Source organism: Sphaeramia orbicularis, chromosome 21 (assembly GCF_902148855.1).
Source record: "Sphaeramia orbicularis chromosome 21, fSphaOr1.1, whole genome shotgun sequence".
Taxonomy (NCBI): Eukaryota; Metazoa; Chordata; class Actinopteri; order Kurtiformes; family Apogonidae; genus Sphaeramia; species Sphaeramia orbicularis.
This window is the reverse complement of record NC_043977.1, coordinates 17482423-17554511: the sequence shown is the minus strand read 5'-3', so window position 1 is coordinate 17554511 and position 72089 is coordinate 17482423. Positions and strand designations below refer to the sequence as shown.

The window sequence follows — 72089 nt, the reverse complement described above, 5'->3', positions numbered from 1 at the left end:
TAAGCTACAGGTGGATCAAATCGGAGGCTAATCGGAGTTGTTATGAATTTTTTTGATGAATTTTTGAAAATTGCTCAATGATGAGAGATAGGAAAATTTGAGATTTTGTGACCTTGAACTTTGGCCTACTTGGCCCAAAATTAAATGGGTTGGTCCCAGGGCCTAGGCCTATCTGTGGGTACAATTTGGTAAAGATGGTTGGAATTGTTTTCCCATAAAGTTGCTAACAAACACGCAAACAAACAAACACACAAACCAAAGTGATCACACTACCTCCTGGCAGAGGTAATAAATAACCAAAACTGGGTAAAATTAAATATTCAACATTAAAAACATTAAAAAGAGACAACATCACATGAAGGCAAGTCTATAACAAGTGTTCAGAGAACGCAAACCTCCGCCAAGCACCCCGAACGGTGTGCATGTGTGGATCGATTATTTCTTTTTAAATTCAACAGTTTCCAGGTTGTTCCATACAGCAGAAAAAGTTGAAGCTTGGTACCAGTCATGTGTATGTCCAATTATATTCAATTCCAATCAATATTTGTTTAATTATAATGAAAAATGTGTGGTAAATGGGATTTTCAGTGTTAAATGTAAATGTTTACAGAGTCCACATTCCACAGTGGATGTGGACAATTTTGTGCCAGATACAAGACATTGTTACAAGCTACAGGTGAATCAAATTGGAGGCTAATGGGAGTCATTTTTAAATTTTTTATGAATTTTCAAAAATTGCTCAATGATGAGAGATAGGAAAATTTGAGATTTTGTGACCTTGCTGTGACCTTGAACTTTGGCCTACTTGGCCCAAAATTTAATGGGTTGGTCCCAGGGCCTAGGCCTATCTGTGGGTACAATTTAGTAAAGATGGTTGGAATAGTCAGCCCTGTGATGAACTAGCAAAATGTCCAGGGTGTACCCCGCCTTCGCCCATAAGTAGCTGGGATAGGCTCCAAGTGACCCCCGTGACCCTAGTGAGGATAAACTCGGTTCAGATAATGAATGAATGAATGAATGAATGGTTGGGATAGTTTTCCCGTAAAGTTGCTAACAACTCAAAAATTCACAAATTCAAAAATTCTATGCATAATCAAATATTTTAATGTGCGCTGCTTTTATTTTTATTTTTATTTTATTGTATTTCTCTCAAATTTCATCGTATTTCTTGCACTTCAAAAATTCTATGCATAATCAAATATTTTAATGTGCGCTGTTTTTATATTTATTTTTATTTTATTGTATTTCTAATCAAATCTTAATGTATTTTAATATTGTATTTTTTCAATCAGTGTGAAGCACTTTGGGCTACAATTTCTGTATGAAAGGTGCTATACAAATAAAGTTTATAATTATTATTATTATTATAATTATTATTATTATTATTATTATTATTATTATTATTATTATTAACAAGCAAACAAACACACACAAAGTAAAGTGATCACAATACTTCCTGGTGGAGGTAAATATGTACATAATAAATTCCACACAAAGACAATCTAATCTAAATTATTGGGCAGTAACTTCCAACACAATCTTACACTATAAAAATGTGCAGCACATCATTATAACTGTATAACCTTTATTTAACCAGGGAAAAAAAAAGCTCATTGCGATTAAAAATCTCTTTTTCAGGATGTCTTTATAAACATAAGGCGCTGGGTCTAATCCAGTATACTGACTGAGAGGTAGAAGGAGAGGACAAATGTAGAACTTAAATGTAAAGCACAAGTGGTGTTTTTTTTTTTTTTTTTAATTTTTTAATTTATTTTAGTTTGTTTGCTGGTGTTTGTTAGTGTTTGTCTTAAGTGCATATTTGAAACCCAGACAGTGGATGATGTTTATGTCTTCTATTTTGTGATGATGGCATATGTTATACTGTCTGTCAAAATATCAATAAAAAAAAATTTTAAAAAAGTCTTTTTCGACAGTGTTTTGGCCATGAAAGCAACAGAAGTTACACAAAATGGAAATCACAGCCATACATCCACACTAATATACATAAACACAATGAAAGTCAGTACTAAAAACAGACTTAAAACTGATAAGAACATACACGTAAAAAAAAATCACTATTATTTTAAAAAGTACTAAAAGTAGAATAACAATGTTCCTTAAAAGCATCTCAAAGCCAAACCCAATTCAGTCAATTAGAAAAACATCTACACCCACATTTGTCCTTTTCCCATTGATTTAAAATGACTTAAAATAGACCAGTTCCCTCAGTTTAATGTCCTTTTGTAGGTTATGTTTTCATTAGGATCTTTAATTTTTTATGTATGTAGATCAGTCAGATTATGTTCACTTGTATTTACAATGGACCTACTGCAAATATTCCAACAGAACATTTTTTCTTTTCATTTATTCTATATTATATTCAGGTGAGTTTTGTTTTTATGTTTGTTTTTAATAAGAGGCTTTTCCCTCTTATTCTTCTTCTTGTAAAACTTTTTTTTTTGCTTTATTTTTCTTATTTTACTACAGACATGGTTAAACATGCATAACACAAACAGCAGGAGCAGGGAGTCATAACTTACACAGGAAAAATAATAAGTGCATACATGTAGAAGTGAAATGAAAATGATTTGACCCAATAATCCATTCTTATAATCCACTGGTGTGTAAATATGACCATCCTGAATTTAATTCCTTTCTGAATTCTGTTTTTTCTGTGACGTTTGCATGTTCTCCAGGCTCCATGCAGACTTCCTCCTGGATCTGAACTGCAGTCCCAGATGTGTTTGTTCAAGCGGAAGCGAAATTCAGAGGTTGAAGTTCCCTATGGTACCGATAAAAGTCAGCTTTACTATAGTGAGTTACAGGAGATTTGGTTTGGGGTGAATACATGTTTTTTTCATGCATTTGAAAAACTCTGTACCAAAGGAAGGAAGGGGAAAAATCAGATGCTGCTGCCAAACAAAAGGCCCCACTTTTTATGTTCATGTTTTCTAATCTAGTTGGTCTAGCTCTAGGTTCTACAGGCGCTGGGTCTGCAGTGAATACCTGGGGGGGGGGGGGGGGGGGGGGTCTGCTAAGGATGGGAGGGGTTTGGACCCTCTCTTTCTCTCTCTGTCCCTCTCTCGCTTTCTCTTGCTTTCTTTCTCTCTCTTTCTCTCTCTGTCCCTCTCTCTCTTTCTCTCTCTCTCTCTTTCTCTCACTTTCTCTCACTTTCTCTCGCTTTCTCTCTCTCTTTCTCTCTTTCTCTCTCTCTCTCTTTCTCTCACTTTCTCTCTCTTTCTCTCTCTTTTTCTCTCACTTTCTCTCTCTCTCTTTCTCTGACTTTCTCTCTCTCTTTCTCTCTTTCTCTGACTTTCTCTCTTTCACTCTATATTTCTCTCTCTCTTTCTCTCTCTCTCTGACTCTCTTTCGCTCTCTTTCTCTCACTTTCTCTCTCTCTCTTTCTCTCTCTCTCTTTCTCTCTCTTTTTCTTATCTCTCACTTCTCTCTTTCTCTGACTTCTCTCTTTCTCTCTCTTTCTCTCACTTTCTCTCTCTCTTTCTCTCTTTCTCTGACTTTCTCTCTTTCACTCTATATTTCTCTCTCTCTCTCTCTTTCTCTGACTCTCTTTCGCTCTCTTTCTCTCACTTTCTCTCTCTCTCTTTCTCTCTCTTTTTCTTTTTCTCTCACTTTCTCTCTCTCTTTCTCTGACTTTCTCTCTTTCTCTCTCTTTCTCTCTTTCTCTCACTTTCTCTGTCTCTTTCTCTCACTTTCTCTCTCTCTTTCTCTCTTTCTCTGACTTTCTCTCTTTCACTCTATATTTCTCTCTCTCTGTCTCTCTGTTTCTCTTTCTCTGTCTCTCTCTCTCTATCTGTCTCCCTCTCTCTTTCTCTCCCTCTGTCTCTGTCACTCTCTCTCTCTCTCTATCTCTCTCCCTCTCTCTTTCTCTCCCTCCCTCTCCCTCTATCTTCCTCTCTGTCTCTCTCCCTCTCTCTTCCTCTTTCTCTCTCTCTCTCTCTGTCTGTCTTTGCCCCCTCCCCCCCCCTCTCTCTGTTCATCATTTCCTTTGTTCTTTCTCTTTGTTTCTCACCTGTCCAGGTATGCTGGTTCCCTTTGCTTCTCTCTCTCTCTCTCTCTCTCTCTCTCTCTCTCTCTCTCGCTCTCTCTCTCTCTCTCTCTGCTCATCATTTCCTTTGTTCTTTCTCTTTGTTTCTCACCTGTCCAGGTATGCTGGTTCCCTTTGCTTCTCTCTCTCTCTCTCTCTCTCTCTCTCTCGCTCTCTCTCTCTCTCTCTCTCTCTCTGCTCATCATTTCCTTTGTTCTTTCTCTTTGTTTCTCACCTGTCCAGGTATGCTGGTTCCCTTTGCTTCTCTCTCTCTCTCTCTCTCTCTCTCTCTGCTCATCATTTCCTTTGTTCTTTCTCTTTGTTTCTCACCTGTCCAGGTATGCTGGTTCCCTTTGCTTCTCTCTCTCTCTCTCTCTCTCTCTCTCTCGCTCTCTCTCTCTCTCTCTCTCTCTCTGCTCATCATTTCCTTTGTTCTTTCTCTTTGTTTCTCACCTGTCCAGGTATGCTGGTTCCCTTTGCTTCTCTCTCTCTCTCTCTCTCTCTCTCTCTGCTCATCATTTCCTTTGTTCTTTCTCTTTGTTTCTCACCTGTCCAGGTATGCTGGTTCCCTTTGCTTCTCTTTTTTTTATACACCTCTCACACATTCAGCTCCACTCATTCAACACATTCACGTCTATAATACACACTCTTTCTGGTTATGGTCATTTAAAATAACATTTGGTTAATCATTCTTGGTGTGGTCCTTTTTTTTTGTTATGGTCTTCAGCCAGGCCGTGGCAAAATGGGGGCTCATCCGGGAGCAAATAGTTCAAATCCTGCAGTCATTCATATTTTTCAACTGCAACAAATTCTTTAATCCTGTAGCAATTAATGATGTAATAACCACCAATTGCAAATTAATTTTGGCCATTTTAAATGTAAAGCGTATAACGTGATAAATTGCTAATAATGCATTAAAGTTTTTAAGCCAATAACATTTTGCTAATAACGTAACACGTCATTATGCTATTGGCTGGTTATTATGGTATTGGCATATCATTAAAAAAATATAATAATACATGAATAGGACTTTTCATTCATCAAGGATATGAAACACTCCATTATTATGTCTCGAATATTGCAGTACATTATCGGCAAGTTCAACATTACTAGTTTTATTACGTATAAAATGGCTAAAATTATGATACTATTGGCAGGTTTTGCATTATTGGACATTATTATGTTCTAGGTTGTGAAACTCTTAACTGAGGCAGTGAGTTTAAAGACTGGACAATGCTCAGCCTGGTTCACTAGGTTTGTGAAGGAGTAGTTCATGGAGCATGAGACGTGATTTTCACACATGGATTGGCCACCACAGAGTCCTGTCCAGACCCGCCCTGTCCTGTGATCACAGCTAAAGGAGGTCTAAAGAAACACTGAAGGGGGGATGTTTTTTTTTTTTTTTTGGCATCATTTGTGTATCAGCTAAAATTTGCTTAGAGGTCTTATTTCTGTCTTTGTGCATAAGAAATCAATAGAAGTGAATCCCCAAAGGAACTTTGTGTTGATAAATGCAAGTTATGGAAATTTACAGGATTTCAGTTCTGTTGCAACATGTTGATGGTCATATGAACTATGTTTTCAGCTCAAAAATGTCCAGTTTCATCACAATTAATGCTATATTTTCATGTCACAAATGCCTAAGTTATATTTGAAATGAATTTACCTGAAAAACAAATATTCTATTCTTTTAGATTCTCCAATTTTTCTTACCAGATTATATACTACATATCACATTTTATTTTTACAGGTTGCAATATGGAGTATGGTGCTGATCCATCCTGCTTATGTTACGCAAATACATACATTAAGAATGTCACATGTCACTTTTTAAATCAACAGTTTTCTAATAATAAGCATTTTTATAAAGAAACAACAATTCTATATTGTTATTTACTCTTTAGTATGATGATAAACTATACAATAAATAATTCTGATCCTAGTTTTTGCACAGGGATCATTTGTGGAAACGGTGACATGGCTGCCGAGCATCAGTATGATGGGATCTGTAACAACCATGTCACATCCGTCCACTGCCACATTTTGTGTTTTTGTGTCAGCTGTTATTGTTTTAGATCCACAATACTAACATTTATGAATAAGAGGAGAATTAGTAATAGTAAGTATATAAGTTTATTCCTAATAAAGTACTGGTACTGACCAGAGCATCATGTGTAATGTCACGTCCATCCACCAGCAAAAGTTTTCACATACACATGGTATTCAAAGTCTAATATTTCTGAAAATATAGCTTCCACTGTCAAATAATATCAGTAGTCTGTGCACAAATGTATTAGCATTATTTCAACACAGTTCTATGCATTTCTTACAACTTTTTTTTTGACGAAAATGGACACTCATTTGACCCCCTAAGTAAATTTTAGCCGATATATATTTGCATGCGTACCTGTTGTAGATAATATTAGCAGGTGAAGTTATGTGTAGCACATGTTTATCCTCCTAGGACCCACTGTCCACATTTATAATAATAATTATAATAATAATACATTTTATTTGTATAGCGCTTTTCAAATAACTCAAAGACACTTGACATGCAACAGATAAAAACAGAAACAGACACATTAAAAACAGATAAAAGCAGGTGTAAAAGGCGGGTATACGAATATAAAACAGTTAAACAGTAAACATTTGTGGACAAGAGCTTCATAACTTTATACAAAAAAATATAAATAAATAAAAAATAGAAAACTGTCCACCACAAAGGACATTCCATAAAAATTTTAACAACTGCATCTGAAAAAACTGTTGCATCATGATGTTTCCAATATAAGTGCTTATTTAATAAAAAACAAAAAAGCTTGTACTTTGCTGATATTTCCTGGGTCTTAGGAGGTTAAAGAAAGAAAGAAAGAAAGAAAGAAAGACAGAAAGCCACATCAGTCCCACCTGTCCACTTCTCAGTCTGGGTACTAACACTTTTCTGTCCCACCTGTAGATGGCAGCAGCGTAAAGGAAACCCACCTCCTGCACTTGACAGGAATTTTCCACCCATACCTCTGAAGCAGACCTATCAGCCTAATAGAGCACAAGTAAAGCACATCGCAGGCGGCCATTAATAACTTGAGAAAAGTCCTCTCTTTGCCTCATCCTCAGGTCTCACTTGACACGGTTGGCCTCATTTGAACTTTTGACCGGCCTGTAATTTGCAATGTAAGCTATCCAATTTACAACACCTTCACAAGGGCGCATGCTAACGATTATTCATCACTGCAGTGCAGGCTTCATTGAGTGTGAGCGTTCCTCTGTATGTGTGTGTGTGTGTGTGTGTGTGTGTGTGTGTGTGTGTGTGCGTGAGATGCTGCAGATAATATGGTAAAAGTGTAAAAAGCAACCAGCCTAAATACAGACATACAGGGTGGGGAAGCAAAATTTACAATGAACATTTAGTTGTTTTTTCTCAGCAAGCACTACGTCAATTGTTTTGAAACCAAACATACACTGATGTCATAATCATACCTAACACTATTATCCATACCTTTTCAGAAACTTTTGCCCATATGAGTAATCAGGAAAGCAAACGTCAAAGAGTGTGTGATTTGCTGAATGCACTCGTCACACCAAAGGAGATTTCAAAAATAGTTGGAGTGTCCATAAAGACTGTTATAATGGAAAGAAGAGAATGACTATGAGCAAAACTATTACCAGAAAGTCTGGAAGTGGAGGAAGCAACAAAAAAACGTACCAAAGCTTTTATTAAAGCTCTCAAATCCAAAATCCTAAAGCAGGGGTGTCAAACTCATTTTAGTTCAGGGGCCACATTCAGCCTAATATGATTTAAAGTGGGCTGGACCAGTCAAATAATATAAATAATAGGATAAAATTTGATAAATAATGTCAACTCCAAAGATTTTTCTATGTTTTTGGTTGAAAAAAGTCAAATTTTGTAATAAAAATGTTTACATCTATGAACTGTACTTGAACATAACATGAACAAATATGAACAACCTGAAAATTCTAAGTGCAATTTTATCAATATTCTGCCTTAGTTTATAAATTATACATATGCATCACAACTTACAGATCACAGTGGATCTACAAATACACAAAACATTTAGTAAGAGGCAGAATATTGGTATAATTCCAAAGACTGCTATTCAGAAATTTCAGGTTATTCACATTTTTTGTAAAAGGCTAGTCTGTAAATGTAAACATTTTTGTGTAATTTTACTTTTTTTTTTTACACTATAACAAAGAGAAAAAATTGTAGTTTTCATTATTTATAGGTTATTATGATAGTATTTTACTGGTCTGACCCACTTTAGATTGAATTGACCTAAAATGATTTTAACATCCTCGATTGTTAATATCTTCAGTGTAATTTCTGCATTTCATAAATTCATCCCAGGGGCCAAATTGGACCCTTTGGCGGGCCGGATTTGGCCCCCGGGCCGCATGTTTGACACCTGTGTCCTAAAGGATCCAACCAAATCCATGAGAAAAATGGCAATTGAACTTGAGGTAGACAACAAGAGCGTTAGAAATGCAGTAAAATATGATTTGAAGTTAAAATCTTACACAAGAACACCAAAACACTTGTTGACAACAGCAACAAATCCAACTTTAGCAATTTTTGGGAATCATGTTTATGTCCGCCTTCTAGCCCAGATCTAAACCCTCTGGATTCTGCTGTTTGGGGCGTTTTAGAACATGCTACCAATAGAACATCACACAGCAATGTGGACTTTCTTAAAGATACTATTAAAGAAGAATGGGAGAAGTTGTCACCCGAATATTTGAGGAACACTTGCGCAAGTTTCAGGAAGCGTGTGAAGGCAGTTATGAGAAAGAAGGAGGACACATAGAATAAAAACATTTTCTATTATGTCAATTTTCTTGTGGCAAATAAATTCTCATGACTTTCAATAAACTAATTGGTCATACACTGTCTTTCAATCCCTGCCTCAAAATATTGTAAATTTTGCTTCCCCACCCTGTATATACTTTTTAATCCCTAAAAAAAAAAAAAGGTCCATTCAGTATCAAACCTGAGGCACATCATTAGCCTCGTAGCATAACTGCCCAAGTCATATTTTTGGCCAAATTGTGATAACTGCGTAACTATACACTCCTAACATTGCACTGCTGCTTCATTTTATGCAGATTCCACAATTTAGCCAAAAATAGGACTTAGACCAGAGGTGTCGAACTCATTTTAGTTCAGGGGACAAATTCTGCTCGATCTGATCTGAAACAGGTTGGACCAGTAAAGTAATAAGAGTATACAGGGTGGGGAAGCAAAATTTACAATATTTGAGGCAGGGATTGAAAGACAGTGTATGACCAGTTAGTTTATTGAAAGTCATGAGAATTTATTTGCCACAAGAAAATTGACATAATAGAAAATGTTTTTATTCTATGTGTCCTCCTTCTTTCTCAATAACTGCCTTCACACGCTTCCTGAAACTTGCGCAAGTGTTCCTCAAATATTCAGGTGACAACTTCTCCCATTCTTCTTTAATAGTATCTTTAAGAAAGTCAACATTGCTGTGTGATGTTCTATTGGTAGCATGTTCTAAAACGCCCCAAATAGCAGAATCCAGAGGGTTTAGATCTGGGCTAGAAGGCGGACATAAACATGATTCCCAAAAATTGCTAAAGTTGGATTTGTTGCTGTTGTCAACAAGTGTTTTGGTGTTCTTGTGTAAGAGTTTGACTTCAAATTGTATTTTATTGCATATCTAACGCTCTTGTTGTCTACCTCAAGTTCAATTGCCATTTTTCTCAAGGATTTGGTTGGATCCTTTAGGATTTTGGATTTGAGAGCTTTAATAAAAGCTTTGGTATGTTTTTTTGTTGCTTCCTCCACTTCCAGACTTTCTCGTAATAGTTTTGCTCATAGTCATTCTCTTCTTTCCATTATAAACAGTCTTTATGGACACTCCAACTATTTTTGAAATCTCCTTCGGTGTGACGAGTGCATTCAGCAAATCACACACTCTTTGACGTTTGCTTTCCTGATTACTCATATGGGCAAAAGTTTCTGAAAAGGTATGGATAATAGTGTTAGGTATGATTATGACATCAGTATATGTCAGTATAACAGTATGACAGTATATGTGACTTATAGCCACAAACAAGAAAAACCCCAAAGTAATCTTTGACACAATCCAGTCCATTGTGTCCCCTGCTGTCCCTGCTGCCCCTGTGCTCTGTAAAGCTGACAGCAATGACTTCCTAAACTTCTTCACAGACAAGATCAGGGATATTAAACACAATATCCCACCACCCTCTGGCTGTCTGACCCTATCTGATCCCCCTCTGCAAACCTGGTCCTCTTTCGACCCTGTGACACTGGAGGACATCTCAGCACTTTTATCCAAAACGAAACCCTCCTCCAACCCTGCAGACATCCTCCCCCATAAGCTCCTTGTCGGTGTCTTTGACACTATTGGACCATGGGTCATAAAGTTTTTTAACCTGTCGCTCACAACTGGTTTGTTTCCCAGCTCCTTCAAACAGGCCATCATAGAACCTAAACTAAAGAAAACCACACTGGACCCCACAGACTTCAAAAGCTATAGGCCCATTTCAAAGCTCCCCCTATTGGCCAAAATCCTTGAGAAAGCAGTGTCTAAACAACTTACAGCTTTTCTGGAGACACACCAGATCTATGACACTTTTCAGTCTGGGTTTAGAAAACGCCACTCAACAGAAACCGCACTATTAAAAGTGTCTAGTGACATCCTGATGGCGGCTGACTCCGGGAAATCCACGGTCTTGGTCCTGCTAGATCTCTCCTCGGCCTTTGACACAGTGGACCATACCATAATGATTGAGAGACTGAGGGACCTGGTAGGGATGTCAGGTCATGTGCTAGACTGGTTCTCCTCTTACCTGACCGGCAGAAGCTTCACTGTGTCAATAAACAACTTCCAATCTGACTCAGCGGATCTACTGTGTGGTGTGCCCCAAGGCTCTGTCCTGGGACCAGTCCTATTCTTACTCTATGTCCTCCCACTTGGCCACATTATCCGACAGTACAGTGATGTCTCCTATCATCTATTCGCGGATGACATCCAGATATACTGCTCCTTTAACTCCTCTGAGCCCCACAAACTGAGTTCCTTAATCAACTGCTTGTCAGAGCTGAAGCAGTGGCTAAATGATAACAGCCTCCAGCTGAACTCCAGCAAAACTGAGACCCTCATCATTGCCCCGGATAGTGCAATCCCAGGGATCAAACATCACCTTGGAGACCTGAGTTCCTCGGTAAAGACAAAACTGAGGAATCTGGGTGTCATCTTTGACCAGGACATGTCTTTAGAATTCTACTCCAAACACCTAGTCAAAAACTGTTTCTTCCACCTACGCAACATCTCCAAACTCAGATCTATGGTGTCCACAAATGAGCTCGAGATGATCGTTCACGCTTTCGTATCTTCTCGCTTAGACTACTGCAACAGCCTGTTTACATGCTTAAACAAGAAGGAGCTGGCCCGTCTACAGTTTGTCCAGAACTCTGCTGCCAGGCTCCTGACCCGCACAAACAGGAGAACCCACATCACTCCCATCCTTAAATCTCTCCACTGGCTCCCTGTTCTATATCGTCTTCATTTCAAAATTCTTGTGCTAACTTTCCGGGCCCTACATGGCCAGGCCCCTGCATACATTGCTTCCCTGATCCAGCCCTACAGCTCGACTCGTAGCTTGAGGTCTTCAGGACAGCACCTGCTGATGGTTCCACGGACCTGTTTTAGCACACGCGGGTGACAGGTCTTTTAAAGCTGTGGCACCACATCTATGGAATGACCTGCCTCTACACCTACGGTCCATGGACTCTGTAGAGAGCTTTAAGAAACACCTCAAAACCCTCCTGTTCAAAAAGGCTTTTTAGTCTCCCACCTGACCCAGGACCACCACAGACTGACTACACTCTATGTATTCATCATAACGTACTCCATGTGTCATCCCCCCCCCCCCAGTCTCTCTATATCTCTATCGCTCTCTCTTTTCTCCTCCTTTACTCTCTCTCTCTCTCTTTAACTGGTCAAGGCAGACAGCCATCCTTCAGGAGTCTGGGTCTGCTCGAGGTTTCTGCCCGTTAAAGGGAAGTTTTTCCTCGCCACTGTCACCAATCACAAGTGTTTGCCCCTGAAGGATTCTGTTGGGTCTCTGTAAACTTAATTTGATTCTGATTTGAATTGATAAAGCACTTTGTGACTCTGTCTGTGAAAAGTGCTCTATAAATAAAATTTACTTTACTTTACTTACTTATATGTTTGGTTTCAAAACAATTGACGTAGTGCCTTGTTGAGCCGCATTATGTAATAAATTCCCATTATGTAATAGAAGTTCAAAATGTAATAAGAATGTCACGTCATCTTGTAATTAAGCCGCATTATGTAATGAACTGACACATTTTGTAATAAACTACCTCAATGCATTATGTAGTAAATTTTTTCGCATTATGTAGTAAGTTATTACAATTTGAGAAATTTATTACAAAATGCACTTGACACAGTTTTATTTAAGAAAATGTAATAACAGGGTTCATTATGTAATAACAATCCAAATTAATATAATTTCCGAGCAATTTAGAAGAAATTAGTCACAGGAGTTACAGGTAATGTAATCAGAACTTTAACCACACAGTTTAAAGATTAATTTAGCACAGTATATTTTCCTGAAAGTAAAAATGTGTCAAGGGCCTTTCGTGATAAACTTCTCAAATTGTAATAACTTACTACATAATGCGAAAAAATTTACTACATAATGCATTGAGGTAGTTTATTACAAAATGTGTCAGTTTATTACAAGATGACGTGACATTCTTATTACATTTTGAACTTTTATTACATAATGGGAATTTATTACATAATGCGGCTCAACAGTCAAAAACAAGAATAACAAATAAACTATATACATCGTGAGCAGTGCACGTGGAAATAAATAAGAATTGACAAAACTATGAAACCAAATTCAGAATAAGACTAATAAATTATCTAACTAAGAAAAATGGTAATTAAATTAAAGAAAACAAACAGATCAGGTGAAAGTAGTATGTAATATTTGTGTAATGTAATAGTTTGCTCTGCTATGTTGCAAATAAACGTTAATTTTAGACACATTTAGTCTATATAATGTACTGTAAATTCCGGACTATAGACCGCACCTGAATAGAAGCCACAGACCCTAATTTTAGAAAGAAAATCAATTTTGTACACGTATAAGCCGCGCCGGTTTATAAGCCGCGGGTGTCCACCAGTGGTGATTTCTCATAGACTGCAAGAGAAGCCTGGCTTCCCCTATCATTATGAAAATTAAATGGTTAACTAGAAAAGCACTCTGAGAGCGCAGACCTCCGCCAAGGCAGATCAGTGCCGCCCCCCCCCCCCCCCCCCCCCCCCCCCCCCCCCCCCCGATCACCACCAAAATTTAATCATTTGTTCCTTGTGCCAGTATCAATATTTCCTGAAATTTTCATCCAAATCTGTCCATAACTTTTTGAAAGATCCGGATCAGTCTTTGCCATTTGATAGAACACCCCATTGTAAATCCCTGAGTCAAATTGCATGAGATTTGCACAATTCCCCCATATTGTGATTTCCACCATAAATATTAGTCCCATATTTATTTTACCTATATTTTAAGAATCCTTGACCATGAAAACATACCATTAGCAACTGGATTCATAATTATATCCTTATTAGTTTAGTAGTTATTCACGAAAATCACATTTCTCGTAATGGCGGTTTTCTTCTGGATCTAGCTCCTTAAGTATTAAAGCTACATGAAATCCGGTGGCATACTCCCGATGCGGAACTGACTGAGCTACACGATGGCGCTTGTCAGAAATTTCTACCTTTAATATTAAAGGCACAGTAGGCCAAAAAGTAAGGGCACCCCCATTTTTTATATAAATTAAGATAAAATCCTCCTTCTGGATCAGATCCGGATCAGCCTTTAAAATGTGATAGAGGACCCCATTGTCAATTCCTGAGTTAATTTCATGAGTTTTGGTCAATAATTAAGTGAGATATTGGGAAACGAAAATGTTGGCCCCATTTACCACAATGTTAACGAAAATTTCAAAGTGATCCAGAATCCAGGATTTCTTCCGGATCACCCCCAAAAGTTAATCATTTCTTCCTTATCCCATTTCCAACAAACCCTGAAAATTTCATCAAAATCTGTCCATAACTTTTTGAGTTATGTTGCACACTAACGGACAGACAAACAAACAGACAGACAAACAAACCCTGGCAAAACATAACCTCCTTGGCGGAGGTAATAAATATGTTCGGTTGTGTTGACATTTCATTGACTACACGTGTTAAAACACGTTCATCTCACAGACGAGTTGGTTCAGAATCAGCTTTATCACAAATCATCAGACTCCATGTTGTTCACTTCTCATACATTCCCGTTGCGCTGTTTCCTCATACGATCTATGGTCAGTGCATTTCCCCGTTGAAGCCTGGCTTCTATGGGAGTCTATGGGACCGAGTATGGGACCTTTTTTTTCATTGCGTCAAAACTGGACGATAATTGGATAAAGGTTTTCTTTGAGTTCAAATGAAATTCTTCCCTGTATGTAAATGGGTCTGATATGTGTGAGCTTGCTGTCATATCTACAGGTTGATTCGTCGTTAATATGATGATTAAAAAACATAAGACAAAAAACAAGGCAATAAAAGGATAGAAATAAAAGCGCATTTTCTCTTTCTTTTTTTTTTTGTCGGTGGACTTATCGGGGTTTCCTTTGGATTCGTGCCGATTCGGGATTGACTTGCTTTTGCGCCGGCTGTGGATTCACGGACTTAAAATGACTTGAAAGACACTTGAAAGTGAACAAATTTTTGTTTTTGGTTAGAGTAGGACTTTTAATTTATTTTTAAAATATAAAGATTATTCATTCATTTTCTGTTCATTCATTTTCTGAACCCGCTTTATCCTCACTAGGGTCACGGGGGTCGCATGGAGCCTATCCCAGCTACATAGGGGCGAAGGCGGGGTACACCCTGGACATGTCACCAGTTTATCACAGGGCTGAACATATAGAGACAAACAATCACTCTCACATTCACACCTATGGGCAATTTAGATTAACCAATTAACCTATCAGTGCATGTCTTTGGATGGTGGGAGGAAGCTGGAGTACCCGGAGAGAACCCATGCAGACACGGGGAGAACATGCAAACTCCACACAGAAAGGTCCCACCCCCCGTCGACTGGTGTTGGAATCGAACCCAGGACCTTCTTGCTGTGAGGCACGAGTGCTAACCACTGTACCACCAAATATAATGAAAATATATTTGGGCGAAAGATTAAAAACAAGTAATTACGTCTGTTGTAATATCATTTTCATTTAACATTATGTACGACGTGCGCATTAATTCTGAGATGCTTTAAATTTATGACGGTCTCTGGAGAGCTTTATTGGGTGTTTTCATTCAGAGTTTTGTTTTGTATATTTGTGAAACAATATTAACATTTGAAGGTTTACTATTTTTCCTTAAAAGTTCCCCTTTTGTGTGTGTTAATATTAACTTTATAAAGGTTAAGTTGTTAATGTTATCCATTCCTGCATACCTGGTAACAATAGACAGATTCTTCCCTGGGGTGTGGCAGGCAATAAGGGAAAATCGTTGTATAAACCACGTCGGAGTATAAGCCGCAGTGTTTAAAGCGTGGGAAAAAAGTAACGGCTTATAGTCTGGAATTTACGGTGTATTATTATGGATAGAGGCAGAAAAGCCAGGTGTAGATTACTGCACAAAGTGAGAATTTAATTTTCCTTGGTCAGGATATGTACAGTCAGTCCAGCTTGGATTTACAAGGCTGACAATTAATACTGAACAAACAAGAACTCAAACTATGAATTATGAAAGAGCTGCAGCATCTGAAACTGACCACAATGAACATTTGACAGATAAACAGAACCACAGTGCTTCAGTTTCAACTTCAGAGTTTGTCATGTCTTATAGATTGGGATTATGTCTGTCAACTCACCATATATTTTTTATTAGTAAGTTTTTTTATTATTATTTTTATCAATTACTAGAAATTTCAGGTGACCCCGTTTGAATTCCAGACGACCTCACGTGGGGTCCCGACCCCAAGGTTGAAAAACACTGGGATAATGTGTATGTTGACATGTGTCTGGATCAACACACCTGTTGTTGGAATGCTGTAAAACTCATGTTCTAACGTTCTAAAATACATGTTCCTTTCACCTTACACATGTTTTTTTTGTATTTTTTTGTATATACTTCTTGGAATCAATTTTTTTTTTTTTTTTGCCACTTATGGGTAAAGAACCAAATGTGGTAACTTCATTAAGCTTGATTTTCTATATATTAAAAAAATCTGAATTTTTTTTATTTCTATGACTACCGTATAAAGGGATAAAGAAGTTGACTAATAATATTTGTCTAAAATCTACTTCTGAGAGTCTAACTATGGTACACTCTTCCAGCTTAAACTGCATGGGTGAAAATATTATAACATTAAAAATTAGTATATGAGAAAAGACATAGATATGCTTCAGTTTCAACTTCAGAGTTTGTCATGTCTTTTATCTATTGGGATTGTCTCTGTCACCATACATTTTTTATTAGTAAATTTTTTTTTTTTTTTTTTTTTTTTTTAATCAATTACTACAAATTTCAGGTGACCCCGCATGGGGTCCCGACCCCAAGGTTGGAAAACACAGACCTAGGCAGTTACAGTATGAGGTACAAAACATGTTGCATTGTATCAGCTGCTTAAATTTCAGATTTTGCAGCTGCTCCAGGGCTTCGATATGACTGATAATAACATTTAAAGTCTGGTGTCACTTCACTGAATCAGGAAACATCGGAACTCTTGCCCTGCAGATATTTCCAAACCAAATAAATCAATAAATTAATTAAAAAAAAAAAAAAAAAACATCACTTTCGCCCTAAAACTTATCTGATGTTTTTTTTTTTTTTTTTTTTTTTTTTTTTTTTTAGGGATTGGTTTTAAGCAATTCCATCACGACCCACAGCAGAATTAGCTCGCTCTTGCTCAGCGGACAGTGAGCATTCATCAGCAAACACTGCAGCGAGATGCGACTCCATGGCAGTCAACATTTCCCCTAATGGGAAACAATTACACACTCAGTGGCTTCTTCAGTGACTTCTGATGAGAGTCATTCACTGAGGAAATGGCCACGTAATCATGTGTGTGTAATGCGCTAACGCTGCTTATTGCTCACTGACTCAGACTCGTGTAGAGCCAGTCGGAGTTTCACATCACACTTTAGCCACCGTACGAGTTAGACGACAAAAAAAAATAATATATATATCAAAAGGATAAATATATACCTGTTATAATCCGCATAGAGACACGACAGACATACAGTAGACGTAACTCAACGGACTTTAGTGTTTTCGTAAAAAAAAAACCCATCCCTGTCGTTTCCACTTTTTCTACGTGTGAATATGTGAATTAACGACACCGGGAAGAAGGCACTTTTTAATGATTCATTCCCAGCTGGACTAGTGCACAGATGTAAACAGTCAAACAAACACAAATTTCTGTTCCGTGCATGCATCTCGGTTGTCCTTTTTCACTTCGGTGACAGATTTTGTTATTTTTGCCGAAATTGGCTCGATCGACTTAAAAAATAACAGACGTCGTCGCTCTTATCTTGGACAATCCTTCAATAAAATATCAGTCATTTAAGTGAAAAGTGGGAAATCTAAAGCGTTTATATTAACCCTTTCGTGCAATTATGAGAACCTTGGTCACAATAACTTACGATAACTTTTTCGTGATCTGGCGCTATATAAATAAAATTCAATTATTTGAGGGATTTGATTGGTTTTCCCCTGTAAGTGGCTTTGGAAAAAAGCGTCTACCAAATGCATAAACATAAACATAAACATAAAGATGAACAATATTTGTGTGTTGTTATTGCTCTTTAGGCATGAAAAAAAACATGCGATTTATTTTATTTTTTTTTTTAAGTAGTTACAAAACTGTCCACTCAGCCGGACCCCATGCATTTAATTTTTCAAGCAAAGAAACATGTTTTTAAAACCTAATATCAGAAAGTGATATGGAAAAGTATGCACTAAAAACATTTTTAATGCTGCTAATCAGATGTTTTCCCACATTTTAACATACTCTAATACTAGTTATTATTCGTTTCATGAAGATAATATGCAAAAAAAAAAAAAACAAACTGTTTTGTTTGTTGATTTACACTAAAACATGCGTCACTGCAGATCAGATTTATCAAGAACAGCAAAGTTACAGTAATGGTATGAAATGCATTGTATGGAATGGTGCATAAGTGTCCACTGTGTTGGCTGATATGGAACTAAAACAATAAAACCCATGAATATACAAGAGAACAGCTGGAGAATAGCTGTCCACTGCAGTGACCTCTGTGCATAAAAGGGTTAAGTCAGGGGTGTCAAACTCATTTTAGTTCAGGGGCCACATTCAGTCTAATATGAAATGAAGTGGGTCGGACCAGTAAAATAATATAAATAATAGGGTAAGAACTTATAAATAATGTCAACTCCAAAGTTTTCTTGATGTTTTTAAGCAAAAAAGTCAAATTCCATAATAAAAATATTTCCATCTACGAACCGTACTTGAACGTAACATGAACAAATATGAACAACCTGAAAATTCTTCAGAAAAAAAAGTGTAATTTTAATAATATTACACCTCAGTTTATCATTTATACATGTGCATCTAAATTTACAGATCACAGTTTATCTACAAATACACAAAGCATTAAATAATAGGCAGAATATTGTTAAAATATCACATATAAGACATTTCAAGCTTTTCATATTTTTTTTGTGAAAAGCCAGTCTGTAAATATTTTTGTGTAATTTTACTTTTAGCTTTTTTGTCATTATTTATAGGTTATTATGATAGTACTTTACTGGTCTGACCCACTTTAGATTGAACATCCTTGATCGTTAATATTTTCGGTGTAATTTTTACATTTCACAAAGTCATCCCAGGGGTCAGATTGGACCCTTTGGCGGGCTGGTTTTGGCCCCCGGACCACATGTTTGACACCTGTGTATTAAGTGCATGGTGTGATTACAGCTAGGTCTAAAGATTGAGCTTTTCATTCTGTATATTTAACCCACAGGTGTCAAACATGTGGCCTGGGGACCAAAACCAGCCCGCCAAAGGTTCCAATCTGGCCCGCAGGATGAATTTGCAAAGTGCAAAAATGACCCTGAAAATATTAACAGTCAAGGGCATCAAACTCAAAAACAATAGCATAACAACCTTGAAATAATTACTCCAAATTTTCTTTGTTAATGTGAAAAAATAATAATAATATGGCATTATTCCTATAAATAATGGCAACACCAATTTTTTCTCTTTGATTTATTGCAAAGAACATTAAATTCTGATATCCTTTAACATTAAAATGTCAATAAATGGAAAAATTATGAACAACCTGAAAATTCTTCAGAAAAAAAAGTGTAATTTTAACAATATTACACCTCAGTTTATCATTTATACATGTGTATTCCAATTTACAGATGACAGTGGATCTCCAAATACACAAGACATTTAATAATAGGCAGAATATTGTTAAAATATCACATACTTCTCTTAAGACATTTCAGGTTGTTCATATTTTTTGTGAAAAGCCAGTCTGTAAATATTTTTGTGTAATTTTACTTTTAGCTTTTTTGTCATTATTTATAGGTTATTATGATAGTACTTTACTGGTCTGACCCACTTTAGATTGAACATCCTTGATCGTTAATATTTTCGGTGTAATTTTTACATTTCACAAAGTCATCCCAGGGGTCAGATTGGACCCTTTGGCGGGCTGGTTTTGGCCCCCGGACCACATGTTTGACACCTGTGTATTAAGTGCATGGTGTGATTACAGCTAGGTCTAAAGATTGAGCTTTTCATTCTGTATATTTAACCCACAGGTGTCAAACATGTGGCCCGCGGACCAAAACCGGCCCACCGAAGGTTCCAATCTGGCCCTCAGGATGAATTTGCAAAGTGCAAAAATGACCCTGAAAATATTAACAGTCAAGGGCATCAAACTCAAAACAATAGCATAACAACCTTGAAATAATTACTCCAAATTTTCTTTGTTAATGTGAAAAAAAAAAAAATAATATGGCATTATTCCTGTAAATAATGGCAACACCAATTTTTTCTCTTTGATTTATTGCAAAGAACATTAAATTCTGATATCCTTTAACATTAAAATGTCAATAAATGGAAAAAATATGAACAACCTGAAAATTCTTCAGAAAAAAAAGTGTAATTTTAATAATATTACACCTCAGTTTATCATTTATACATGTGCATCTAAATTTACAGATCACAGTTTATCTACAAATACACAAAGCATTTAATAATAGGCAGAATATTGTTAAAATATCACATACTTCTCTTAAGACATTTCAGGTTGTTCATATTTTTTGTGAAAAGCCAGTCTGTAAATATTTTTGTGTAATTTTACTTTTAGCTTTTTTGTCATTATTTATAGGTTATTATGATAATACTTTACTGGTCTGACCCACTTTAGATTGAACATCCTTGATCGTTAATATTTTCGGTGTAATTTTTACATTTCACAAAGTCATCCCAGGGGTCAGATTGGACCCTTTGGCGGGCTGGTTTTGGCCCCCGGACCACATGTTTGACACCTGTGTATTAAGTGCATGGTGTGATTACAGCTAGGTCTAAAGATTGAGCTTTTCATTCTGTATATTTAACCCACAGGTGTCAAACATGTGGCCTGGGGACCAAAACCAGCCCGCCAAAGGTTCCAATCTGGCCCGCAGGATGAATTTGCAAAGTGCAAAAATGACCCTGAAAATATTAACAGTCAAGGGCATCAAACTCAAAAACAATAGCATAACAACCTTGAAATAATTACTCCAAATTTTCTTTGTTAATGTGAAAAAATAATAATAATATGGCATTATTCCTGTAAATAATGGCAACACCAATTTTGTCTCTTTGATTTATTGCAAAGAACATTAAATTCTGATATCCTTTAACATTAAAATGTCAATAAATGGAAAAAATATGAACAACCTGAAAATTCTTCAGAAAAAAAAGTGTAATTTTAATAATATTACACCTCAGTTTATCATTTATACATGTGCATCTAAATTTACAGATCACAGTTTATCTACAAATACACAAAGCATTTAATAATAGGCAGAATATTGTTAAAATATCACATACTTCTCTTAAGACATTTCAGGTTGTTCATATTTTTTGTGAAAAGCCAGTCTGTAAATATTTTTGTGTAATTTTACTTTTAGCTTTTTTGTCATTATTTATAGGTTATTATGATAGTACTTTACTGGTCTGACCCACTTTAGATTGAACATCCTTGATCGTTAATATTTTCAGTGTAATTTTTACATTTCACAAAGTCATCCCAGGGGTCAGATTGGACCCTTTGGCGGGCTGGTTTTGGCCCCCGGACCACATGTTTGACACCTGTGTATTAAGTGCATGGTGTGATTACAGCTAGGTCTAAAGATTGAGCTTTTCATTCTGTATATTTAACCCACAGGTGTCAAACATGTGGCCCGCGGACCAAAACCGGCCCACCGAAGGTTCCAATCTGGCCCTCAGGATGAATTTGCAAAGTGCAAAAATGACCCTGAAAATATTAACAGTCAAGGGCATCAAACTCAAAAACAATAGCATAACAACCTTGAAATAATTACTCCAAATTTTCTTTGTTAATGTGAAAAAAAAAAAAATAATATGGCATTATTCCTGTAAATAATGGCAACACCAATTTTTTCTCTTTGATTTATTGCAAAGAACATTAAATTCTGATATCCTTTAACATTAAAATGTCAATAAATGGAAAAATTATGAACAACCTGAAAATTCTTCAGAAAAAAAAGTGTAATTTTAACAATATTACACCTCAGTTTATCATTTATACATGTGTATTCCAATTTACAGATGACAGTGGATCTCCAAATACACAAGACATTTAATAATAGGCAGAATATTGTTAAAATATCACATACTTCTCTTAAGACATTTCAGGTTGTTCATATTTTTTGTGAAAAGCCAGTCTGTAAATATTTTTGTGTAATTTTACTTTTAGCTTTTTTGTCATTATTTATAGGTTATTATGATAGTACTTTACTGGTCTGACCCACTTTAGATTGAACATCCTTGATCGTTAATATTTTCGGTGTAATTTTTACATTTCACAAAGTCATCCCAGGGGTCAGATTGGACCCTTTGGCGGGCTGGTTTTGGCCCCCGGACCACATGTTTGACACCTGTGTATTAAGTGCATGGTGTGATTACAGCTAGGTCTAAAGATTGAGCTTTTCATTCTGTATATTTAACCCACAGGTGTCAAACATGTGGCCTGGGGACCAAAACCAGCCCGCCAAAGGTTCCAATCTGGCCCGCAGGATGAATTTGCAAAGTGCAAAAATGACCCTGAAAATATTAACAGTCAAGGGCATCAAACTCAAAAACAATAGCATAACAACCTTGAAATAATTACTCCAAATTTTCTTTGTTAATGTGAAAAAATAATAATAATATGGCATTATTCCTATAAATAATGGCAACACCAATTTTTTCTCTTTGATTTATTGCAAAGAACATTAAATTCTGATATCCTTTAACATTAAAATGTCAATAAATGGAAAAATTATGAACAACCTGAAAATTCTTCAGAAAAAAAAGTGTAATTTTAACAATATTACACCTCAGTTTATCATTTATACATGTGTATTCCAATTTACAGATGACAGTGGATCTCCAAATACACAAGACATTTAATAATAGGCAGAATATTGTTAAAATATCACATACTTCTCTTAAGACATTTCAGGTTGTTCATATTTTTTGTGAAAAGCCAGTCTGTAAATATTTTTGTGTAATTTTACTTTTAGCTTTTTTGTCATTATCTATAGGTTATTATGATAATACTTTACTGGTCTGACCCACTTTAGATTGAACATCCTTGATCGTTAATATTTTCGGTGTAATTTTTACATTTCACAAAGTCATCCCAGGGGTCAGATTGGACCCTTTGGCGGGCTGGTTTTGGCCCCCGGACCACATGTTTGACACCTGTGTATTAAGTGCATGGTGTGATTACAGCTAGGTCTAAAGATTGAGCTTTTCATTCTGTATATTTAACCCACAGGTGTCAAACATGACCCTGAAAATATTAACAGTCAAGGGCATCAAACTCAAAAACAATAGCATAACAACCTTGAAATAATTACTCTAAATTTTCTTCTTTAATGTGAAAAAATAATAATATAATAATATGACATTATTCCAATAAATAATGGCAACACCATTTTTTTCTCTTTGATTTATTGCAAAGAACATTCAATTCTGAAATCCTTTAACAATAAAATGTCAATAAACGAACCAATATGAACAAACTGAAATATCTAAAGAAAAAAAAGTGCAATTTTAACAAATGTTTTGTGCCTTGGTAGAGCTGATCTGTAATGCACATGTGTAAATCATAAGTTGAGGCATAATATTGATAAAATTGTGCTTATTTTTCTTCAGAAATTTCTTTTTTGTTTTTTAGATTGTTCACATTCTTTTTTTTTTTAGTATAGTATGTAAAATGTAAAAATTTTCGGAATTTAAGTTATTTAAGTTATTTTTTGCACTGAAAAATTTGGAGTTGTTGTTATTTATAGGTTTTTATGCAATTATTTTATTAGTTTGGCCCGCTTGAGATCGAATTGGGCTGAATGTGGCCCCTGAACTAAAATGAGTTTGACACCCCTGATTTAACCCATAAAGACTCAAACAGACCAAAAGCATCTACTGATCTAATTCTATCTAATCACTAATTCTATCAATACATGTAAATAATTGGTGTAAAATGCAGTTTGTCATCTTTTCGTGGTCATCAGGTATGGAAGTAAATCTGTGCCATCAGATACTGAATAGTTATATTTTGCAAGAATTTTTTTTTAATAGTTGTATTTCGTAAATTGAATTTTTTTTTTTTTTTATAGTTGATTTTTCGTTCTTGAATAGTTAAATTTCAAATATTTTTACACGTAGAGTTTCATAATCTGAATTCAGTTATATATATATATAAAAAAGTTTTTTAATTCAATAGGTAGCGGTGCACATATGCATCAATCATGTGAATTATTGCGCCTGTGCCACGACCTGAGCGTCACATTTTTATGTTAATTGTAAATTTTATTTCTAAGTTATTTGAGTTATTCCTTTTTAATACGTTTCAGGTTGTTCATATTTTTTGAGGTTCATGATAGTTTGTAAATGTAAATATTTTTATATAATTTTATATAATATAATTTTATATTATTTTCCCAATTTTGAAATTGTCATTATTTGTAGGTTATTATTATAGTAATTTACTGGTCTTACCCAGTTGAGATCGAATTGGGCAGAATGTGAAACCTGAACTTAAATGATTTTGATACCACTCACTGTTAATATCTTAAGTGTATTATTATTATTATTATTATTGTTATTATTATTATTATTATTATTATTATTATTATTATTATTAATTTTCTGATTCATTCATTTTCTGAATCCGCTTTATTATTATTATTATTATTATTATTATTATTATTATTATTATTATTATTATTATTATTATTATTTTTGTTGTTGTTGTTGTTGTTGTCGTTGTTATTTATTTTTTTTGTGATACAGTAAAAGACACAGTGGAAAGCAAAAAAATAAAAAAATAAACAGTCAAATCAAGCAAATAAACAAACAAAGAAACAAAAAATAATGACAAACAGCAACGACATCATATTGTGAAGAGGATAATAAATGTCACAAAGCAATATGGACTGATTAGGGGTGGTAGGGAAAAGGGAAGGGGGGGGTGAATGAAAGTGAGAAAGAGAGAGCGAGAGAAAAAAAAAGAAAAACAGCTAAATACAGAGGACATTATTATTATTATTATTATTATTATTATTATTATTATTAGTTTATGTATTTTTGTCTGATTCATTCATTTTCTGAACCCGCTTTATCCTTATTATTATCCTTATCCTTATCCTTATCCTTATTATTATTATTATTATTATTATTATTATTATTATTATTATTATTATTATTAACTTTCTGATTCATTCATTTTCTGAATCTGCTTTATCCTGATTATTATTATTATTATTATTATTATTATTATTATTATTATTATTATTATTATTGTTGTTGTTGTTGTTGTTTAATTTTTTGTGATACAGTAAAAGAGACACAGTGAAAAGCACAAAAAAACAAAAAAATAAACAGTCAAATCAAACAAATAAACAAACAAACAAAAAATAATGACAAACAGCAACGACAACATCATATTATGAAGAGGATAATAAATGTAACAAAGCAATATAGACTGATTAGGGGTGATAGGGAAAAGGGAAGGGGGGGTGAATGAAAGTGAGAAAGAGAGAGAGAAAAAAAAAAGAAAAACAGCTAAATACAGAGGAGATTATTATTATTATTATTATTATTATTATTATTTGTTTATTTATTTTTTCTGATTCATTCATTTTCTGAACCCGCTTTATCCTAATTATTATTATTATTATTATTATTATTATTATTATTATTATTATTATTATTATTATTATTATTATTATTATTAATTTTCTGATTCATTCATTTTCTGAATCTGCTTTATCCCGATTATTATTATTATTATTATTATTATTATTATTATTATTATTATTATTATTATTATTATTATTATTGTTGTTGTTTAATTTTTTGTGATACAGTAAAAGAGACACAGTGGAAAGCACAAAAAAACAAAAAATAAACAGTCAAATCAAACAAATAAACAAAGAAACAAAAAATAATGACAAACAGCAACGACAACATCATATTATGAAGAGGATAATAAATGTCACAAAGCAATATAGACTGATTAGGGGTGATAGGGAAAAGGGAAGGGGGGGTGTGAACGAAAGTGAGAAAGAGAGAGAGAGAGAGAGAAACTGAAAAACAGCTAAATACAGAGGAGAATATTAGAATAAATGGTGATAAACACTTAAGAAAGGTTAAAATAGAGAGAAAAACCACATTTGGGAAGTGCCACAGAAGAACCACCAGGTCTTTATGGGTTAAGGCTGAATGTTGAATATTCTGGGCAGTTGAAAACACTTACAGAGTATGTCTTTTCACTCTCATACCTCGGAGCCAAGCAAATTAAGGCCAGTAAACTGTTATCTTAAAGAATTTAAATTAAAAATGATAATGACACGTATAATGTAATCTCAGTGTATGAGGATTTCACGTCTGTACCGATGCAACAAGTCTAATGCCGTGTAATCCTGGGGGCAATTAATCTTACAGTATCGTCGTGGCTGCTCATAACCGTTATCTGTCATCAGCAGTCATTATTTTTTTTATTTTTTATTTTTTTCTAAATCTACTGAGTATAAAACCACTGCTCATTTTCATGTTATCGGTATCATCTTTGCTCATCTTCAGTCTGAATTTTTTATGCGATAACAGAATAATCATGTGAACCGCAAAAAGCCTCAGACTCACCAAAGCACCCGCGAGGATTGACAATGGTTTGTTGTACAAATAGTCTTATTTATGCGCCGTTACAGAGAATCTCCTGGTTTGCATGATGAATCCTGATCTTGCATATATCACGTTTGTTAGGCATATAAAGCAGATGCAAATGATAAGCAACAATGACACTTTTCATGACATTCATATCCTCTGAATCAAGCCCACAGCAAGGTCCAGAGTCGGAAAGTTATTCAGAAGCTGCAAATTATTCTGCTTTAAGAAAACTCAAAAGGTTTCATTATCAGAGCATTGCTTCACCTCAGTGACAAACAGATTATAATAGTCAGATTAACCCATAAAGACCCAGTACTGTTGGGTGTTTTTCTCTGTATTTGACATTTCTTAAGTGATTTATTATAATATTATTCTCTGTATTTTGTGTTTTTCCTTGTATATCATGTATTTTCTGATATTTAGTTTCCTATATTTTATTTAGATGTTCATGAAAACTAAATTAAAGTAGTAAATTAAAGAGTAAATTCAGTGTTATTATATCAGGAACAGAGAAAACTGAAGAAAAAGTGACTTTTTTGGCAAATATACCAATAACAGAACATAAAACAAGTGTCTCCATTTGCTATTATTTATCCAACTCCATGGGTTTTACTGGTGAATCAATGTTGTAGAAGATGACGGTGTTTCCATGGTAACTATGAAGCCTCTGAACGTCCAAATGGGTCATATCTGATGACCATGAAAAGATGAAAAATTGCATTTTAAACCAATTATTTACATGGATTGACACGAATAGTGGATTAAATATTTAATTATTCCCTTTATTTTACATTTCTTCAGTAAAAATTAGGGATTTTTAAAAAAGTTGAATTCACTGATCAAGTAGATATTCATAAAAGCTCAGGGTAAATTCAATGTTATATCAGAAACAGAAAAAAATGAAGAAAAAGTGATTTTTTCAGCAAATATATCAATAACAGAACATAGAACAAGTGTCAAATTTGCTGTTATTTATCCAACTCCATGGGTTTTACCGGTGAATCAATGTTGTAGAAGATGATGGTGTTTCCATGGCAACTACGGAGCCTCTGAACGTCCAAATGGGTCATATCTGATGACCATAACATGACAAGCTGTATTTTACACTAATTATTTACATGTTGTGATACGATTAGGGGATCAGCAGGAATTAGATATTTAATTACCCTCTTTATTTTGCATTTCTTCAGTATAAATCAGGGATTTTTAAAAAAAATTTAATGAACTGAACATGTAGATATTCATAAAAGCTCAGGGTAAATTCAATGTTATTATATCAGAGACAGAGAAAACTGAAGAAAAAGTGACTTTTTCAGCAAATATATCAATAACAGAACATAAAACAAGTGCCTCCATTTGCTGTTCTTTATAAAACTCCATGGGTTTTACTGGTGAATCGATGTTGTAGAAGAGGATGGTGTTTCCATGGTAACTACGGAGCCTCTGAACGTCCAAATGGGTCATATCTGATGACCATGAAAAGATGAAAAATTGCATTTTAAACCAATTATTTACATGGATTGACACGAATAGTGGATTAAATATTTAATAATCCCCTTTATTTTATATTTCTTCAGTAAAAATTAGGGATTTTTTAAAAAGTTGAATTCACTGAACAAGTAGATATTCGTAAAAGCTCAGGGTAAATTCAATGTTATATCAGAAACAGAGAAAACTGAAGAAAAAGTGACTTTTTCAGCAAACATATCAATAACAGAACATAAAACAAGTGTGTCCACACATTGTTTTTTTTTTTTGTTTTTTGTTTTTTTTTTTTTTAATCAAACTCTGTGATTTACTGATGAGTCAATGTTGTAGAAGATGAAGTGTTTCCATGGTAACTACAGAGCCTCTGAATGTCCAAATGGGTCATATCTGATGACCATGAAAAGATGAAAAACTGCATTTTAAACCAATTATTTACATGGATTGACACGAATAGTGGATCAGCAGGTATTAAATAGTTAATTATCCTCTTATTTTGCATTTCTTCAGTAAAAATCAGGGATTAAAAAAAAAAAAAAAATTAATTCTCTGAACATGTAGATATTCATAAAAGCTCAGAGTACATTCAATGTTATTATATAAGAAACAGAGAAAAATCAAGAAAAAGTTACTTTTTCAGCAAATATATCAATAACAGAACATAAAACAAGCGTCACATTTACTGGTATTTATCCAGCTCCATGGGTTTTACTGGGGAATCAATGTTGTAGAAGATGATGGTGTTTCCATGGTAACTACGGAGCCTCTGAACGTCCAAATGGGTCATATCTGATGACCATGAAAGATGACAAATTGTATTTTACACCCATTATTTACATGGATTGATACGATTAGTGGATCCGCAGGTATTAAATAATTAATTATTCTCTTTATTTTGTATTTCTTCAGTAAAAATCAGGTAATTTTTTTATATTTAATTCTCTGAACATATAGATGTTCATAAAAGCTCAGAGTAAATTCAGCGTAGTTATATCAGAAAGAGAGAAAATGGAAGAGAAAGTAACTTTTTAACCAAATATATCGTGAACTGAACATAAAATAAGTGTGTCCATCCACTGGCATTGATCCAACTCCGTTGGTTTTACTGGTGAATCAATGTTGTAGAAGATGACGGTGTTTCCACGGTAACTATGGAGCCTCTGGACGTCCAAATGGGTCATATCTGATGACCATGAAAAGATGACAAACTGTATTTTACACCAATTATTTGACATGTATTGACAGGATTAGTGGATCAGAAGTTATTAAACATTTTAGATTGGTGGATGGTTTTGGTCGCCAGTGGAGGTTTGGGTCTGTATGGGTTAAGTGTATATAAATAATAATAATAATAATAATAATAATAATAATAATAATAATAATAATAATAATAATAATAATAATAAATACAATTTTTGATACAGTTAAAGAGACAGAGTGGAAAGAAAAAAAAAACAAATGAACAAAAGACAAATCAAGCAAATAAACAAACAAATATAATGACAAACAACAATAATGACAACATTATATTATGAAAAAGAGAATAAATGTTTTCTTTTTTGTAGTTGTATAATTTCATAAATGCACCAGACATTATTATTATTATTATTATTATTATTATTATTATTATTATTATTATTATTAATAATAATAATAATAATAATAATAATAATAATAATAATAATAATAATTAATAAATACATACATACATACATTTTTTGACAGTTAAAGAGACAGAGTGGAAAGAAAAAAAACAAATGAACAAAAGACAAATCAAGCAAATAAACAAACAAAAATAATGACAAACAACAATAATGACAACATTATATTATGAAAAAGTTAATAAATGTTTTCTTTTTTGTAGTTGTATAATTTCATAAATGCACCAGACATTATAATAATAATAATAATAATAATAATAATAATAATAATAATAATAATAATAATAATAATAATAACAATAATAATACATTTTATTTATAAATGCCTTTCAGGACACCCAAGGACCCTGTACAGCTGAGGACAAAACAGATGATGCATAAAATACAAAGAAGTAAACAAATAGATAAGAGAAAATTTGCAATGTATAAAATGAGAATGCAAAATGGAGGGTAAAACTTATGGTGGGTAGGCTATTCTGAAGAGGCGTGTTTAGGTCAGGGGTGCCTATGTTGGCCTGAGGAGCCCTGACCTCGACCTAGCTTGACAACCGGTATTGTTTTACTGGTCCGGCCCACTTTATATCATATTAGGCTGTATGTGGCCCCTGAACTAAAATGAGTTTGACACCCCTGTTTTAGATGTTTCCCTCTTCCAACACACCTGACAGTCATTATCAGGCTTCTGCAGAGCTTGATGATACACTTATTTGAATCAGGTGTGTTGGAAGAAGGATACATCTAAAACATGCAGGATACCGGCCCTCGAGGACCAGGATCGGACCCCCCTGGACTAGAAGAATCCCCCAAGGTGAGTGGGAAACCCAAGAAACCAACCTGTAATAATGATAGTTTTTCACTTTTGTCCAGAACTCGTTTTCTGTCTGAAACAAAACTGATGGGCCTCCGTTTGTTACTGCGACAGCTTCACAAAAAGTCCCCATTAGCGATGAATAATGATGAAAGGAGAAAGGAAGGTGTGGGGGCGGTGCTGATTGAATTTTTATCAGTCAACATGTCAAATGACGTGTCATCACCGTTTATCTATACACTGTCTTGTATGACTGGAAAACAAGGCGCAGTCTGAGATGTCAACTGACTCGGATAAAATCAATGACAATCTGCGCCTGAAAATTGTCATTATTGCTGTTTGTTCTTGTCGTTATGAAATGAGAATCTGTCCCGGACTCACATCCACGACGATTAATGATCCCGTAAACAAATCAAACCCTTAAATATTATTGTGTTTGCATTGTTAATTAACCCTTTCATGCATGAATTATGAGAATTTCAGTTTAGATTTTTTTCCTGAGTGTTTTTATTCCTCTTTAGGCATGAAAAAAACAATGCAATTGAATGTTTTTTAATGGACCTATTTTATGTGGCGTTACAAAAATGTCCATTCATGTGTTTAACCCATAAGAACCCATTGCTGCTTTTGAGGTAGTTCCAAAATTAATTTATCTCTATTTTTATTTATTTATTTATTTTTTAAAATGGTATTTAGGGCAATTTTTGAAGGTTACAATTGTTAAGATCGAATAATTAATAAGTAAATCATTTATTTTCTACCCTACATTAACTCTGTAAAGCCTGAACCATTAAATCATTGACAAAAAAACTGCAGTTCTTTACAATTGGAGCTTTTATTGGTTCTTCTGAACAACCAAAAAAATGATTTTTCAAATTTCAATTTCCATGTATGTGTTTCAATTTTGTAACATATTTGATCCATCCGGTCTCAATGCTCAAATATTATTATTTTTGAACAAACAAGTTTCTAAATGATTTTTTCTCTCTATTTGACCTTTTTAACCCTTTCATGCATGAATTATGAAAAAAGTATGTAGATTTTTTTTTTGTTTTAGATTGATTTTATTACTCAAAATTGGGCAAAAGTTGAAATGTATTGTGATTTTTTTTTAACCCTTTAAAGTTTTCAATTATCAATTTTCATACATGAGTTTCAGTTTTGTATCATATTTGATACATTGGGTCTCAATGTTCAAATATTATTTTTGAACAAACAACAAAACATGAATTTTTCTCTGTTTTCATTTTTGTTTTTTTTTTAAATGGTATGTATGGCAATTTGTGAGGGTTACAATTGTTAAGATCTAATAATTAAAAAGCAAATCATTTATTTTCTACCCTACATTAACCCTGTAAAGCCTGAACCATTAAATCATTGACAGAAAATTCCATTTTTCTGAAAATGGAGCCTTCACATTGTTGCCTTTTAATGTTTTCAAATATATAATTTCCATGTATGAGTTTCAATTTTGTATCATATTTGATACATCGGGTCTCAATGCTCAAATATTATTATTTTTGACTAAACAAAAACATAATATAACACAAACACGTCAAAATTGTCAAAGTTCTGCCTCCTTCCTCATTAATGACAATCTTGTAGTGTCATTGGAAAGGCCTGTGGTGAACGAATTCCTCCCCCTGGTGGATTATCTGTGTATTGCATGTATCTAATTGTATACATCAGGTTTTTCAAAACAAAAAATATCAAACTGATCATGTAGAGGGCTTCAAAACTCATGTATCAAATATGATACATTTGGTGTTATAGGGTTAAATATGGTTTATGACGAGCAGTCAAAATTCTAAAACTAAGATGATTTTTATTTCATTGTATTTCTTCAATCAAATCAATCAAATTTTATTTATGTAGCGCCAAATCATAACAAAAATAACAAAAGTTATTTCTTAGGGTCTATAGAGACTGCCCTCATGTGGTTTGGAGAATATTGTCTTTATAACCCTTTGGAAAGGCAGCTTAAACCATTTGTCAATAACTGTGGATGTCATGCATGAAAGGGTAAAGCAATTTATCACCATTTCTTATAATATTATCCTCTGTATTTTTTGTCTTTTCAGTATAAATCAGGTATTTTCTTAAGTTTAATTCACTGATCATGTAGATGTTCATAAAAGCTCAGATTAAAGTTAAGGCTTATTATACGAAAAACAGAGAAAAACTGGCAAAAAAAAATAACTTTTTCAGCAAAATATTTCAATAGCTGAACATAAAAACAAGTGTTTCTAAAGAATTTTATCATCATCATCATCAGTGTCTCGGATGGTGCTGTGTTGTCTGATTTTTGTTGTTGATTATGCAGTATCTTGGTGTGAGTACCCAGTAAAAATGGCATAAATTGGATGGAGGAAAAATAGTCGTTCAGACATTTATTGTTGTCGAACAAGGAGAGCACATTTATTTACACATTCGCAATGAACACATACCTCACTGTAAAACAGCGCCTCTCAGTGGCTGCATCAAGCATAACATATTACATTTTCAACTGAGAGCATATAATCATACACTGTATGTCAACACAGATATGGAACTGAAACAACAAAACCCATGAATATACAAGAGAACAGCTGGAGAATAGCTGTCCACTATGCATTAAAGCAGGGTTGTCAAACATGCGGCCCGGGGGCCAAATGCGGCCCGCCAAAGGGTCCAGTTCGGCCCCTGGGATGTTTTTGCCAAGCACAAAAATTTCACAGTCTTGAATTGAATTAAGCAAAAAAAAAAAAATTAGCTTGAATTAAGAAAAAATCTTGAATTAAGCCAAAAAAAATCTTCAATTAAGTAAAAAAAAATGTTCAACTAAGCCAAAAAAAAAAACCCAAATTTAGCAAAAAATCTTGAATTAAGCTGAAAAATCCTCAATTAAGTTAAAAAAATCTTGAATTAAGTGAAAAAAAAACAAAAACAAACTTCAATTAAGTTAAAGAAATCTTGAATTAAGCCAAAAAAAAATCTTCAATTAAGTTAAAAAAATCTTCAATTAAGCCCAAAAATTCTTCAATTAAGTTAAAAAAAAAATCTTGAATGAAGCCAAAAAAATCTAGAATTAACAACTTAATTTTTTTTTCTGTCTTTTAGTGCAAAAAATAACATTAAATTATGACAGTATTTATATTTCTAAACTATCTTGTAAGACTAAAATGTGAATAACCTGAACAAATATGAACAACCTGAAATGTCTAAAGAAAATTCAGCCCAATTTTAACAATTTTTCTGCCTGTTCCTCAGTGTTTAGTGTCATTGTAGATCTGATCCATAATGCACATGTTATTGTTATTATGTTATTGTTAATGTTTTTAACTTTTATGTTTTATTGTTTCATTGGGATTGATTTTATATCTCTACAGCACTTTGATTGAAAGCGCTTTACAAATAAATTATTATTATTATTATTATTATTATTATTATTATTATTATTATTATTATTATTATTATGTAGAAATGAGAAGTGGAGGAATAATATTGTTAAAATTGCATAAAATTTTCTCATGTTTTTTAATTTAAATTTCAGTTTTTTCAGGTTTTTTTTTTTTTTTTTTTTGGATAGTTTATAAAAGTAAGTACTTTCATTATTTAATGTGGAGGGTTTTGCACTAAAATAAAGACAAAAATTTGGAGTTGTCATTATTTATAGGTTATTATGTTATTATTTTTATGGTTCGGCCCACTTCAGATCAAATTTAGCTGAATATGGCCCCTGAACTAAAATGAGTTTGACACCCCTGCATTAAAGGATTAAATAAAAAGGGAATTATTTTAAAAATCAAGCAGTTTTTTTTTGGGGGGGTGAAATGATATTTGAATCCCAGTGTTTGCAGTGACTATTCCATGCAGGTATACTGATATTGATTCTGTATTTCACGACTGTGGGAAAAGGTTTTGAAATACTGCGATCTGTTGTGGCTGTTTGGTTTCCTTTCTCAGCCTACTTCAGCATTATCTATTCAACAAACCATTTCGTTGTGACAATAACAAATGCCTCCAAGTTTTTTGCAAGCCTGGCATCTATAAAAAAAATAAATAAATAAAAAAAAAAATTGAAAATAAATAATTTTTTTTTTGAAAGAAGTATTCATCTTCTTTGTCCTCGTATTGTTTTGGAAAGATAGGAGCATATACAGAGACATGACAGAGGACCTGTGGTTGTATCTGCCATCCAGACACTTCTGCACACATCCACCACTGAACAGTTACTTTTGTCTGCGTTAAAAACAGGAGTTGGTTTTCACATTGTCTTATGGAAAGTTTGGAATTTGTTAAGTGTCACTTGTAACTTGAAGGACATAATAAGATATGCAGAAGCAGACAGATAACAGCGAATGGCTTTGAACACATTTTAAAGTTTAGTTTAGTTTATTATAGGGATCGATACCACTTTTTTCCAGACCGAGTACAAGTACAAGTACTTACATTTGAGTACTTGCCAATACCGAGAACTGATATGAGTACTTAATAATACCATGACAGTTCTTAGTTACTTTTGTAAATGTGCTTTATTGTCGTTGTCATTAGTCTGACTGGAACAAAGTGCTGCTACTGTTAATGTGTTGGAATGAGCGTTTCTCAATTAATCCACCAGGGGGCGCCGCTCTTAATTAACCATACTGGACAAATACCATGAAGAAAAGTAAAGTAAAGTATTAATGTATTTTGCTGAAAAAGGTTGTTTTTTTTTTTTTTTGCCAGTTTTTCTCTGTTTAATAATTATAATTCGTGGATGAAAAGGTTAAAAAAAGGTTAAATAGAGTGAAAAATTCATTTAGGATCTGCCATAAAAGTAGCACAGGGTCTTTATGGGTTAATATCTTACTTAATTTTCTTATTTTTTACAGTGTATGCATCTCTTTTTCATAACTATACATTTCGACACCCCCCCCCCCCCCCCAGTCAATGAATATTGACAGAGGCTTTAGAGGGTTAAAAATGCATTTAAACTTTAGCCTAATTTTGAGTAATAAAATCATCTAAATCTAAAAAAAAAAAAAAAAAAATCTTGATTTTTTTTTTTTTTTTTTATATATAATTCATGCATGAAAGAGTAAAAAAAGATTAAATAAAGAGAAAAAAACATTTAGGAACTGCCATAAAAGTAGCACAGGGCCTTTATGGGTAATATTTTACTTAATTTTCTTATTTTTTACAGTGTATGGATCTTTTTTTTTTTTCATAACTATGCATTACAACCACCCCACCCCCAAATCAATGAATATTGACTGAGGCTTCAGAGGGTTAAAAATGCATTTAAACTTTTGCCTAATTTTCAGTAATAAAATCATCTAAATTTAAAAAAAAAAAAAAATTACTTTTTTATAATTCGTGGATGAAAGGGTTAAAAAAAGGTTAAACAGAGAGAAAAATTCATTTAGGAAGCAGCACAGGGCCTTTATGAGTTAATATCTTACTTAATTTTCTTATTTTTTTCAGTGTATACCTTTTTTTCTTCATAACTAAGCATTACAACCCCTTTTTTTCCCCTCTTCAGTCAATGAATATTCTTTGTTGTGACTTACGAACTGGTGTTTGACGGCCTGCGATGCTTAAATTACGATCTCATCTCTCATAAAGGGACGAATAAAACTTTCGGCGGAATTAAGAAACGCTTAATGAACTTGGCCAAAAATGCTTTATTGAGCTGACAGGGGATATCATCAGTACATGAGGCGTTAAGACTTTTCAGGTTGTTCATTTTTTTCAGGTTATTCAGGTTTTTTGTGAAAGTATACTTTGTTTTAGTCTAAATACATGAAAACATTTACATTTACAAAAAGAAAAATTTGGAGTTTGAGTATTTATAGGTTATTATGAGATTGAATTGGTCTGAATGTGGAACCTGAACTAAAATGATTGTTCATATCTTAGTGTAATTTTTGCATTTCACAGATTCATCCCAGGGGCCGGACTGGACCCATTGGCCCCCGGGCCGCATGTTTGACACCTGTGCTTTAGAGGGTTAAAAATGCATTTAAACTTTAGCCTAATTTTGAGTAACAAAATCATCAAAATCTTAAAAAAAAAAAAAAATCTAGATTTTTTTTTATATATAATTCATGGATGAAAGGGTAAAAAAAAGGTTAAATAGAGAGAAAAATTCCTTTAGGAACTGCCATAAAAGTAGCACAGGGCCTTTATGGGTTAATATCTTTTGTAATTTTCTTATTTTTTACAGTGTATGCATCTTTTTTTTTTCATAACTCTACATTACCAACTCCCCCCCCCCCCCAGTCAATGAATATTGACTGAGGCTTTAGAGGGTTAAAAATGCATTTAAACTTTAGCCTAATTTTGAGTAATAAAATCATCAAATCTAATTTAAATAAAACAGAAAAAATCTTGATTTTTTTTTTTTTTTTTTTTTAATAATTCATGCATGAAAGAGTAAAAACAGATTAAATAAAGAGAAAAATTCATTTAGGAACTGCCATAAAAGTAGCACAGGGCCTTTATGGGTAATATTTTACTTAATTTTCTTATTTTTTACAGTGTATGGATCTTTTTTTTTTTTCATAACTATGCATTATGACCACCCCACCCCCCAGTCAATGAATGTTGACTGAGGCTTCAGGGGGTTAAAAATGCATTTAAACTTTAGCCTAATTTTGAGTAATAAAATCATCTAAATCTAAAAAAAAAAAAAAAAAAAAAAAAAAAATATATATATATATATATATATATATATATATATATATATATTATAATTCATGGATGAAAGGGTTAAAAAAGGTTAAGTAGAGAGAACAAATCATTTAGAAAGCAGCACAGGGCCTTTATGAGTTAATATCTTACTTAATTTTCTTATTTTTTACAGTGTATGCCTTTTTTTCTACATAACTACACATTACGATCCTTTTTTCCCCTCCTCAGTCAATGAATATTCTTTGTTGTGACTTACGAACTGCTGTTTGACGGCCTGCGATGCTTAAATTACGATCTCATCTCTCATAAAGGGACGAATAAAACTTTCGGCGGAATTAAGAAACGCTTAATGAACTTGGCCAAAAATGCTTTATTGAGCTGACAAGGGATATCATCAGTACACCAGGCGTTATTTAAAACGTAAACTTGCTTCATCTCTGCAACATATGGCCGGGACAGTTTATCATACTGAAGGTTTATCTAAGTGTGGGGGTAGAGAAGTGCTGCTGCGCTGCCGGGAGAGATTGCCTTTACTTGCACGGCACCAACAGAGCAAAACAATGTGCCGCATGATAAAAAATTGCTTCATAACTCTCACATTGTGTGTCTGGCATCATTATGAGCCACAATAGCCTCTGGAGGGCCCCAGCTTTTATTGGCGTGCCTCTTGCAGCAGCAAAGTCTCATCCATTAAACAAATCAGGGGGTTATGTATTAGATTAGCTGTACAGCAGGCACCGGGGAACGGCTAGGAGAACACATGAAACCTCTTCTTGTTCCCTCTCATAATCCCCTGGAATAAATTACCTAATTGACAGCATTAGTGCGATACTGTCAGAAGGTGCCTCTTAAAGTGTTAATGTATAATGAAAATACACAACGTTGTTAAATTGCATTTTTTTTTTTTTTTTGGTATTAAAAATGATAAACGGCAGCCATTTGGGGGTATATTTAGAGTGAAGGTTTTCCTCATAACATGCTGCCAGATCTCATTTTTCCATATTTCTTAATAAATTTGTGGTGTCAGTGATATTAAAAGCTCATTTCTGCTGAGGAATATTTAATAAAGCGTGTGTGTGTGTGTGTGTATGTGTGATAGGAAGCCAATGTCACACAGAGAGTCAGGGAACTAGTCGGTGGCAGCTTGGATCGCCCGCCCCCCCTCTGCGACGCTCAGCCGGTACTCTGACCTATGAGGTTAGAGACGGACCGCCCCCCTACTGGCGGAGGGTCAATACTGCAACGGAGGTTCAAGAGATGCCCCTCACAGTTCAGTGCACTATTCATTTGGCGCTCAAGCTTAAAACAACACCGCCTTTTTGACTTTCTTCAAAGTGAAAAGTGTCTGCATCCCATTTTCTTAAGGTGCACTCAGCTCTGGGAAAGTTCAGGATCAGAGAAGCGTCGGACCAGGCAGTGTGTATTTGTGTGTGTTTTGTGTGTGTGGGCGAGCTTTATGCCTCCCTATTAGAAGCAAACAAAAGCCTTGAATGATCTCCAGGGAGGAGTGACCTGCCTATAGCAAAAAGCGGTTATATTTATGGACGTGAGTAGATTATTCGCTCAGGCACATACTTTGATGTAATGGAAAATTAAAAAGAAGGTAAATTCTCTCCTCCAGCCATAATAGACTTAACAACTGTTTTCAGAAAAAAAATATAAATATCACAGCACTGGCCCATAAAAGACCCCATAATTATAGAAGTTTTTTAGTTTATGGATCCTTTTATGAAGCCTACGCTCTAAATGTAGTATCATAATGGCATATTGGTTTAAAGTGGTGTCCTTCATTCTGTAAATTTTAAGATAAATGCACTTAGATGTACTAGCTTTTTTTTTTAAATTTTGTTTTCATATGTTCATGAACATAAAATACAACAAACAGTACAGCAAGACTGGTTTAGGGTTACAGTATTCAACAAAATATATCCATAAATAATACAATAAAAGGAAACTAAGGGTGTCACATGACCATTTCGGCACTGATGTCTTTGTTTTTAAATCCAATCCATTTGTCCCATTTTCTATCAAACTCATCTTCTTTTTTTTTTTTTCTTTATGATAGATAAGTAACCAATACTTTGTACTGATCAGAATGAGGTGGGGTGGGGCAGGGTTTGGGCTGGGTGGGGGTTAGAACTTGTTTATTTCATTATACATTTAATTTAATTTAATTTTTTTTATTTTTTATTTTTATTTTTTGCTACACTCTAATGGACTCTATGCACAGCCCCACTACTTCCTGAACTTCAGGTGGCTCCTTTATTTCCTGTCTTTTGCTATTGGACACACTGATTAATCCAGATGTGTCTAATTAATCAGTAGTCACAACCAGAAGTAGCAGACACACCTGGATTGATCAGTGTGTTCAGTAACGAAAGACAGGAAATAAAGGAGCCACCTGAAGTTCAGGAAGTAGTGGGGCTGTGCATAGAGTCCATTAGACTGCTCTTTCAATTGTTGTTTTTGTATGTATGCATGCGTACACACACACACACACACAAGTACACAAAGTGGCCTTAACATTTTATCTGTCCTAAAATAAATAATTAGGTTAATTTATTTGTCAAAGTTGCTCTTCAGTTTGTTAAAACAGAACACCAGTTTGCTCTCTTGTTAATGTTGTACTTCATGTGGAATTTTTTTTTAATTTTTAATTTTTTGGTTATTTTAAAGCAGAATGTAAACTGACAGAAATGTGATTAGATTTTTGTTGTTTGTTCAAAACTCCCTTTCAGGGAAATGTTTAAAAATACATTTAGTAATATTTTATTTTCTATTTGATTTGTAGCAGCAGAATTATATTATTCCTGTTTTTCTAAATTCTATTGTCTCCAAAAATTGGTGGCAGAATGTTCAAAAATTCATAAATGCATTAAAAACATTTTGAGGGGTTTTCTTTCTTCCCGTACCGAACCAAAAAAAATGAACCGTGGCTTTCAAAACCGAAAACGTACCGAACCGAAAATTTTGTGTACCATTACAGGCCTTATATCTATCTATCTATCTATCTATCTATCTATCTATCTATCTATCTATCTATCTATCTATCTATCTATCTATCTATATATATATATATATATACATATATATATATATATATATATATATATATATATATATACAGGGTGGGGAAGCAAAATTTACAATATTTTGAGGCAGGGATTGAAAGACAGTGTATGACCAATTAGTTTATTGAAAGTCATGAGAATTTATTTGCCACAAGAAAATTGACATAATAGAAAATGTTTTTATTCTATGTGTCCTCCTTCTTTCTCAATAACTGCCTTCACACACTTCCTGAAACTTGTGCAAGTGTTTCTCAAATATTCGGGTGACAACTTCTCCCATTCTTCTTTAATAGTATCTTCCAGACTTTCTCGTAATAGTTTTGCTCATAGTCATTCTCTTCTTTCCATTATAAACAGTCTTTATGGACACTCCAACTATTTTTGAAATCTCCTTTGGTGTGACGAGTGCATTCAGCAAATCACACACTCTTTGACGTTTGCTTTCCTGATTACTCATATGGGGAAACGTTTCTGAAAAGGTATGGATAATAGTGTTAGGTATGATTATGACATCAATATATGTTTGGTTTCAAAACAACTGACGTAGTGCCTGCTGAGAAAAAACAACTAAATGTTCATTGTAAATTTTGCTTCCCCACCCTGTACATTATGCACAAATAATAATAACAGATGATGCCTGGCCTGGTCGGGGACGGGGTGGGGGGGGTGGGGGCACCGCAAAGTAAAAGTGAAACTTAAGACACTTTACTAATTCCTCAATCCGTGTGTTTCCATGACAACTTTTATTCCTGGTTTAAACTGATTAAAGGTTAGATCCTATTTCAGATGCCCATGGAAACACCTTATTCCAGTTGAAAAAGAAAAGTCTGAATTAAATTTAAACCTGATTAAAGTCACTGGTTTAATCCCCTTTTGAATCCGGTTTAAATTCTTCCTCGGACATGTAAACCCTTTATTCCGTTTGGACTTTATTCCTTCCATTCTGCACATGCTCGTTGTCTTGTCCTGTCGCGATGACGCACACATTCTGCGCTGGCGGAAGAATATGCAATGCAGTCTAGTCTTACCAAACCGTTCCAGTGGACTATTCTGATGGGATCTACCAGCCTGGAAAACCCTGAAGGAAGAGTTCATCACCTGTTTTTTTATTCATTCATTTGTCATGCACTAATGAGTTCGATAAGTGGGTTTCAGTTTAAACCAGGAATAAAAGTTGTCATGGAAACGCACGGATTGAGGAATTAGTGAAGTGTCTTAAGTTTCACTTTTACTTTGCGGTGCCCCCCCACCCACCAGGCCAGGCATCATCTGTTATTATTAGTTGTGCATACGGTATATGTTCTATTTTCTGTGCAGAGATAGAAAAACAAAAGTAGATACAAACAACCCCGTTTGTAGTCATTTATTCCTTCACCCAATGAGAATCAATAAGGAATCGGATAAGCAAAATCAATAATGGAATCAGAATTGTTACATTTTTTATCGACTCCCATCCCTAGACGTCATGTCCTCTTCAAAATGTTACTGTTATTATCGCATGTGTACGTCGGTGCACATTTACGAACGAAAAAGAAAAAAAAAACAGGTTGATGAGAGGGTAGCCAAAGTGCATGAGATGTGTCCAGATGTGTGGCCATATTGGACCTGCAGGGGGTCCTGGTCCCCTTCTCCTTAAGTGCCAAAGTGAGCCAGCAGTTTGCACACCATGTTCTAACCTTTTGTCACATTGTTTTCTCCTCATATTATTGGAGTTATTTTTCCGCTCAGTGCAAAGTCACAGCTTTCAGACTGTTACAAATAGCGCGGGGAGTTTCATAAAGTCGCTATCTGAACGGCGTTTTCGACTTTTATTTGTCATTTACATCGAGACACCGAGATGGGGGGGGGGTTGGTGATGACTCTGAATACTGAGAACCTTCAGGAGGAATGGACTCTGATAAGTGATGACAAATATTTTATTTAACCCAGAAAGAGCCACAGCGACTGTTGGTGGAGTTTCCAAATGAATTTATCTCCCTATGTAGTTTTTCTTACCTGATTTATCACCGTTTATTATAATATTATCCTCTGTTTTTTGTGTTTTTTCAGTGTAAATCAGGTATTTTCCCCATCTTTAATTTACTGATCATGTAGGTGTTCATAAAAACTCAGATTAAAGTTGAGGGTTATAACATCAGAAAGAAAGAAAACTGAAGAAAAAGTCACTTTGGAAGTAAAATATTTTATTAACAAGCATAAAAACAAGTGACCCCACCCACTGTCATTGAGCCAACTCCAGGAGTTTTACTGGTCAATGTTGAACTTTTTATTTTTTTAAATGGGATGTATGTCTGTGATATTTAACTGGATTTGAACCATTCCCCATACAGTTCTTCAGGGTTTTTTTTGTGTCTTTTTCTCTCCTTTTTAACCACATTTCTCAATTTTTTCCTCATTTTTGGTCTTTTTCTCTCCTTTTTAACTGTATTCCTCTGTTCTTTTTCCCTCTTTTTTTTGTCTCTTTCTCTCCTTTTTTGTCCAGATATCTCTCTTTTTTTTTTTTTTTCCTTTTTCCCTCCTTTTTGACCAGATTTCTGTATTTTTTTTGTGTTTTTCTCTCCTTTTTGACAACATTTCTCTATTTTTTCTCCTGTTTTAGGTCTTTTTCTCTCCTTTTTGGCTACATTTCTCTATTTTTTTCCTAATTTTTTCAGTCTTTTTCTCTCCTTTTAGACCACATTTCTTTATGTTTTCTTCTTTTTTGTCTTTTTTTTTTCTCTTTTTTTAACCACATTTCTCTATGTTTTCTTCTTCTTTGTCTTTTTTTCTCTTTTTTAACCACATTTCTCTATTTTTTCTTCTTTTTTGGGTCTTTTCCTCTCATTTTTGACAACATTTCTCTGTTTTTTCCTCTTTTTTTTTTTTTTTTTTTAGGTCTTTTTCTCTCCTTTTTGACCACATTTCTCCATTTTTTGGTCTTTTTCTCTCCTTTTTAACCACATTTCTCTTTTTTTCCCTTGTTTTTTAGGTCTTTTCCTCTCCTTTTTGACAACATTTCTCTATTTTTTCCTCCTTTCTTAGGTCTTTTTCTCTCCCTTTTGACTACATTTCCCTATTTTTTCAAATTTTTTAGGTCTTTTTCTCTCCTTTTTGACCACATTTCTCCATTTTTTGGTCTTTTTCTCTCCTTTTTAACCACATTTCTCTTTTTTTCCCTTGTTTTTTAGGTCTTTTCCTCTTTTTGACAACATTTCTCTATTTTTTCCTCCTTTCTTAGGTCTTTTTCTCTCCCTTTTGACTACATTTCCCTATTTTTTCCAATTTTTTTTTTAGGGTCTTTTTCTCTCCTTTTTAACCACTTTTCTCTATTTTTCCTCCTTTTTTTAGGGTCTTTTTCTCTCCTTTTTAACCACTTTTCTCTATTTTTCCACCTTTTTTTTTTTTTTTAGGTCTTTTTCTCTCCTTTTTAATCACATTTCTCTATTTTTCCTCCTTTTTGGGTCTTTTTCTCTCCTTTTTAACCACTTTTCTCTTTTTTTGGTCTTTTTTTGTCTTTGTCTCTCCTTATTAACCACATTTCTCTTTTTTTCCTCCTTTTTAAGTCTTTTTCTCTCCTTTTTAACCACTTTTCTCTTTTTTTGGTCTTTTTCTCTCCTTTTTCACCACATTCCTCTGTTTTTTTTTGTGGTCTATTTTTAAATCTCCTTTTAAAAACACATTTCTCTTTTTTTTGTTTTTCTCTCTCTTTGTTTAACCACATTTCTCTATTTCCCCTCTTTTTTGTTTAGTCTTTTTCTCTCCTTTTTCACCACATTCCTCTGTTTTTTTTTGTCTTTTTATCTCGTTTCTAAACACATTTCTCTTTTTTTGTTTTTCTCTCTCTTTTTTAATCACATTTCTCTATTTCCCCTCTTTTTTAGTCTTTTTCTCTCCTTTTTCACCACATTTCTCTATTTTTTCTGTTTCTTTTCTTTTTTTTTTTTTTTTTTTTAAATCTTTTTCTCTCCTTTTTGACCCAATCTCCCTATTCCCCCCTTTTTAAGTCTTTTTCTGTCCTTTTTCACCACATTTCTCTATTTTCTCCTTTTTTGGTCTCTCTCTGTCCTTTTTGACCACATTTCTCTATTTTTTTTCTCATTTTGTTGTCTTTTTCTCTGCTTTTTTAACTACATTTCTCTATTTTCTCTCCTTTTTTTGTCTTCTTCTCTCCTTTTTTAACCGCATCTCCCTATCCCCCCTTTTTTAGTCTTTTTCTCTCCTTTTTCACCACATTTCTCTGTTTTTTTGTCTTTTTGTCTCCTGTTTAAACACATTTCTCTTTTTTTTTGTTTCTCTCTCTTTTTTTAACCACATTTCTCTATTTCCCCCCCCTTTTCTAGTCTTTTCCTCTCCTCCCCCCCCACATTTCTCTAGTACTGTGTTGAGTGTGACAGGTGCAACGGAGCCGACGCACTAATTCAGGGGCATTGGCATCTTCATTCAACCAATAGCAGCGCAGACGGAGGTGTGTCCGGAGGGGGGGTTTGGGTTGATCGTCGGGTACCTGTGCCAATCAGAGTGGTCGTAGGAGGAGTTCAGGGGTTCTGGGGGGTGTGTCTGAAGTCTACGAGTCTTCCAGCTGCATACTGTATCCAAGTCGGGGAGTAATGGCATGAGTACTGCTTTCTACTGTTAAGACCAGCTTTACAGTGCGCGCGTCGGAGAACATTAGAGTGGACTGTTTGTGTTCTTCCATCAGTCAAAAGTTAAAGCCAAAAGGCACCGAGGGGAGGAGGAGAGGAGGAGGGCTGTCAAATTGCACAAATTGCAAACTTAGGCAACAGCGACTAAAGTCCACAAACTCACAGAGGCTGAAGAGGCTTCAGAACGCAAAACGCTTCATCTTTTTTTTTTTTTTTCCTGGCTGATTCACAGAAGGATACACTGCTGGACATGTGAATTTAAAAGGAGGATACTTTCCAAGCGCAACCATGAAACCAACAACTACCCTGTGTCTGTGTTGCTTCGGCTTTTTCCTCACTTGCGTCTTGTTTGGGTCCGGCTCTTCGCAATCAGGTGAGTGGAAAAAGGCAACCGTGTGTGGTGTGTGTTCTCTCACACACATACCCCCTCCTACCACCACTACACACACACGCACACATGCACACACTCCACCGGTGTACGCAGCTCGGTGGGTCCGTGGTGCGCACTTGGGCGCATTGGCACAGCTCACCATCGGCGCTACTTTGTCATTAAATGTTATTTTACGCACGTCTTTAAGATGAAATAACACATCTGTTGGAGTCTGATGTTTATATCTACTGTACCTAAGTGTTGAGAGGGATGGGGGGGGAGGTAAAGCACAGGCGTGGGTAGATAGATAGATAGATAGATGGCAGGTGTTTTGTGATAAAACTGGAAGAATCCACGCGGGGGTCTTCTTGCTCTGTCTCTTTTCGTGCACAGAGCGGCACTGTTGAATTTGGATTGAAAGGATAGTATTTAATGTCCATCACACGTGTCCTTTACACACAGTGTGGACAAACAGAGGGGTGACAGACTCGCTTTTTACAACAGGCTACTGTGCTCTCGCGTCCCTCCTGTGGATAGACAGGCTGTCCACGGCACGAGTCTTTCTCAAAAAAAAAAAAAAAAAAAAAAAAAGTTCCCTCTTGATTTCTTTTTTTTTTTTTTTTTTTTTTCAAATACCCTCCCCTTCAGACAAATAACAATGTAAGGGGGGGGTGATGACAGACTGTAACCCTCTTGGTAATCATTTTAGAATTCATTAAAAGTATGGCTTTGTAGGACGCGGGGGTGTATTTCACAGGGTCTACGTGCGTCATTTTTCAAGGACACCGATTTCATTAACGGACTTTTAACTTGTTAGTACCTATCTGGGCTCCTATAAAGGAAACAGTGTGTGTGTGTGTGTGTGTGTGTGGGGAGTTGCTGTGTTTTTCATACTGATCTTTGTTTCCGTTCTCACCTGTGCCAAAGCGCGATAACCGTAGTGAACCGTCATCCATATGCATTCTGTAATCGGGATGAAAAGCAAAGCGGATTAGCGTGAAATTACATTATACCTCATTTCTAGTGAATCCCCCCCCCCCCCCTCCCCTCCTTCCACCACCACCACCACCACCACCTCAGGGATCACATGGACTACAGTTTTGACAATCAGCGGTTGTGAGTGCAGACGAAAGTCGGAACACAGACAGGCAGCGGCAGTACCGTCTGCACAACGCAGTGGCGCTCTTTTTACGCTCAGGTGTGTGCAAGTCGGTGCGCTTTAACTCTGAGCGTCTGTGCGCGTGTGCGTGAGTGTAGGAGCGAGAAAGAGAGAGAGAGGGAGGAAGAAAGAATAAGAAGGGTGGCTTGCAGATAAATTTTCACCGAACTCATTATCATCACCATCATGCTCATATTCGCACTGTTTGGAATTTGTGCACGCTTCGAATCCCTCTTTTATACTCCGAGTCTGTACCGTAGATAATAATAATTAAATTTAAGAACAAATGTTTAATAATACAAGTGTAGCCTTTCCAAAACCGAATAAAACTGCCCATTTTTTTTTAAATACATTTTTTTGCTCCAAATATTTGTTGAAAATAACGAATGTGAGAATATGAGCGTCAACTTTATCCGTTTTCCTCTTTTTGTTTTTTTTTTTTTTTTTTTTAATTTTATTAATGTTTTTTGGGGGTGTTGCTGCGTAAAAGCTTTGAATAAATGAAGCTGCGGTTGTATTTTTTTTTTTTTTTTTTTTTTTTTTTTTTTTTACATATTTTCGTTGTTTCTCAGCGCAAGTGAGAAATATGTGTAATGTGATTGGAAGAAAACGCGCGCGTCCGTGGATGTGTGGTGAAGGAGAGCCTTAAAGAGTGATTGAATTTAAAGGGTAAGAGATTGAGGAGGAGGACACAGTGTTGAATTATGTTTTTGGGTTCACAAAATGAGCAATGTTCTTGTGTGAAATAATTCGTTTTCACTTGATCTGAGGATGATGGAAAACAAACACGTCCTTTTTTTTTTTTTTTTTTCTGGATGTCAAAGGAAATGACAGTGATTTAAGAAAACAGCTGTGGATGAGGAAGAAAATATCAGTGTCATTAGCTTTATTTAAGACAAGGCACATAAAAAATAAGGATGTTGGTTAGAAATTTAAAAAAATAAATAAATAAAAATGTATGTATAGCCAAAGCCAAACCCTGAAAGTTCAATATGAAGACACGAATCAGTTACGCACAGACTGATAAAACGCGAAAGCTTATTTAAACACTAGTGTGAAACGCCGAAAACGCGGATTGATTTCTGTCTGTGAAAAGAAAAGGCAGAGAAAAGGCGAAGTGATGGAACACTTCACCCTGTTTATGTGTGTGTGTGTGTGTGTGTTGCACCTGTGCGCATTTCATCCATTCATGTGTTCCAGACCTTAGAAAGAAAGAAAAAAATAAAAACTATGAGCATCTCAACATTTTCTACACAATTTCTGCTCAGCTTCAGAACACATTAGCACTTGAAAAAAACACTGAAATGAGTGTTTAAATGAAAAGGATTCCACATGACAGTAGGGGCTGCAGGGTGCCCAGTGCACTCTGCTCCTGATTTGACTGCAGCTACAGTATATATACTATAACTGCAGGATATAGATGAGGAAACATGTATACAGCTGCTGAGTTTGAACCATATGGTCATATTCAAAAAGTCAGTCTGGTTTATGAAAATGCATGTATTCCGTGCACTGGAGAACAGTCAGCTCATCTGTGGAAGTTTTTATGAGGAGTGGGTGCTTTTGGAAACACTGGAACACTGGTCTAAGAGTAAAAGGAACCCAGAGTAAAAGTACTGGTCGAAGAGTAAAAGGAACCCAGAGTAAAAGTACTGGTCGAAGAGTAAAAGAAGTTGAACTTTACGCCAAATTTGAGTCACTGATAAAGAAAAATTCAGTCAAAAGTGTAGTTGGTTGTAGTTTGTAAGATGCAGTTTTGGGCCAAAATGTGAAATTCTGAGAATTAATAAGAAAATGTTTGACTCAGAGCTACAGATCTGTGTCAAAACAGTGTCTGCACATTAAAATATATTCACTTTTCAGGTTCTTTCTAGTGGAATGTTAATAAATCGAGTGCTATATTTGTGGCCATTTCCCCCCCTTTTATATTTGGCTTTTATTATATGATTTATCACTATTTATTATAATATTATTCTCTGTATTTTTTTTTTTTCAATCAAAATCATGTATTTTTCTATATTTAAGTCACTGATCATGTAGATGTTCATAAAAGCTCAGATTAAAGTTGAGGGTTATTATATCAAAAACAGAGAAAACTGAGGAAAAAGTGACTTTTTCAGAAAGAAGTTCATTAATCATTACTTAAATTTTTAAAGGAAACCACTTTTTCTCTGTTCTTTTTTTAAGTCAAATCAACTTATCTAAGCTTATAGTGGATGGTGTGTTCTTCCACATATATGTTGGTTTATGCACATTTATACAAGAACCCATAGAGACCAAAACCATCTACTGATCTGTAATGTTTAATAACTTCAGAACCATTAAACTTATCAATATGTTGAAATAATTGGTGTAAAATACAGTTATTCGTCTTTTCATGGTCATCAGATATGACGTTCAGAGGCTCCATAGTTACCATGGAAACACCATCATCTTCTACAACACTGATTCACCAGTAAAACCCATGGAGTTGGATCAGTGACAGTGGATGGACACACTTGTTTAAAGATCAGTTAATGATAGATTTTGTTGAGAAAAGTCACTATTTCCTCAGTTTTCTCTGTTTCTGATATAATAACCTTTGAATTTCCTCTGAGCTTTTATGAACATCAAAAAGTCAGTCTGGTTTATGAAAATGCATGTATTCCGTGCACTGGAGAACAGTCAGCTCATCTGTGGAAGTTTTTATGAGGAGTGGGTGCTTTTGGAAACACTGGAACACTGGTCTAAGAGTAAAAGGAACCCAGAGTAAAAGTACTGGTCGAAGAGTAAAAGGAACCCAGAGTAAAAGTACTGGTCGAAGAGTAAAAGGAACCCAGAGTAAAAGTACTGGTCGAAGAGTAAAAGGAACCCAGAGTAAAAGTACTGGTCGAAGAGTAAAAGTAGTTGAACTTTACGCCAAATTTGAGTCACTAATAAAGAAAAATTCAGTCAAAAGTGTAGTTGGTTGTAGTTTGTAAGATGCAGTTTTGGGCCAAAATGTGAAATTCTGAGAATTAATGAGAAAATGTTTGACTCAGAGCTACAGATCTGTGTCAAAACAGTGTCTGCACATTAAAATATATTCACTTTTCAGGTTCTTTCTAGTAGAATGTTAATAAATTGAGTGCTATTTTTTGTGGCCATTCCAGTTTTTTCCCCCTTTTTATATTTGGCTTTTATTAAACGATTTATCACCATTTATAATATTATTCTCTGCATTTAGTTTTGGTTTTTTTTTTTGTTTTCAATCAAAATCATGTATTTTTCTATATTTAATTCACTGATCATGTAGATGTTCATAAAAGCTCAGATTAAAGTTGAGGGTTATTATATGAAAAACAGAGAAAACTGAGGAAAAAGTGACTTTTTCAGCAAAAAGTTCATTAATCATTACTTAAATTTTTTAAAGGGAACCACTTTTTCTCTGTTCTTTTTTTAAGTAAACTCATCTTATCCAGGCTTATAGTGGATGGTGTGTTCTTCCACATATATGTTGGTTTATGCACATAAAGACCCAAACGACCACTGGAGATCAAAACCATCTGCTGATCTATAATGTTTAATAACTTCTGAACCTTTAAACCTATCAATATGTTGAAATAATTGGTGTAAAATACAGTTATTCGTCTTTTCATGGTCATCAGATATGACATTCAGAGGCGCCATAGTTACCATGGAAACACCATCATCTTCTACAACATTGATTCACCAGTAAAACCCATGGAGTTGGATCAGTGACAGTGGATGGACACACTTGTTTAAAGATCAGTTAATGATAGATTTTGTTGAGAAAAGTCACAATTCCCTCAGTTTTCTCTGTTTCTCATATAATAACCTTTGAATTTCCTCTGAGCTTTTATGAACATCCACATGATCGGTCAGTTAAATATAGAAAAATACCTGATTTTTGTTGAAAAAAACAAAAAACCCCACAAAATACAGATTATAATATCATAATAATTTGTGATAAATCACTTAAGGAAGGTTAAATATAGAGAAAAAACCATTTGGGAACTGACACAAAAGTAACACAGGGTCCTTATGGGTTCATTTATCTTGTTTTATGACTCAATTTCTTATTTTAAGTGTTCCATACTGCAAAAATCCAGATCTTACCAAGTTTATTTTTGCCATTTCTAGTCAAAAAATATCTCATCACACTTAAAATAAGACATAATCACCTGAAGAGCAACTTTTCAGTGAGATATAAGAACTTATTTTTAGACAAGAGATCTGGAAAATCTTATTTAAGAAATCTTACCAAGATGATTTTCACTTGTTCCATTGGCAGATTTTTTGCTTGAATTAAGAAAAAAAAAAAAAAAAAAAAAACTCTGCCAATGGAACAAGTGAAAAATTATCTTGGTAAGATTTCTTAAAATAAGATTTTCCAGATCTTTTGTCTAAAAATAAGTTCTTTTTATCTCACTGAAAAGTTGCTCTTTAGGTGATTATGTCTTATTTTAAGTGTGATGAGGTATTTTGACTAGAAATGACAAAAATACACTTGGTAAGATTTAGATTTTTGCAGTGCATACATGTAGACATGCCTCTAAATTTAACAAAATTAATTCAACACATCTTCCTGCATGGACAGATATGACGTTTTTCTTCAGACTTAGTGTTTTTATCTTGTTTTTGGACTGTTTTTTTTGCAGTTTGACTTCTGTACTAGTGAAATGGTCATCTGTAGTGTGTGTGTGACTGAAGTTCATAGTATATCAAAATGTTTACAAGCAGCCAGATGAGGCAGACACACACATGTATTGTTTCTTTTTTCTTTTTCTCTTTCTCTTTGCATCGTCACCCCGCTGTAGACTGACCATTCTTGTACACTATTCTATATATTATCTATTATTAGCTATGTTTCTTATTTATTTATTTGTTTGTTTGCTTGCTTAATTAAAGCAAAAAATAAGATTTTCAAGATCTTTTGTCTAAAAATAAGTTCTTATATCCCACTGTAAAGTTGCTCTTTAGGTGATTACGTCTTATTTTAAGTGTGATGAGATATTTTGACTAGAAATGACAAAAATACACTTGGTAAGATTTAGATTTTTGTAGTGTGAACGCTTAAAATAAGAAATTAACTCTTAAAACAAGATAAATTAACCCATAAGGACCCAATGTTACTTTTGTGTCATTTCCCAAATGTTTTTTTTTCTCTATATTTAACCTGTATTTTGTGTTTTGTTTTTTCTTTTTAAACAAAAATCAGGTATTTTCATATATTTAATTGACTGATCATCATCAGTGCATACATGTAGACATGCTTCTAGATTTTATCTTAATTCAACACATCTTCCTGCATGGACAGATATGACTTTTTTCTTCCGACTTAGTGTTTTTATCTTGTTTTTGGACTGTTTTTTTTGCAGTTTGACTTCTGTACTAGTGAAATGGTCATCTGTAGTGTGTGTGTGACTGAAGTTCATAGTATATCAAAATGTTTACAAGCAGCCAGATGAGGCAGACACACACATGTATTGTTTCTTTTTTCTTTTTCTCTTTCTCTTTGCATCGTCACCCCGCTGTAGACTGACCATTCTTGTACACTATTCTATATATTATCTATTATTAGCTATGTTTCTTATTTATTTATTTGTTTGTTTGTTTGCTTAATTAAAGCAAAAATAAGATTTTCAAGATCTTTTGTCTAAAAATAAGTTCTTATATCCCACTGTAAAGTTGCTCTTTAGGTGATTACGTCTTATTTTAAGTGTGATGAGATATTTTGACTAGAAATGACAAAAATACACTTGGTAAGATTTAGATTTTTGTAGTGTGAACGCTTAAAATAAGAAATTAACTCTTAAAACAAGATAAATTAACCCATAAGGACCCAATGTTACTTTTGTGTCATTTCCCAAATGTTTTTTTTCTCTATATTTAACCTGTATTTTGTATTTTGTGTTTTGTTTTGTTTTTCTTTTCTTTTTAAACAAAAATCAGGTATTTTCATATATTTAATTGACTGATCATCATCAGTGCATACATGTAGACATGCTTCTAGATTTCATCTTAATTCAACACATCTTCCTGCATGGACAGATATGACTTTTTTCTTCCGACTTAGTGTTTTTATCTTGTTTTTGGACTGTTTTTTTTGCAGTTTGACTTCTGTACTAGTGAAATGGTCATCTGTAGTGTGTGTGTGACTGAAGTTCATAGTATATCAAAATGTTTACAAGCAGCCAGATGAGGCAGACACACACATGTATTGTTTCTTTTTTCTTTTTCTCTTTGTCTTTGCATCGTCACCCCGCTGTAGACTGACCATTCTTGTACACTATTCTCCATTGTCTGTGTTTCTTTTTTTTCTGCCTCAAGTATAGGGAAAGAATGGTGTCACATTCAGCCCACACAGCTCTGCTTCTCTACAAAAGCCCTCTTACAGTCATATCTTTGCCTGCTGTCGCCTGTTAAAGGAGTTCTGACCCTCCACCGCCACCAGGCTTTTTATTAGATGAATGGCAGTCTTTGATTAGGTGGTGATCCACTTCCATTTGTAGGAAAAAGGAATGTGAACCTTTCTTTTTTTTCTTCCCTTTTCTCTGTCTCTGTCTGAGATGACTAGCAGCTAAAGCATAATGATACACTATTAGGCCATAATGTAAACTAATGCGCTTGAATGTGACGAGCCTCGTGTCTTGCTTTTGTAAATATTGTATCATGTATGTCAGATAGGTCCTGAAAGGCAGGATTTGATGGTTTTATTGATAAAATATTGAATAGTTATGGTTCGCCACACACGTAATATTACATTGTTATAAGTGGGCTGTTGTGTATGTGTCACCGAGTTCGTTTACATTCGCACTAATACTCCGATTACACTGGTTTACAAAAAAAATGTTTTTTGCAAGTTGTCTAGGTTTTTTCAACTGAATTAGGACCATTTTGCACCGCTAAATCCAAAAATGATATCTGTTTTTGTCAATCAGGTCAGGTTTTTTTTTGCTAATTTGATTTTGAAAAATTTGATCTTCTCACAATCTGCGCCCAAACTCTATCTTGGTCACCAAGTTTAATACCAAAATAAGATTGGTAAGCACACTTTATGAAACTTGTGACTTGATTCCTGTTAGGTACAATGGTGTATTCACCGCAGATGTAGCAGAATACGTCAGGCTTATTTTTGCAAGATCTTCTAGTCGAAGCCATTTCATTCACCTGTAATATTAAAAAAAAACATTAATCATAAATTGGCAAAAGCAAAATCTTCAGAACTCGTTTATTGCAAGAAATATGAAAGAATTTTCTATCATATGATGCGAAAATGCCCATAAATGTAAGCAAAAATGTTAAAAAGCCAATATGTAGCATAGTTCAGAAAGTTGACCTGATTGAGCAAAATTAATGTGATTTTTGGATTCAGCACACCAGAATTGTCCTAAATCAGCTCCAAAAACTTAAACAATAAATTTGTTGTTGACCAGTGTTATTATCAGAATTCTGGAGTTATCAGACTCTTCCACTGATCATGTAAACAGGATAATCTGACAGGCTTTATCTGATCTGATTATGAGAAATCAGATTAACACACCTAGATGTCTTCACGTATGTATACAGGTTAATCTGATTTCTTTTTTTTACATCTGCGCATGTGTAAAAAAAAAACAACATATATATTTAACCCACAAAGACCCAAACAGCCACTGGTGAATAAAATCATTTACCGATCTTAAATGTTTAATACCTGTTGATCCATTAATCCGATCAATACATGTAAATAATTGGTGTAAAATGCACTTCGTCATCTTTTCATGGTTATCAGATATGTCCCATTTGGACGTTCAGAGGCTCCGTAGTTACCGTGGAAACACCGTCATCTTCTACAACATTGGTTCACCAGTAAAACCAATAAAGTTGGATCAATGGCAGTGGATGGAGACACTTGGTTTATGTTTGTTTATTGATATATTTGACTGGAAAAAGTCACTTTTTCATCTTTTTTTTTTTCTGTTTCGGATATAACAACCCTCAAGTTTAATCTGAGCTTTAAAGAACATCTACATAATCAGTGAATTAAATACAAGAAAATACCCGATTTTTACTGAAAAAATGCAAAATGCAGAAAATAATGTCAAAATAAATGGTGATAAATCACTTGAGAAAGTTAAATATGAAGAAAAAAATATTTTTGGAACTCTCACAAAAGCAGCATTGGGTCTTTATGGGTTAACGAGACATGAGCCCCATTGAAAAAGTGTGAAATTAGAGGAGGCTTTTAAAATACATAAACTATTTTGCACGCATTTCTGTTTTCATGTGCCTTGATTTACCAGTAAAACTCATGGAGTTGGATCAGTGACAGTGGTTGGAGACACTTGGTTTATGTTTAGTTAATGATATATTTTCCTAAAAAGTCACTTTTTCTTCAGTTTACTCTGTTTTGATATAATAACCTTTGAATTTACTCTGAGTTTTCATCAACATCTAAATAAAATATAGGAAATGTTTCTGATATTGTAACAATCAACTTTAACCTGAGCTTTTATGAACATCTACATGATCAGTGAATTAAATATAGGAAAATACCTGATTTCTACTGAAAAAACACAAACTATGTAGAGTATAATTGTATAATAAATGCTGATAAATCACTAAAGAAAGGTTAAATATAGATGAAAAATTCATTTGGAATTGCCACAAAAGTAGCTCTGGGTCTTTATGGGTTAAACGGAAGTTACACAGCGACAATGTGAGGAAAAAAGTAAACAAACAATGAAATGAAATGAAGAGAAGCAACATGTGACCTATTCTGTAGTCTTATTAGCTCCTCCCACATTAGCACAGCTAACGCTGACACCGTAGGCGTTGCCATGGTCACCAAGACGAGACCGGATGTTTTGAAAATGACAGGAAGTGTACGTCTTATGTTATAACATACGTATATACTCCGAAAAATATCAAATAATGCACTGAAACATGTAAACCAGAGTTTTTCGATTATCTTTATTATTAATTTTTTAATAATCTTTTTATTACGACACATTTTCAGTATACAAATCCTCTCAGCACAGGTATAAGTATGTCCAGTTTTCCAAAAACAAACATAAACTTAAAAAAAAGGAAAGAAAGGGAAAAATAGCCCCCATTGGTCCACATTCACTTAATTGCCAGAGTTATAGCTATTCTATTCTGTTATATTTTCTATAGATGTTTTATCAAAGTAAGAGAGGAAAGGCTTCCTTGTAATATAGATTATCGCATTTCTGAAGTGCATGTAAACGCGTCACATCAGATTACTCCCAGTTATTGTGTTTTTATGGTCGTGTCAACGGGCTCATTGTGTATTAACCCTATAACATCAAACATCATATTTGATACATGAGTTTTGAAGCCCTCTACATGATCAGTGTGATGTTTTTTTTTTTTCTTAAAAAACCTGATGCATACAATCAGATACATGCAATACACAGATAATCCACCGGGGGGAGGAATTCGTTCACCAGAGCCCTTTCCACTGACACTATAAGATTGTTATTAATGAGGAAGGAGGTAGAACTTTGACAATTTTGAAAAGGAATTACCAATTTTTTCGACATGTTTGTTATATTATGTTTTTGGTTGTTCAAAAATAATAATATTTGAGCATTGAGACCTGTTGTATCAAATATGATACAAAGTTGAACCTCATACATGGAAACTGATATTTGAAAACATTAAAAGACAACAATAAAGGCTCCAGTTTCAAAGAACTGGAATTTTCTGTCAATGATTTAATGATTCAGGCTTTATAGTGTTAAAAAAAAAAAAAAAAATCAAAATACATCTCAACTTTAGCCTAATTTTGAGGAATAAAATCAATCTGGGCATTTGTTCAGAAGGACCAATAAAGATTCCGGTTTCAAAGAACTGGAATTTCCTGACAGTGATTTAATGGTTCAGGCTTTAAATGGTTAATAACAGCCAAATGTATATTTTTAAAAAAAAAAAAAAAAGCCAGACATATTTACTTTATTTTTTTAATTTTTCACTCTCCTGTTGATTTATCCCAGGGGTGTCAAACTCCTTTTAGTTCAGGGGCCACGTTAAGCCCAAATTGATCTCAAGTGGGCCAGACCAGTAAAACAGTAGCATAAAATAACCTGTAAATAATGACAACTCCAAATTTTTCTTTTTGTTTTACTGCAATCAAAATTAAATTATGAAAATATGTACATTTACAAACTGTCCAAACATAATGATGTGAATAACCTGAAAAAAAAAAAAAAAAAAAAAAATCTTGAGAAAAATAAGTGCAATTTTAACAATATTACACCTCAACTTACCATTTATACATGCATATTACAGTCTGGATCTACAAAATATTTAATAACAGGAAGAATAATGTTAAAATTTCACTTTCAAAAGTTCAGGTTTTTCACATTTTATTGTTAAAGGATAGTTTGTAAATGTTAATATTTTCATAATTGAATGTAAGTTTTTACACGAAAACTAAGAGGAAAAATTTGGAGTTCATGATTTATAGGTGTAATGTAATATTATGTTTTTCACATTAAACTAAGAAAACTTGGAGTCATTATTTATAGGTTTTTATGCAATTATTTTAGTTGAGATCAAATTGTATTTTGCTTTGTAAATTCATCCTGCGGGCCGGACTGGAACCTTTGGCGGGCCAGATTTGGCCCCCGAGCCGCATGTTTGACACCCCTGATTTCTCCATACTGTTAGATAAAGATTTAAAACAAAAGAATAAAAAAAAAAAAAAAACATCTGTTTGTGTAATCCAGACTGTGGTTTCATAGTAACCATTAAGTTCCCTATAAATCCTGCCACTTCTCAACAAACAAAGTGCTTTTGAACCGTTTGCATCAATAATACATGAGCAGCATCACCAAATGCATTCCGAGAATCCTTAATGAAAAATCGCTCTAATATCGCTAAAGGGAGTGATAGTGCATGTGCAGAAAACCCCTCAATCACACGGCTGTGACCTTATTGTCCATAATGCTGTTTATTTTTGATCCTGGTGTGTTGTTGTGTTGTTCTGATGGCCTTTAATTACCTGCACCGAGACTTATTTATTACTATTAGATAAGCACAGATGTTCGTTGTGAGCGTGAAAAAGGCCAATGTGGTTCTTTCTTTCCACAGATACTATTTGTGATGTTTGTTTTCCAGTTTGGACTTGTTGATGGGCTCCTGCAGTCAGACTCTGCCGAACTGATTGGATCATATCCTATGTGACCTTTATAAACACTGCACCCTCATTTATCACCTGTAGATACAAACATACATGCGTGCGTGCCTTTTCCCCTCGCGTCATTGTCAGTTCTGTTATTAAATGGCTGTCAAAACTCGACTCCAGTTTCATCCACATCTCTGCGCGCTTCATTTGTACATCTGTTTTTCCACGGATAATTACAATGCAAATTCAGCGGCGGTAGAAGTGTGTTAGTTTAACCCATAAAGACCCAAACATCCACCAGCGACCACAAGCATCGACTGAGTTAAAATGTTTACAGCCACTAATCTGATAAATACGTGTAAATACTTGGTGTAAAATACAGTTTGTCATCTTTTCATGGTCATCAGATATGACACATTTGGACGTTCAGAGGCTCCATAGTTACCATGGAAACACCGTCATCTTTTACATCAGGGGTGTCAAACATGTGGCCCAGGGGCCAAATGTGGCCCACCAAAGGGTCCAGTTCAACCCCTGGGATGTTTTTGTCAAGTGCAAAAATTCCACAGTCTTGAATTGAATTAAGCAAAAAAAAAAAAAAAAAAAAATTAACTTGAATTAAGGAAAGAATCTTGAATTAAGAAAAAAAAAAAAAAAAAATCTTCAATTAAGTAAAAAAAAAAAACTTCATTTAAGCCAAAAAAAAATCTTCAATTCAGTAAAAAAAAAGATCTTCAATTAAGCCCCCCCCCCAAAAAATCTCAAATTTAGCAAAAAAATCTTGAATTAAGCCAAAAAAAATCTTCAGTTAAGTTAAAAAATTTTTGAATTAAGCCAAAAAAAAAAAAAAAAATCGTCAATTAAATAAAAAAATCTTGAATTAGCAAAAAAAAAAAAAAAATCTTCAATTAAGAACCAAAATCTTCAATTAAGCCAAAAGAAATCTCAAATTTAGCAAAAAATCTTAAATTGAGCAAAAAAAAAATCTTCAATTAAGTAAAAATAATAATTAAAATAAATAATAATAAATAATAAATAAAAGATAACTTTTTTGTGATCTGGCGCTATATAAATAAAACTTGATTGATTGAGTGATTTAATTGGTTTTCCCCTGTAAGTCGCTTTGGAAAAAAGCGTCTGCCAAATGCGTAAACATAAACATAAACATAAAAAAAAAATCTTGAATCAAGCCAAAAAAAAAAAAAATCTTCAATTAAGTAAAAAAAAACTTGAATTAAGAAAAAAAATCTTCCAGTAAGTAACAAAATCTTCAATTAAGCCAAAAAAAGTCTCAAATTTAGCAAAAAAATCTTCAATTAAGCAAAAAAATAAAAATAAAAATCTTCAATTAAGTAAAAAAAAAAAAAATCTTGAATGAAGCCAAAAAAAAATCTTCAATTAAGTTTAAAAAATGTTGAATTAAGCCAAACAAATCTTCAATTAAATAATAAAAAAAAAAATCTTCAATTAAGCAAAAAAAAAAAAAATTCTTCAATTAAGTTAAAAAAAAAAAAATTGAATTAAGGAAAAAAAAAATCTTCAATTAAGTTAAAAAAAATCTTGAATTAAGCAAAAAAAATCTTCAATTAACAAAAAAATCTTGAATTAGGCAAAAAAAAAAAAAATCTTCAATTACGTGAAAAAATCTTGAATTAAGCCCAAAACAATGTAGAATTAACAACTTAATTTTTTTCCTTTGTTTTAGTGCAAAAAATAACATCAAATTATGAAAATATTTACATTTCTAAACTATCCTGTAACAATAAAGTGTGAATACCCTGAACAAATATGAACAACCTGAAATGTCTAAAGAAAATTCAGCCCAATTTGAACAATTTTTCTGCCTGTTCCGCAGTGTTTAGTGTCTTTGTAGACCTGATCCATAATGCACATGGAGAAATGGTAAATTGAGGAATAATATTGTTAAAATTCCACTAAATTTCCTTACGTTTTTTAATTTAAATTTCAGTTTTTACAGGGTATTTTTTTTTTTTTTTTGGGATAGTTTATAAAAGTAAGTATTTTCATAATTTAATGTTTTTTTTTTTTACACTAAAACAAAGACAAACATTCGGAGTTGTCATTATTTATACGTTATTATGTTATTATTTTTCTGGTCTGGCCCACTTAAGATCAAATTTAGCTAAAAATGGCCCCTGAACTAAAATGAGTTTGACACCCCTGGTTTAGACCCAATAATCCGATCAATCCATGTAAATAATTGGTGTAAAATACGGTTTGTCATCATTTCATGGTCATCAGATATGACCCATTTGGATGCTCAGAGGTTCTGTAGTTACCGTGGAAACACCATCATCTTCTACATAATTGATTCACCAGCAAAACCGTGGACAGTTGATGGAGACGCTTGTTTTATGGTCAGTTATTGATATATTTTGTTGAAAAATTCACTTTTTCTTCAGTTTGCTCTGTTTCTGATATAATAACCCTCCACTTTAATGAACATCTACATGAGTAGTGAATTAAATGTAGGCAAAAGCATTATTTTCACTGAAAAAAAAATGCAAAATGGAAAGGATAATAGGATGGTAAATGGTCAGAAACGTTAAATAGAGAGAAAAATTAATTTGGGAACGAACGCAAAAGTAGTACTGGGTGTTTATTGGTTAATAGACATTGGAGGATGAACAAATATTTGTTTTTTGTGGTTTCTTTTCTTGTTTTCAGTCTCTCTCTGTGTGATGTTGTGCTTTTATGTTATAAAGTGAAGATGGAGAACGACATGCGAATAGAAATGCTGATAGTTTGTGTGCAACAGGACCTGAGTGATGAAAACAGTGAAACCAAAGGCCTCCATTAACAACAAACCGCAGAGGTCCTACTTTATTTCTTTGACAATATACCACAGTTAGTTCAGACAGATGGGGACTGAGTTTGAGGAGCACAGAAATCAATCTTTGTTTTAATTAAGTTGGTAAAACGTGCGCACTAAAGGCCACCGAGAAGAAGTTAGAGAAAAAAAAAAAAAAAAAAAAAAGGAATCAGATCCTCAGGACATCTGCTAACATGCATGGTTTTTATTGTAATTATACAACACAAACACAAAAAGAGGAAAAATGCATATGACGTCCCAGTGTATGAATACAGTCTGCTGTTGGAGTTCTGCACAGAAGTTATTTTACACTGGAAAAAATCTGATTTTTTTTGTTTAATTGAAGCAAAAACTCTGCCAATGGAGCAAGTGAAAATTATCTTGGTAAGATTTCTTGAAATATCGTCTAAAAATAAGTTCTTATATCTCACCGAAAAGTTACTCTTTAGGTGATTATGTTTTATTTTAAGTGTGATGAGATATTTGGACTAGAAATGAGAAAAATGCACTGAGTGAGGTTTAGATTTTTTTTCCAGTGGTAGAATTTCTGAGTCAGTATTGTCTGCAGTCTACCCCACAGTTCAGTTTGGCAGAATTTTTTTGTGCAATTCAAGATTTTTTTTTTTTTTTTTGCCTAATTAATTTTTTTTTTTTTTTTTTTTTTTGCTTAATTCAAGATTTTTTGCTTAATTCAAGATTTTTTTTTTTTTTTGCCTAATTAATTTTTTGTTCTTTTTTTTTTGCTTAATTCAAGATTTTTTGCTTAATTTAAGATTTTTTTTTTTTGCTTAATTCATGATTTTTTTTTTTTTTTTTTTGCTTAATTCAAGATTTTTTCCATAACTTAAGTTTTTTTTTCTTAAGTTCAAGATTCAAGATTTTTTGCTTAATTTAAGATTTTTTGCTTAGTTAATTTTTTGTTTTGCTTTAAGATTTTTTTTCTTAATTCAAGATTTTTTTTTGCCTAATTCAAGATTTTTTTGTTGTCGTTGAATTCAAGATTTTTTGTTTAATTCAAGATTTTTGCTTAATTTAAGAATTTTTTTTGCTTAATTCAAGATTTTTTCCTTAATTTAAGATTTTTTTTTCTTAAGTTCTAGAATTTTTTTTTTTTTTTTGCTTGAATCAATATTTTTTTTGTTTAATTCAAGATTTTTTGCTTAGTTTAAAATTGTTTTTGCTTAATTCAAGATTTTTTCCTTAACTTAAGATTTTTTTCTTAAGTTCAAGATTCAAGATTTTTTGCTTAATTTAAGATTTTTTGCTTTGTTAATTTTTTGTTTTGCTTTAAGATTTTTTTTCTTAATTAAAGATCTTTTTTTTTTGCCTAATTCAAGATTTTTTTGTTGTTGTTGAATTCAAGATTTTTTGTTTAATTCAAGATTTTTGCTTAATTTAAGAATTTTTTTTGCTTAATTCAAGATTTTTTCCTTAATTTAAGATTTATTTTTTTTTTGCTTGAATCAATATTTTTTTGTTTAATTCAAGATTTTTTGCTTAGTTTAAATTTTTAATATTTAATATTAATAATTTTATTAATATTTAATATTAATAATTTTTAATAATTCAAGATTTTTTTTTTTGCTATATTCAAGATTTTTTTTTTTTTTTTGCTCAGTTCAAGATTTTTTTTTTTTGCTTAATCTAGGATTTTTTTTTTTTACTTGATTCAAGATTTTTTGCTTAATTTAAAATTTTTTGCTTAATTCACAAATTTTTTTTTTTTGCTTAATTTAAGATTTTTTTTTTTTTTTTTTACTTTGCTTAATTTAAAATTTATTTTTGCTTAATTTAAGATTTTTTTTTTTTGCTTAATTCAAGCAAAAAACAAAACAAAACTGCCAATGGAACAAGTGAAAATGATCTTGTAAGATTTCTTGAAAAAACATTTTCAAGAACTATTGTCTAAAAATAAGTTCTTCTTTTAAACAGTAAAATAACGTGAACAAAACAGACAGAAACCGTCTATTGTTGCCTTTGTTCGGAGGTGGCGGGAGCATATTCTCCTTTGTAATGCAGTCTATTGTTTTTTTCAGAGGATGCATGTTAAGTTTTCTGTCAGTGCAGATCAGTACCAGTGTTAGTACCACACACTCCCACTCCCACACACCCACGCATACGCTGCCATTACCCTGGGCCGTCACTCTGAAATGTAGGAAAATGAGCCTGGATCCGGCCTTGTAAAGCCGCACTCCACAATGCAGACGTCAGGAGTGTGAATGCATCACGTCTGTCGGTCAGTCGGTCGGTCGGTCGGTCGGTGACACTTTTTTGATCCCCTTTGTTGTTAGCGCTCCCCCCACTTTACAAAACGGCGCTCCGTCCTAACCACGCTCCTGGAGGGGCTGCAGGAAGGCCGCGAGATCCTGTCAGACACCGACCCTTTTTGGTTTTTTTTGACAAGCGCATTTTTGAGGGTTTCAGAATGTGATGGCAGCGGGTCGGGGAAACATGTGCATATATTGTACCCTGTTTTTTTGCTTAATTCGCGATTTTTGCTTAATTCGAGATTTTTTTTTTTTTTTCACTTAATTCAAGATTTTTTCCTTTAAGATTTTTTTTTCTTAAGTTCAAGATTTTTTACTTAGTTAAAAAAAATTTTGCCTTAAGATTTATTTTGCTTAATTCAAGATTATTTTTTTGCTCAATTCAAGATTTTTGTTTTGCTCAATTTAAGATTTTTTTTTTTTTTTGCTCAATTCAAGATTTTTTTTCCACTTAGTTCAAGATTTTTTTTGCTTAATTCAAGATTTTTTGCTTAGTTTAAATTTTTTTGCTTAATTAATGATTTTTTTTTTTTTTTTTTTTTTTTTGCTTAATTCAACATTTTTTTTGCTAAATTCAAGATTTTTGTTTTTGTTCAAGATTTTTTTCCACTTAGTTTAAGATTTTTTATTTTGCTTAATTCAAGATTTTTTGCTTAATTTAAAATTTTTTGCTTAATTTATGATTTTTTTTTTTTTTTGCTTTATTCAAGATTTTTTTTGCTTAATTTAAGATTTTTTTGCTTAATTCAAGCCAAAAAAAACCAAAAACAAACAAAAAAAAACTGCCAATGGAACAAGTGAAAATTATCTTGAAAAACATTTTCAAGAACTATTGTCTAAAAATAAGTTCTTCTTTTAAACAGTAAAATAACGTGAACAAAACAGACAGAAACCGTCTATTGTTGCCTTTGTTCGGAGGTGGCGGGAGCATATTCTCCTTTGTAATGCAGTCTATTGTTTTTTCAGAGGATGCATGTTAAGTTTTCTGTCAGTGCAGATCAGTACCAGTGTTAGTACCACACACTCCCACTCCCACACACCCACGCATACGCTGACATTACCCTGGGCCGTCACTCTGAAATGTAGGAAAATGAGCCTGGATCCGGCCTTGTAAAGCCGCACTCCACAATGCAGACGTCAGGAGTGTGAATGCATCACGTCTGTCGGTCAGTCGGTCGGTCGGTCGGTCGGTGACACTTTTTTGATCCCCTTTGTTGTTAGCGCTCCCCCCACTTTACAAAACGGCGCTCCGTCCTAACCACGCTCCTGGAGGGGCTGCAGGAAGGCCGCGAGATCCTGTCAGACACCGACCCTTTTTGGTTTTTTTTGACAAGCGCATTTTGAGGGTTTCAGAATGTGATGGCAGCGGGTCGGGGAAACATGTGCATATATTGTACCCTGTTTTTTTGCTTAATTCGCGATTTTTGCTTAATTCGAGATTTTTTTTTTTTTTTCACTTAATTCAAGATTTTTTCCTTTAAGATTTTTTTTTCTTAAGTTCAAGATTTTTTACTTAGTTAAAAAAAAATTTTGCCTTAAGATTTATTTTGCTTAATTCAAGATTATTTTTTTGCTCAATTCAAGATTTTTGTTTTTGCTCAATTTAAGATTTTTTTTTTTTTTTGCTCAATTCAAGATTTTTTTCCACTTAGTTCAAGATTTTTTTTTGCTTAATTCAAGATTTTTTGCTTAGTTTAAATTTTTTTGCTTAATTAATGATTTTTTTTTTTTTTTTTTTTTTTGCTTAATTCAACATTTTTTTTGCTAAATTCAAGATTTTTGTTTTTGTTCAAGATTTTTTTCCACTTAGTTTAAGATTTTTTATTTTGCTTAATTCAAGATTTTTTGCTTAATTTAAAATTTTTTGCTTAATTTATGATTTTTTTTTTTTTTTGCTTTATTCAAGATTTTTTTTTGCTTAATTTAAGATTTTTTTGCTGAATTCAAGCCAAAAAAACCCAAAAACAAACAAAAAAAAACTGCCAATGGAACAAGTGAAAATTATCTTGAAAAACATTTTCAAGAACTATTGTCTAAAATAAGTTCTTCTTTTAAACAGTAAAATACGTGAACAAACAGACAGAAACCGTCTATTGTTGCCTTTGTTCGGAGGTGGCGGGAGCATATTCTCCTTTGTAATGCAGTCTATTGTTTTTTCAGAGGATGCATGTTAAGTTTTCTGTCAGTGCAGATCAGTACCAGTGTTAGTACCACACACTCCCACTCCCACACACCCACGCATACGCTGCCATTACCCTGGGCCGTCACTCTGAAATGTAGGAAAATGAGCCTGGATCCGGCCTTGTAAAGCCACACTCCACACTGCAGACGTCAGGAGTGTGAATGCATCACGTCTGTCGGTCAGTCGGTCGGTCGGTCGGTCGGTGACACTTTTTTGATCCCCTTTGTTGTTAGCGCTCCCCCCACTTTACAAAACGGCGCTCCGTCCTAACCACGCTCCTGGAGGGGCTGCAGGAAGGCCGCGAGATCCTGTCAGACACCGACCCTTTTTTGGTTTTTTTTTGACAAGCGCATTTTTGAGGGTTTCAGAATGGATGGCAGCGGGTCGGGGAAACATGTGCATATATTGTACCCTGTTTTTTTGCTTAATTCGCGATTTTTGCTTAATTCGAGATTTTTTTTTTTTTTTCGCTTAATTCAAGATTTTTTCCTTTAAGATTTTTTTTTTCTTAAGTTCAAGATTTTTTACTTAGTTAAAAAAAAATTTTGCCTTAAGATTTATTTTGCTTAATTCAGATTATTTTTTTGCTCAATTCAAGATTTTGTTTTTGCTCAATTTAAGATTTTTTTTTTTTTTTGCTCAATTCAAGATTTTTTTCCACTTAGTTCAAGATTTTTTTTTGCTTAATTCAAGATTTTTTGCTTAGTTTAAATTTTTTGCTTAATTAATGATTTTTTTTTTTTTTTTTTTTTTTTGCTTAATTCAACATTTTTTTTTGCTAAATTCAAGATTTTTGTTTTTGTTCAAGATTTTTTTCCACTTAGTTTAAGATTTTTTATTTGCTTAATTCAAGATTTTTTGCTTAATTTAAAATTTTTTGCTTAATTATGATTTTTATTTTTTTTTGCTTTCTTCAAGATTTTTTTTGCTTAATTTAAGATTTTTTTGCTTAATTCAAGCCAAAAAAACCAAAACAAACAAAAAAAAACTGCCAATGGAACAAGTGAAAAATTATCTTGAAAACATTTTCAAGAACTATTGTCTAAAAATAAGTTCTTCTTTTAAACAGTAAAATAACGTGAACAAAACAGACAGAAACCGTCTATTGTTGCCTTTGTTCGGAGGGTGGCGGGAGCATATTCTCCTTTGTAATGCAGTCTATTGTTTTTCAGAGGATGCATGTTAAGTTTTCTGTCAGTGCAGATCAGTACCAGTGTTAGTACCACACACTCCCCACTCCCACACACCCACGCATACGCTGACATTACCCTGGGCCGTCACTCTGAAATGTAGGAAAATGAGCCTGGATCCGGCCTTGTAAAGCCGCACTCCACAATGCAGACGTCAGGAGTGTGAATGCATCACGTCTGTCGGTCAGTCGGTCGTCGGTCGGTCGGTGACACTTTTTTGATCCCCTTTGTTGTTAGCGCTCCCCCCACTTTACAAAACGGCGCTCCGTCCTAACCACGCTCCTGGAGGGGCTGCAGGAAGGCCGCGAGATCCTGTCAGACACCGACCCTTTTGGTTTTTTTTTTGACAAGCGCATTTTGAGGGTTTCAGAATGTGATGGCAGCGGGTCGGGGAAACATGTGCATATATTGTACCCTGTTTTTTTGCTTAATTCGCGATTTTTGCTTAATTCGAGATTTTTTTTTTTTTTTCGCTTAATTCAAGATTTTTTCCTTTAAGATTTTTTTTTCTTAAGTTCAAGATTTTTTACTTAGTTAAAAAAAATTTTGCCTTAAGATTTATTTTGCTTAATTCAAGATTATTTTTTTGCTCAATTCAAGATTTTTGTTTTTGCTCAATTTAAGATTTTTTTTTTTTTTTTTGCTCAATTCAAGATTTTTTTCCACTTAGTTCAAGATTTTTTTTGCTTAATTCAAGATTTTTTGCTTAGTTTAAATTTTTTTGCTTAATTAATGATTTTTTTTTTTTTTTTTTTTTTTGCTTAATTCAACATTTTTTTTGCTAAATTCAAGATTTTTGTTTTGTTCAAGATTTTTTTCCACTTAGTTTAAGATTTTTTATTTTGCTTAATTCAAGATTTTTTGCTTAATTTAAAATTTTTTGCTTAATTTATGATTTTTTTTTTTTTTTTGCTTTATTCAAGATTTTTTTTGCTTAATTTAAGATTTTTTTGCTTAATTCAAGCCAAAAAAAAACCAAAAACAAACAAACAAAAAAAAACTGCCAATGGAACAAGTGAAAATTATCTTGAAAAACATTTTCAAGAACTATTGTCTAAAAATAAGTTCTTCTTTTAAACAGTAAAATAACGTGAACAAAACAGACAGAAACCGTCTATTGTTGCCTTTGCTCAGAGGTGGCGGGAGCATATTCTCCTTTGTAATGCAGTCTATTGTTTTTTCAGAGGATGCATGTTAAGTTTTCTGTCAGTGCAGATCAGTACCAGTGTTAGTACCACACACTCCCACACACCCACGCATACGCTGACATTACCCTGGGCCGTCACTCTGAAATGTAGGAAAATGAGCCTGGATCCGGCCTTGTAAAGCCGCACTCCACAATGCAGACGTCAGGAGTGTGAATGCATCACGTCAGTCGGTCGGTCGGTCGGTCGGTGACACTTTTTTGATCCCCTTTGTTGTTAGCGCTCCCCCCACTTTACAAAACGGCGCTCCGTCCTAACCACGCTCCTGGAGGGGCTGCAGGAAGGCCGCGAGATTCTGTCAGACACCGACCCTTTTTGGTTTTTTTTGACAAGCGCATTTTTGAGGGTTTCAGAATGTGATGGCAGCGGGTCGGGGAAACATGTGCATATATTGTACCCTGTTTTTTTGCTTAATTCGCGATTTTTGCTTAATTCGAGATTTTTTTTTTTTTTTTTCGCTTAATTCAAGATTTTTTTCTTTAAGATTTTTTTTTTCTTAAGTTCAAGATTTTTTACTTAGTTAAAAAAAAATTTTGCCTTAAGATTTATTTTGCTTAATTCAAGATTATTTTTTTGCTCAATTCAAGATTTTTGTTTTTGCTCAATTTAAGATTTTTTTTTTTTTTGCTCAATTCAAGATTTTTTTCCACTTAGTTCAAGATTTTTTTTGCTTAATTCAAGATTTTTTGCTTAGTTTAAATTTTTTTGCTTAATTAATGATTTTTTTTTTTTTTTTTTTGTGCTTAATTCAACATTTTTTTTGCTAAATTCAAGATTTTTGTTTTTGTTCAAGATTTTTTTCCACTTAGTTTAAGATTTTTTATTTTGCTTAATTCAAGATTTTTTGCTTAATTTAAAATTTTTTGCTTAATTTATGATTTTTTTTTTTTTTTGCTTAATTCAAGATTTTTTTTGCTTAATTTAAGATTTTTTTGCTTAATTCAAGCCAAAAAAAACCAAAAACAAACAAACAAAAAAAAACTGCCAATGGAACAAGTGAAAATTATCTTGAAAAACATTTTCAAGAACTATTGTCTAAAAATAAGTTCTTCTTTTAAACAGTAAAATAACGTGAACAAAACAGACAGAAACCGTCTATTGTTGCCTTTGCTCGGAGGTGGCGGGAGCATATTCTCCTTTGTAATGCAGTCTATTGTTTTTTCAGAGGATGCATGTTAAGTTTTCTGTCAGTGCAGATCAGTACCAGTGTTAGTACCACACACTCACACACACCCACGCATACGCTGCCATTACCCTGGGCCGTCACTCTGAAATGTAGGAAAATGAGCCTGGATCCGGCCTTGTAAAGCCGCACTCCACAATGCAGACGTCAGGAGTGTGAATGCATCACGTCTGTCGGTCAGTCGGTCGGTCGGTGACACTTTTTTGATCCCCTTTGTTGTTAGCGCTCCCCCCACTTTACAAAACGGCGCTCCGTCCTAACCACGCTCCTGGAGGGGCTGCAGGAAGGCCGCGAGATCCTGTCAGACACCGACCCTTTTTGGGTTTTTTTGACAAGCGCATTTTTGAGGGTTTCAGAATGTGATGGCAGCGGGTCGGGGAAACATGTGCATATATTGTACCCTGTGTGTGTGTAGATGTGTGTAGATGTGTGTGTATGGATGCTCGGTTGGAGGGATAGATGGTGACTGACAGACTAACTGAGCTCCAGAGACCGTCTCTTTCTGCACCAGTGTCTGCTTGTTCCTCTTCCTCCGCCCACCCTCTGCCTTCATCTGTGCCTTTGTAAGCCTCCACATAATGTGGGAGCATTAAAATGACAATGGAAATTATGGCTAATCTTTGTTAAGACACACTCATTACTGCCACATTTTTTTGTGTGAGAGTCCAATGATAAGAATTGGTCCGCTATGCCTTTTCTCTCTCTGAAGCGACAGCCTGACATACTGGAGTGATGTTTTTTATTCTCACTTTTTTTCTTTTTTTTTTTTGTGCGTGTGTTATTTTTTTCCCCCCCGTTCCTGTTCATGCTTAATAATGGTGGCGAACGTATGAAAGGATGATAATAGGCTGACAAGTTCGCCATGAAAGACTAGCTCCACCTTCAAAAGAGCTTTTCATGCAGTCCTGTCCATGTGGGTGTACGTTAAAGGGACGCTTTCTCTCAACTCTCTCTCTCTCTCTTTCTCTCCGTCTCTTTCCTCTTTTAGTAATCCCCTTCTAAAATATTCATAGCTAATCTGCATTTACAATGTAATTACAGACAGGCTTTGACTGATATCGGATATGGCCGGCAGGAACACGCGCTACAAGCAAAATCTTGATTTTTTTTCTGAGCTGGTGTCCCTGAATAAATACGCAACAGGTTTGGCGTGCGCTACGATGATACCGCGGAAGATCGAACGCAAACGAGTCACGAAAGCTTAGTTTGAACTTCATATCAGTCGGCGCAGCTGCAGGTTTTCTCAGTGGGTTCAATATACTGAGAAAACAGTCTGGAATTGGGCCAATCGCGGTGAAATATGCGCTATCTATTCTATACCGACCAATCACAAGTCTAGGGGGGGGCGGGTGTTTCGCAATGCGTCATAGGCATCAACTTCTTTTTGTCGCGAGTCAAAGTCAGTCCCGAGTTTGCAAATCACTTTAGAAGTGTTGTCGGAAGCGAGGTTATAATAGTTTTGGATTTTTCATTATAGTTTAGTTTTATTTAGTTTTGACTTTTTTTTCCCTAATTCACTTAGTTTGAATTAGCTTTTAGAGCAGGTTTGCGAGTAGGGCTGCTCGAATATAGAAAAAAAAATAATCACGATTATTTTAGCAATAATTGAAATCACGATTATTAAAAACGATTATTTGTTAACCTTAAAGTTGTTTGTTTTTTTCTTGCTAAACAATGTAAGATATACTCTTTAAATATAAATGAAGCTTTTAACCATTAAAACAAAGTATGTTCACTTTTGTACGAAACAAAAAAATCTTTGAATGCAAATAAGTGTACTGTAAATTCAAGTATGTTTCCTTTTGTAAACAAATAGTGCACTGGAATTAAACTGCTATAGACTTGCCATAGAACTGGAGCAATTAAAAAAAAAAAAAAAACCTCACGTAAAGTGCAAATTATAAATTCAAGTATGTTCAGTGTAGTATGAAACATAGTAAATTCAGTGACGTGCCGTGAGGTTTCAGTTAGGTTAATACGGGAGTTGCAGCGTAAAGAGATTCGGAGACTGAAGATTGCATTGCGGACGAAGTTGTAGACGGAGTTTTTTTTTTTATGTGTTTTAGTTTTTCATGAGATTATGATAAAGGTCGCGGTGGTTAAACTTTAGATGGTTCAAAAGGTTTGCTGTGTTACCGGTCGGTGAGGACACAACTACGAAACACTTTTTGCACGTAATGGGTTTTTGCTCTTCATCAAACCCAAAGTGGTTCCATACATTTAATTTGACTTGCCTTTTTTGTTTACCAAGCACTTCTGCTGCGATTCTCCTCCTATTTTTCCAGACCACTAGGTACAACTTTCCTCTTGGGGTGGACCTGCCGGCTAGCAGGCAGCTGTAGTTTAGAGGGGGGCGGGGCAGAGCAGCTCATGGTAGCTTGCGTGCGCGTGAATTAAACAACTCAAAATTAATAATCGTTTTTTCTCGATTACATAATTTTTGTAATCGTTGCGTGTAATAATCGAAATCGTAATTGAATTTCAATTAATTGCACAGCCCTATTTGCTAGTTTTTATTAGTTTTCGTTATTTTCTAAATGCTTAGTTTTAGTTTAGTTTTCTAAATTTTGATATCTTTCATCTTCTTCACCATCGAATTCAAATAAATCCCAGACAGGACTCTGCTGCTTTCTCTCAACTAGGGATGTAACGATATGAAAATTTCATATTATGGTTACTGTGACCAAAATTATTATTATCATTATCATTATCAAAATTATTATAGTTATCATTAATATCACGGTATTGTTGAAATTGTGCTCAAAATGTTCAAAAAGTACTAATACACACACTGAAATAATTTAACTTTAATTTTTATTTTATTTTGAAAAAAAAAAAAAACACAAAAAAAACAAATAAAATGATAGGTACAATGTACCTTCTGTTGGCAGAAACATTCAAATATTAACTCTTAGTGGTCTGAGCCTATTTCGTTCGTTTTTCGGTCCTTTTGATTTTGCCTTTATATACTATATAAACAAATGTTTACTATACCCATGTGTGGAATTTTTTTTTTTCAGCACGTCATTTATATCATCTGTCTATTATTTTTTTCACTTTAACCTACTATATCAACACAAAAGGACAAAAAACACCCAAAAAATATCAAATGTGATTTGAAAAATGTCTATAATTTATTGCATAAATAACACACAGATGCTTAACGAACCTTTTCAAAGACTTTAAAAGTGAATATTGGTTCCAAATATTAGGTATATAAAATCAAAATTGTAATGAATTAAAACTATACTCAAATATTTGACATAAAAGCAGATCTTTACATAGGGTTTTTTCCCCTAAAAGTGCGGTAATCAAACATGGTTATCATGATAATTAGAATTTAAACGGTAATACTAACCGTCTGCAATTTTACCGCGGTTTATCGTTATACCGATAATCTTTACATCCCTACTCCCAACTTTAGTCTCCATGTTTTCAGGTAGAGTGGGGACCAGAAGATGACTCTAAAACGACAAGTGACGAGAAGTGACGGACCGTTAAATATGGTACGATGCCAGCAGCTAAAATTGCTTGAGGGAAATAAATCGATTTTATAAGAATCCGACATTGACAAAGATGAAAACGAAGGGAATTTTATCCATAATTTTTATCAGTTTTACTTAGTTTTGTAAACACACAATACAGTTTCAGTTAGTTATCGTTTTTTTTTTTCTTTTAATTATAGTTTTTATTTATTTC

The 72089-nt window shown here is 33.9% G+C and overlaps 1 long non-coding RNA gene across 1 annotated transcript; it reads right to left on the bottom strand.

Moving 5' to 3' along the window:
• Window positions 1–36043: 36043 nt before the first annotated feature.
• On the bottom strand, window positions 36044–48297 carry LOC115412708 (uncharacterized). Its single transcript, XR_003934373.1, has 3 exons — window positions 48218–48297; window positions 36495–36499; window positions 36044–36053 (listed from the first exon to the last, which is right to left on the bottom strand). It is a non-coding gene; the product is annotated as an uncharacterized LOC115412708 (long non-coding RNA).
• Between the last annotated feature and the right edge of the window lie 23792 nt (window positions 48298–72089).